At 37.2% G+C, this 67,961-nt stretch overlaps 3 protein-coding genes and 1 long non-coding RNA gene across 20 annotated transcripts in view; 1 reads left to right on the top strand and 3 right to left on the bottom strand.

Annotated features, from left to right (window-relative positions):
• The window catches only part of LOC127439114 (AMP deaminase 2-like), a 31,787-nt gene extending 9,867 nt beyond the window's left edge, over positions 1 to 21,920 (bottom strand). The window contains exons 1-11 of one of the 8 annotated variants that reach the window (XM_051695184.1): positions 21,741 to 21,917; positions 17,198 to 17,369; positions 12,129 to 12,259; positions 11,929 to 12,059; positions 7,983 to 8,051; positions 7,740 to 7,845; positions 4,637 to 5,037; positions 2,686 to 2,775; positions 2,351 to 2,480; positions 201 to 395; positions 1 to 122 (exon numbers count right to left, since the gene is read on the bottom strand). The exon at positions 1 to 122 is cut by the window's left edge and continues 10 nt beyond it. In XM_051695184.1, coding sequence (XP_051551144.1) covers positions 1 to 122; positions 201 to 395; positions 2,351 to 2,480; positions 2,686 to 2,775; positions 4,637 to 5,037; positions 7,740 to 7,845; positions 7,983 to 8,051; positions 11,929 to 12,059; positions 12,129 to 12,158 — 1,274 coding nt within the window. In that variant the 5' untranslated portion in view covers positions 12,159 to 12,259; positions 17,198 to 17,369; positions 21,741 to 21,917. Of the gene's footprint in view, positions 123 to 200; positions 396 to 2,350; positions 2,481 to 2,685; positions 2,776 to 4,636; positions 5,038 to 7,739; positions 7,846 to 7,982; positions 8,146 to 11,928; positions 12,081 to 12,128; positions 12,260 to 17,197; positions 17,370 to 21,740 lie in introns of those variants that run through there. The other 7 variants (XM_051695183.1, XM_051695188.1, XM_051695180.1 and 4 more) reach the window with 7 other exon arrangements.
• Positions 21,921 to 26,765: 4,845 nt separating this feature from the next.
• LOC127439145 (zinc finger protein 239-like) lies at positions 26,766 to 35,732 on the bottom strand. 5 transcript variants are annotated; one of them, XR_007896860.1, is made up of 6 exons: positions 34,512 to 35,578; positions 34,232 to 34,356; positions 33,099 to 33,957; positions 29,074 to 29,123; positions 28,797 to 28,911; positions 26,766 to 27,247 (listed from the first exon to the last, which is right to left on the bottom strand). XR_007896860.1 is itself a non-coding variant. In XM_051695255.1 (5 exons), the coding sequence occupies exons 1-5, from the start codon at positions 34,622 to 34,624 to the stop codon at positions 28,874 to 28,876; spliced, it is 1,185 nt and encodes a 394-aa protein (XP_051551215.1). In that variant the 5' UTR covers positions 34,625 to 35,578; the 3' UTR covers positions 26,766 to 28,873. The 5 variants fall into 5 exon arrangements, 4 of the variants coding, with proteins under 4 accessions (XP_051551215.1, XP_051551214.1, XP_051551216.1 ...); XM_051695255.1 differs by having other exon boundaries at positions 26,766 to 28,911; XM_051695254.1 differs by lacking the exon at positions 29,074 to 29,123.
• A 4,445-nt stretch (positions 35,733 to 40,177) lies between these two features.
• On the top strand, positions 40,178 to 54,845 carry LOC127439115 (oocyte zinc finger protein XlCOF6-like). 6 transcript variants are annotated; one of them, XR_007896853.1, is made up of 8 exons: positions 40,179 to 40,311; positions 42,009 to 42,179; positions 42,454 to 43,312; positions 46,960 to 47,093; positions 47,309 to 48,503; positions 52,480 to 52,528; positions 52,691 to 52,805; positions 54,365 to 54,845. XR_007896853.1 is itself a non-coding variant. In XM_051695190.1 (7 exons), the coding sequence occupies exons 2-7, from the start codon at positions 42,041 to 42,043 to the stop codon at positions 54,368 to 54,370; spliced, it is 2,448 nt and encodes an 815-aa protein (XP_051551150.1). In that variant the 5' UTR covers positions 40,179 to 40,311; positions 42,009 to 42,040; the 3' UTR covers positions 54,371 to 54,845. The 6 variants fall into 6 exon arrangements, 5 of the variants coding, with proteins under 5 accessions (XP_051551152.1, XP_051551150.1, XP_051551151.1 ...); XM_051695190.1 differs by lacking the exon at positions 52,480 to 52,528; XM_051695191.1 differs by having other exon boundaries at positions 52,691 to 54,845.
• Positions 54,846 to 60,062: 5,217 nt separating this feature from the next.
• LOC127439176 (uncharacterized) lies at positions 60,063 to 64,764 on the bottom strand. The gene is made up of 6 exons (XR_007896863.1): positions 64,657 to 64,764; positions 63,781 to 63,852; positions 63,020 to 63,069; positions 62,901 to 62,945; positions 62,757 to 62,823; positions 60,063 to 62,659 (listed from the first exon to the last, which is right to left on the bottom strand). It is a non-coding gene; the product is annotated as an uncharacterized LOC127439176 (long non-coding RNA).
• Positions 64,765 to 67,961: the final 3,197 nt, after the last annotated feature.

Below are 67,961 nucleotides of genomic sequence, written 5' to 3'. Positions count from 1 at the left end.
TGACCGAAGTATTTGCCTTGGATGTGATTGTCCGTTTTGATGAAGATTTCTCTCAGTATAGATTCTCCAATGGGGTTGTATTTGGAGTTGAATTTGTCAAAGCGATGGAACGTATTCCTGTCCTGAAGAGGAAGTTTTCAAACGTTATATATCATACTGATGCTTTGAAGATCTGAATGTTTTGCGTCTGTGTGTCTCACCGCGTGCATGTCGAGCGTGTCGACGCTGAGGTCATACGCCGTCAGATTCATACTCTCGAACACCTCCATCAGCGTCTGACCCCGCACCCCCTCCATGTGTACGATCTCATCAGGGTATTTCTTCATCGCACGCTTGAGGAACCGCAACAGATGCTTCTGATTCATGCAGGACGACGCGTGAATGTGAGTATCCACCTGACAGAGAGACAGACAGACTCGATTTTCCTCTCAAAAAAGTTTAAAAGTTGCTGTCGTACTAATCGTACTAATTAGAACAAATTTCTGTTTACGTTTTTTGGAAAACGATTTTTACGTAAATTGTAAAACCTCTTGAGATCAGGGTGTGGATTTAGGGGTGTGGTTATAGCAGTCATGGGTGGAGTTTTGAGATCAGGGTGTGGTGTTAGGGTTTAGGGGTGGGGTTTAGAGATCAGGGTGTGGCGTTTGCGATTATGGGTAGGGTTTTCAGATAAGGGTGTGGTGTTAGGATTTAGGGGTGGGGTTTCGAGATAAGGGTGTGGTGTTAGGGTTTAGGGGTGGGGTTTCGAGATCAGGGTGTGGTGTTTGCAGTTATGGGCAGGGTTTTCAGATAAGGGTGTGGTGTTAGGATTTAGGGGTGGGGTTTCGAGATAAGGGTGTGGTGTTAGGGTTTAGGGGTGGGGTTTCGAGATAAGGGTGTGGCGTTCGCAGTTATGGGCAGGGTTTTCAGATAAGGGTGTGGTGTTAGGATTTAGGGATGGGGTTTCGAGATAAGGGTGTGGTGTTAGGGTTTAGGGGTGGGGTTTCGAGATAAGGGTGTGGTGTTAGGATTTAGGGGTGGGGTTTCGAGATAAGGGTGTGGTGTTAGGGTTTAGGGGTGGGGTTTCGAGATCAGGGTGTGGTGTTCGCAGTTATGGGCAGGGTGTTCAGATAAGGGTGTGGTGTTAGGATTTAGGGGTGGAGTTTTGAGATCAGGGTGTGGCGTTCGCAGTTATGGGCAGGGTTTTCAGATAAGGGTGTGGTGTTAGGATTTAGGGGTGGGGTTTCGAGATCAGGGTGTGGCGTTCGCAGTTATGGGCAGGGTTTTCAGATAAGGGTGTGGTGTTAGGATTTAGGGGTGGGGTTTCGAGATCAGGGTGTGGCGTTCGCAGTTATGGGCAGGGTTTTCAGATAAGGGTGTGGTGTTAGGATTTAGGGGTGGGGTTTCGAGATCAGGGTGTGGCGTTCGCAGTTATGGGCAGGGTTTTCAGATAAGGGTGTGGTGTTAGGATTTAAGGGTGGGGTTTTGAGATAAGGGTGTGGTGTTAGGGTTTAGGGGTGGGGTTTCGAGATCAGGGTGTGGCGTTCGCAGTTATGGGCAGGGTTTTCAGATAAGGGTGTGGTGTTAGGATTTAGGGGTGGGGTTTCGAGATCAGGGTGTGGTGTTTGCAGTTATGGGCAGGGTTTTCAGATAAGGGTGTGGTGTTAGGATTTAGGGGTGGGGTTTCCAGATCAAGGTGTGGTTTTAGGAGTCAGGGACGGGTTTAGAGATCAGGGTGTGGTGTTTGCAGTCATGAGTGGGGTTTTGAGATCAGGGTGTGGCTTTAGGATTTAGGGGTGGGGTTTTGAGATAAGGGTGTTTTTTAGGAGTTGGGGCAGGTTTAGAGAAGGGTGTAGTTTTATGATTTAGGGGTGGGATTTAGAGATAAGGGTATGAGTTTAGCATTCATGGGTAGGGTTTTCGAGATCACAGTGTGGTGTTTGCAGTTATAGGTGGGGTTTCGAGATCAGGGTGTGGTTTTTGGATTTACAGGTGGGGTTTACAGAAGGGTGTGGTTTTAGCAGTCATGGGCAGGGTTTAAAAATTAATGTGTGGTTTTAGGATTTAAAGGTGGGGTTTAGAGATAAGGGTGTGATTTTAAGAGTTTAGGGCGGAGTTAAGAGAAGGGTGTGGTGTCAGCAGTCGTGGGTGAGGTTTCGAGATCAGGGTACGGTTGTAGGAGTCAGGGGCGGGCTTTATAGGTCAGGGCTGTATTACAGGAACATAAATAAAGAACTGACAAGTTCTACGTTTCTAACTGAAATGGCCATGATTACTAAACAGAAAAGATTGTTGGGATGGTTATGTAATATGTGGTATTAGCAGTCAGGGGTGTGGTTCTAATGATCACAGTGTGGATTTATTGAGGTACCTTGCGTATGTTGTAGAAATCTCTGTGCGGTACTTTCTTCTGCTCTGCGAGTTCCTTCATTTCGTTTAGAAGAACATGCATCTGAAACTTTGAGCTCAAATACTGCAGCCGACGGTAACAGAACGACTTCCTGCAAAAATACAAATGGAAATTAGACACTTATCTATTTGGTAGAAGCTTTTATATGAAGTGTCTTACAGTGCATTTGAGGTATGCATTTTTTCAGTGTGTGTGTTACTCTGGAATCAAACCTATAATCTTATTGTTGCCAGCGCCATGCTCTACCAGTTAAACTACAGACATAAAAGACAGACACTGTGCAGTGTGTCACTCACACAGGGCCGTTGATGATGAGCGCCATCATGACGTTCATATCAGCAATGTATTCCTGTAGGTCTGGATACGGCAGGTCCAGTTCTGTGCTACTGAAGAAAAATCAACAGACAATTTACAAAGCACACAAACACACATTTATCTAGCAGTTAGTTAAATATAAATTTATCTAAACAACTATATAACATAGACTTCTTTCGTTCTTAAAGGTATAGATCATCTAAAAATGAAAATTCTGTCATCTTTTACTCACGTTCAGTATAATAACTAAGTTGGATTTTTACAAATATTTCTACTTTACTGGAGTATAAACATATATGTTGACTTTTTGAAAGGCAAATGAATTACTCTGAAACATTTCAAACACTTTTGAAAACAACACAGGTGCAAATTAAAGCATGAGTGGATAATGAGTTTTTTTTTTTTAAATGATGAATTGTCAGACCAATTTTCCAAGTGGTCTGATTGCTTTGATTGTGAATTCATCTTGATTGAAATTACTTGATCCATTATTTTTTACACAAGTACAATTAATAACAGTTATTTTAAGTCTTTACTTTTTTTAATAGTTACTTTAATAGTTTACTTAAGTATTTAAATACTATCTTAAGTAAAAGTAATTTAATGTAATTAAGTAATTAAATGTACTTAAGTTTTAAAGCAACTGGCATTACATGTACAGTACTTATGCATAATTTTAAACTACTGTTAAAATACTTTTTGTGTTATATGTTAAGTACATTTTATGTCAGTTACTTTAAAACTTTTACTTAAACAAGAAATTAAAATTAAAAGAAAGTAAAATATTAACATAACTATTAAAAATAGCTACATAAGTATTAAAGATTAAAGATTTTAAATGTACTTAAGCAAAAGTATTTAAGCAACTGTTAAAATACTAAAACTTAAGTATTTTAGCTATTTTCTTAAGTTTTAAAGTATATTAATAGTTGCTTAAATGTTAATACTTAAGTATTTTTAGTAGTTACTTTAACACCTAAGTACTGTAATAGTTACTTAAGTAACTTAAGTAAAAGTTGCTTAAGTAAAAGTACTAAAGTAACTGATATTACATGTACTTAAGCAAAATATTTGAACAACTGTTAAAATACTTAAGTACATTTAATATAAATTACCTTAATACTTAAAATATATTTCTGTTCTTTAAATACTTTGGTAATATTGTAAAATGTTAACAATCATGCCAATAAAGCTTTAAAAAATAAAAATAAAATAAGTAAAATATTATCATAACTATTAAAATACTTAAGTACATTTAATATAAATTACTTTAATACTTAAAATATATTTCTATTCTTTAAATGCTTTGGTAATATTGTAAAATGTTAACAATCATGCCAATAAAGCTCTCAAAAAAATAAATAAAATAAAAAGTAAAATAAGTAAAATATTATCATAACTATTAAAATACTTAAGTACATTTAATATAAATTACCTTAATTTTTAAAATATATTTATATTCTTTAAATGCTTTGGTAATATTGTAAAATGTTAGCAATCATGCCAATAAAGCTTTAAAAAATAAAGATAAAATAAAAAGTAAAATAAGTAAAATATGAACATAACTATTAAAATACTTAAGTAAAAGTATTAAAGTAACTGATATTAAATGTACTAAAGCAAAAGTATTTAAGCAACTGTTAAAATACTTGCTTTAGTAAGAGTTAATATAATTTATATGAAATGTACTTAAGTATTTTAACAGTTGCTTAAATACTTTTGCTTAAGTATATTTCATATCAGTTACTTTAATAATTAATTATTAATAATAGTTACATTAACACATAGGTATTTTATTAGTTACTTGCTTAAGTAAAATGATTAAAGTGACTGATATTAAATTTACTGAAGTACTGTTAATAGTTACTTTAATCATTTTTTGAGTAACTGAATAATTGATCATTTAGTATAGCACACTCTTGCACGTCTCACTTGTCCATGGGGTTTTGTTTGGTGTAGACATGAAAAACTCCATCCACCATCTTGCAGCTGTAGCCCGTGTCACACGGCAGGTTCTTAAGATTCTGAAGCTCATACGGGTGCGTTTTAGACACCGGGGGGTGAACGCCCCCCTCTGACAGAGAGAGAGACATATAAGTACAGGGTTCTCTTCTGTTTTGTACAGGTATGTGTTTATCTGACACACCTGAGTCAACGGGACTCTCGTGAAGGTCTTCATAGATGTTGAGGTCCAGTGGTCTGTGATTGAGCTCCTGTAGAGAGCGTGCGGTGGTCTTACAGAATGTCTGCAGTGAGAAAGCGATGTATTTCTCTCTGATAAACAAAGCTTTCACTACACACTTCGCAGCATCCACCAGATCAGTGAAGGGAACCTGACGGAAACATAAAAGAATTAGGAAATTAATCAGAATCAGTACTGACACTGCCAAAAGTATTTTACAATTGTTATTTTACAATAAAAATATTTAAAATCCTTAAAAACAAGATACATTTACTTAAGAAGCAAAATAGCATAAGATATTGAGTCTTGTTTTTAAATAATTTTATTCAGTGAAGGTTTTGCATAAAACAAGACTATTTACCAATGGAGTAAGAAAAATAAAACTGGTTTTCACTTTAAATTAAGTAAACTTTTCTCCATCACTGTTTTGTCTTGTTTTAAGCATAACCCTCATTAAATTTTATTTAGTTTCTATGAAACAAGACATAATTTCTTATTTCATTTGCATGTTTAGAAACTCAATTTAATGAGTTAATTTAGTGCAATTAATTATATGAAAAATAATGTGTATTGTATTGTAAAAAAATAAATAACGCAAATAATCACTAGACACTATCATTGAACCAATTTAAGCTTGATGAACCACCATGAATTTGTGGCAGTAGGGGGCAGTCAGCGCGACTTCAGTTGTGCAGATAACACACCTCGTCTAGTTAAACTACGTTTTGACACCGCATGCTAAAAACACAATGCTCATGACTAGAGACACTGAAAACATATGAAACACGATGCAACCAAAGTGAGACGCTCCAAAAGTGTCCGTCTGACGCATGAGTTCATAGACCAACAATGAAAAAATAGCGCTGATGAAAGAAGGGCAATAATAAGGTTATGTTCAATGATATGGAATAAAACAACATACAACATTTTGTATTGTAGAAATGCTTCACTTGTCTGCTGCCACAATATATTTATACTAGAGGTTGACTGATAGTGGATTTTGCCAATACCAATAACTAAAGTGGTGGAAAAGGCAATAACCAATTAATCGGCAGATAGTTTTAAAATCGGTATATAGAATGTAATCTTGGTCTTTTCTTACTATGACGGGCACAGACACAGAGACTACAAGAGTACAAAAGTAATAAACTCCTAGATGCAGTTTATTGTGCGACCAAAATCCAAAATTTGAAAATAAACAAGCCCAAAACACACAAAGGGGCTCTTATTTTGAAATGACGAGCCTAATGAGGTTTATTGAGAAATTAGGTTTATTATTATGCACAAGATATAAAGTTGGAGAGACAATGTATCTAATCAAAATATTAACCTTCGGGACATTTTTGACTTTTTAATTTCTGTTTTTTCGAGCATTTTGGCTGTGTTAATGCCAACGGCATAAAGGTGTGTATTTTTGGGGGAATTTTGATATTTCAAGCTCAGTTCCTATAATACATCTATAATACACTGTGTACACAAAATAGTTACACTCAGGACCTTCAGGACAAAAATGTCCCCATTGAAACCCATTAAAACTGCAATATTTGATCCCAGTGCCATTAAAGCATAAAATCATGAATTCTATGATATTATGCTTTCATTCTGGAGCCCTGGCTTCAATATTTACATTTGTAATATTTTCCACCAGATGGCACCATTTTTCTCATGTTTAGCCTATGGAGCAAATACAAGCTTTTCCCCTATTCTCTGTTTGCTGTATTATAGAGCACTGCAGACCAATTGAATAAATGATGCAGATAAAATTGTGTGTGTGTGTTGGTATGGATGTCAAGAGTGTTTTTTGTATGTGTGTGTGTGCATATATGTAAAAAACAGCAGTGGCATTATGTAAACAAACTGGCATTTAAAGGGTTAAAATCCTGAAAATGAATGAATATTTGGTAGTTATGATCAGGACTGATGCTGGTTAAATTAACTAATTGAAAGTGGAAAATAATATTAATATATAATATTATTATGGCAGTTTTTTGACGTGGACATTTTTGTCCTTTAAGGACCTTCGAGTAACTTTTTTTAATTGACGCACATGGGTTAAAATATGCATTATTGGTTTTATTTCACCTCTAGAGGCCGCTGTTGTAGTGTAGAATCCTCCAGCGCCGGCCACAGAGGAACATAGATCAATATAAAAAAATTATATATTTTTGCAGATAACCGATAGCTCCAAAAAGCAACTATCGCCATTAATTAATCTGTAAAACCGATTTAACGGTTCTTAATGAATACTGATGTGCAATTAATTCGATTAATCGGCACATCATGTAATCCGATCAAAATCTTTAATTGATTGACAGCCCTAGTTTTAACTGCAAAATAAGAAGAAAAATACTGAAGAAAACAATTTTGTTGCATTTGTTTGCTACCATTTGTTCAACAAAGCTCAAAACTTGATACGCCATGAGACGTGACACAACAACCAAACACCAAAGACATTTACAAAGACCAACAATTGAAAAAATCTGAATAAATTGGTCGCTCTCACTAATCAACTAGTTGGTTATATTGAGACTAGTCAACCATCCTGACCTATCCCTAGAGAAAAATACTACACAAATAAATGTACATTTAATTGATTGTAACAATCGATTTTGAAATGATCGTTGTTGTTCCAGTCTGCAGACGAACAAAAATGAAGCTTGCTGTTTATCGTTTACCGTCACAAGAACATTCGAACACTGAATATTCGCACTGCGACGAAGCAAACATTTTTGTTTCGTAAACACATTTGCATCGCACTCGGCATGAATGCTTGTGATGTGAATTTGCACAAGAGATTTTCACTGAAGTCGCATTTTTTGCTCTGAGCTGTCTGTCACACATAAACTCTCTCACCCCACACTTCTCCTCTCCTGAGATAGATACACGCTGGAAGCCTCTCTCCACCCCTGTCTCTCTCTCTATATGATCGACAGCATCCTCATGACTGTCGTTCAGATACCTGCAGACAGACAGAATATACACCATGAGACAGTTAAAGAGTGAGACAGTACCCCTTAATTACTTTGCTTTAGACACCTGCAGACAGACAGTACGGCGAGAAACATCTAATAAGAGAGACACAGTTATGTGACTCACTCGAGGTCGGCAGCGCTGTCTATTTTCATGAAGTCTTGTTTTGCTCGCAGCAGAATCTCGGGCTCAAGCCTGAGGAGGGCGATGGGGGCGAGGTGAGGCAAAGCAGCAGATTTGAGTAACACACACACACACACACACACACACTCAGTACACACTCACAGTGCTGCGTAAGAGACAAACATATTCACGCTAATTGATGCTGATTGATTTTTACTGCGTTTTTAAAGCACTTCAATTTAAAGCCAACATGAAATCAAAATCAACTCTTATTTACTTGAATACACATTTCTGTTCTTATTGTGAATGATTCATCAGTGTACGTTATTCTAAATAAAGAAAAGTCTCTGTAATCTTTTTTTAAAATTGTATCCCCCTTTTCTCCCAATTTGGAATGCCCAATTCCCACTACTTAGTAGGCCCTCGTGGTGGCGCGGTTACTCACCTCAATCTGGGTGGGACAGTCAATCCGCGCATCTTATCACGTGACTCGTTGTGCATGACACCGCGGAGACTCACAGCATGTGGAGGCTCATGCTACTCTCCACGATCCACACACAACTTACCACACACCCCATTGAGAGCGAGAACCACTAATCGCAACCACGAGGAGGTTACCCCATGTGACTCTACCCTCCCTAGCAACCGGGCCAATTTGGTTGCTTAGGAGACCTGGCTGGAGTCACTCAGCACGCCCTGGATTCGAACTCGCGACTCCAGGTGTCAGTCTTTGTAATCTTTCATGAAAATGTAATAACTTCCTCTGTCATTAAGAGACACTTCACACCATCCAATCAAGTCCAGTCCCATTTTCTCTCATTGAATATCCAGTTTCATTGGGATATATTTCACATTATGGAAGTAAAATGGGTTACAAACACTTTTATGTTGACTTTAAAATACAGAGAGAGAGACAGACAGACAAATTTTCTCTTGTTTTCCAGTAAAAATATCTAAACATTCTTAAAACAAGGTATTTTTACTTGTCAAACAGAACGGAATAAAATATTAAATCTTGTTTTTAGAGAAATATGAATAAATATAGTGACGTTAATGCTTAAAATAAGAAAAACATGGTTGCCATTAGGTTAAGACAACATAAACGTATTTTCCCTTTGAATTAAGTATATTTTTCTTACCCGATTTGCAAATAGTTTGTTCTTGTCTGAAGCATAAACCCCACAAAATAAAACAAGACTTAATATCTTACGCCATTTTCCTTTTTACTGGAAAACTAGACAAAAATGCTCAATAAGATTGTTTTTTTTTACAGTGCATGTAGAGATGAGAGATTTCACACTGTATTAGTATGTTAATAACTACATTTAGCCAAGTTTGTGCTAATAACAAGGAAAAACTATTTGCCAATGGGTTAAGAAAGTATTCTTCATCCAAAAGGAAAATATGTTTATTTTTCTTAACCCACTGTCGAACAGTTTGTTCATGTTTTAAGCTTAAACATCACTTCACTTTGTCATATTTATCTGAAAACAAGACTTATGCCATTTTGCTTGAGTATATTTTGTTTCAAGAATGTTTAGAAATTTTGACTGTAAAATAGGACAGAAATCCTGAGTAAGAAAATTATCTTCTGCAGTGTTACACAAACCGTCATCTCTCTCTCAGTGTGTGTGTGTAAGTGACACCAACCCAAACATACCCAAACAAATGGATGAAATAAACCCAAACACTGAAGTGTTGTGTCTATGCGTGAGTGTTCGGAGACGTTTCTGGGGTGTTTTGGTTCAAAGACTTCAGGAGGAACAATCTCTCTTATTCTGCGTTCTAAACAGGTGCATTGCAATAAAGTGACCAGTACGGTTGGGAATCGAGAACTGGTTTTGATCTTTATTTCTACAAATACTGGAACCAAATCATTTTCACGATGATTGGTTCTGTTAATGGAACAGTTCCCCCAAAATACATGAGGAAAACATTTTATTTAACATAAAGATGCTGACTACCACCCCTGGAGTCGCAAGTTCGAATCCAGTCCGGCTTTCTAAGCAACCAAATTGGCTCGGTTGCTAGGGAGGGTAGAGTCACATGGGGTAACCTCCTCGTGGTCACTATAATGTGGTTCTCATTCTCGGTGGAGCGCGTGGTGAGTTGTGCGTGGATGCTGCGGAGAATAGCGTGAAGCCTCCGCACGAACTATGTCACCATGGTAACGCACTCAACAAGCCATGTGATAAGATGCGTGGATTGACGGTCTCAGTCGCGGAGGCAACTGAGATTCATCCTCCGCCATCCGGACTGAGGCGAGTCACTACTCCACCACGAGGACTTAGAGCGCTTTGGGAATTGGGCATTCCAAATTGGGGAGAAAAGGAGAGAAAAAATAAATAAAAAAATAAAACCTTGTTTCTTGTGTCATGATGTTTGTTTACGAGATGGATAAGAACCAATGAGGTTTGATGTTATTGATGTGTCACCATTTATAATTTGATTTAAGAGTACATAACGACAATTGAATTATGCCTTTAGTAGACTTCAAATATGATGCACGAGTCGCATGGACTAACTTAATGACACTTTTGGGTGCTTTATAAGCTTTAAAGTGAGTCACTATCAACTGCTGTTGTATCGAAATCAGTGATCGCAACATTCTTTAAAATATCTCTTTCTGTGTTCCGCAGAAGAAAGAAAGTCATAAACATCTGATGGCATGAGGGTGAGTAAATGATGAGAGAATTTTCATTTTTGGGTGAACTGTCCCTTTAACAATTCTTTTTTTATTATTATTATTTTTTATTTTATTTTATCCCCTTTTCTCCCAATTTGGAATGCCCAATTCCCACTACTTAGTAGGTCCTTGTGGTGGCGCGCTTACTCACCTCAATCTCAGTTGTCTCCGTTTCTGAGACCGTCAATCCGTGCATCTTATCACGTGACTCGTTGTGCATGACACCGCGGAGACTCACAGCATGTGGAGGCTCATGCTACTCTCCACGATCCACGCACAACTTACCACACGCCCCATTGAGAGCGAAAACCACTTAATCATAACCATGAGGAGGTTACCCCATGTGACTCTACCCTCCCTAGCAACCGGGCCAATTTGGTTGCTTAGGAGACCTGGCTGGAGTCACTCAGCACACCCTGGATTCGAACTCGTGTCTCCAGGTGTGATAGTCAGCGTCAATACTCGCTCAGCTACCCAGGCCCCTCCCTTTAATAGTTCTTAAACATCTGCATTCTTTCCGAAATGACTCTTATGAAGCGGTTCTTTTTAATGAATCAATCAAGAAGACTCACAAATCTCACAAATTCACACCTTATCTTTTTTACTCATTATACTCACTTAATCGATGAGTGGTTTTCAACTAAAAAGTCGCTCTAATGCACCGATTAGTTTTCACAATGAATGCCACATAACTGCGTGTGGAGATAAGACACTGACAAAAGTAGTTGAATCTTAAACTGAAGATGTTTTAGCTGCATATTTTATACATTTGTATTTTTAAACAGCAGATTTTTTTAAATGGAATTAGCTGTAAAAATTCAGATTATAAAATTACAGGGTCAAGCTTTTAGATTAAGAAGAAATTTGAAACTCCAAATACAAATCTCTCGCATTCAGATCTCAGAAATTCACATGGTAAACAAACTAGGCCAAAGGTCAAGCAAAGCTGTATTATTTACATGCGCCACCTAGTGTTCAGCGCAGCAATGACCAAACAGAACCGTGCAGCACCAGCCAAATTTACATAGTGATAAAAAACACTGTATTAAAAATACAAATGTATAAAATGTGCAACAAAAATCTTCAGTTTATAGCCTACTGTATACTATGCTTGTTATGGTTTCTATCCTGAAAATTCCCACACATGTAAAAAAAATGTAATTGCTTATTTTTGCTTATTTTGCGTGAGGCTAGTCTGGCTTTTGGTACTAAATTGCTCCTATTTAGGACACTAGACTGTGTGTGTGTGTGTGTGTGTCTTACTTCACATCCTGGCTGATCTGCCGTTCCAGTCTGTGTCGTTTCTCCTCGAGTTGTTCAATGGGACTCTCTTCAGGAAATTCGTACGGAGCACAACGCATGTCACTGTCGGTCAGACTCCTCGCCAACAACTCCTACAAACACACACATGCTCACTACATACACACAATAACATACCTATTACAATAACCACACAAACTCACCTCAGCGATCTCCTTGTATTTTCCGTCCATCGATGTGCGCAAGTCTATAGGCAGATGTTTATGGGCGACGGGCGTGCCGGGCAGAGAACGCTGAGAGAGCAACAGCCTCTGATCAGATGAACCGCATAGATCTACAGACAGAGACACAGATTATTTTGATCAATTTTGTATTCATTTAAATTTGTGATTCACCAGTATTAAGAGTTTTGGCTGATAATTATGTTGGCTTGACATTCTGTTATTCGGCAGACTTTATTTAAGGTTTCTCCAGAATCCCTAAACCAAAACATCATTGGGAAATATTTCACATTATGGAAGTAAAATGGGTTACCGACACTTTTATGTTTTAAATCAACAAATCCGACCTCCCTACCCTAAACCTTAAACCTAAACTTAACCGATAATTTCAGAAAAAGCAAATGTGAGATGAAAAAAAGCAATCGTGTAATTTTGTGGTGCTTCTACGACACTTTCAACTCACATGTCGACTCACGTGCTCTTCAGGACTCGTATCCCGCTCCTTTATATCACAAGTGCAACGCTCTATCAGTTGAGCTACCATGCAATTCGATCACACTCGAACAAACTTGTCAATGTAGTTGATTATGTAATGCAAATGTTAAAATGAGTCATGCACTATAGTAAAAGTGAACAGATGTCATAAGATAGCGTCATGTGAGGAACAGGGTGAAAAGTAAGTGTTTAAAAACTGATAATCTGCCATTTTACTCGTGATTTGTGTGAAAGAGAATAAAACTCATTGTTGTTGTAATGCCTCAAGTGGTCATTTTCATTTACGCGATACGTATAACCAGCCATACAAAAATCATTTTACAAGAATGCAAGTATAGTGACGTTAATGTATCAGACCAGGTTAAGGAACGAGGTTCATCGTCTAGACAGCCCCACCCATTTGCGTAAAGCCAGCCAATCAGATTGTAGCTTGTGATTTTGATAAAGCGCTTCACATTTTTTGTGTGTAATATCCATCAGACGGTCCTGTTAACACACTCAGAACCACATAACTATGGAGACAGATTTTATAGGTCACATTTTTGTTGCAAATGAAATAAATTATGATTTAAACTGTTTTTAGTGAAGACACAAAATCTGTGTTCATAGTGGACTGTCATCACATGACTAATTGTGTGATTATGTGACGTATGTTCCACATCATTAAGACTGCACACTAAAAAATCTCACTGTAATAAAAATAAATACATCTCACACACACACACACACAAACACACGTGTTCTCTCATAGATATGACTCGAGAACTTACTGTAAACATATCAGAATTTTATTTTGGAATAATTTCAGTGATTAATTCAGAATCCGTTTTTGAGGTTATGAGATGCTGTGTGAGTGTGTGTGGGTGTGTGTGTGTGTGTGTGTGTGTGCGGTACCTGTGTGTAGTTTGTTCTCTGTTGGGATGTTCAGGATAAAAATTGTTTCCTGTCCGACTCCTGTACTGTCTGTCTCGCTATCTGTCTGCGTGTGTTTGTGATCTACAGTCTCTTTTCTCAATAACGCTGCAGCTATTTCTCTCTCTCTCTCTGTTGGGACGGTCGAGTTGACTCTGGTTTGGATCATACCACGTTGCAGATGGAGGTGGGGGGGGGGTTGTGGGTTGAATGCACCAACGTATCTCCCCCCTCCCCGTGTGTTTAACAGAGGAATCCTGGGAAAACCAGCTTAAACAGAGTGAGTGTGGGTTCGTAGTGTACTACAGTACTACTCATCCCCACAACTGCGGTACGCATGCTGTGCACTGTACCTAGATGAGCTACACCTCACAGATAGAGACTGAACTGTTGTATAACAGTGTCTAGACGGAGGTTTACATTCCAGACAAATTCAAACACACACAGAAACACAAGGTTCATATTTAGAAGCTGCGATTAACACAAACACACACACGCACACACGCACACACGAACACACATACACACACGCACACACATACACCACTGTTTTCATAATGAGAGTTTTGTGTTGGATTCTGGTGTGTTGCTGTGTGTAGATCACTGAAACACACACCATATAGTAACACAATCACTCAGCCCTCAAAGCAACAGCTGCCATACACACACACACACACACACACACAGAAATATTCATATTGTGACTCAGAATGTTTAAAATAAGATTAATAAAGTCTTTATATTAAAACTGCAAACCCAAGATATGTGTGCGTGTTCACTTAGCTACACTTTGAGGACAAAATTGTGAGCTAAATCTGACTAAACCTCCCTTTGGTAACATTTGGTGTCATAGTACAGTGCTTTGATCCCGTCACAGAATAATAATTTAAAAAAAACTTAATTCTGACTTTATAACTTGCAAATAAAAAACTTGCCTTTGCAAGACAAAGTCACAACAGTGAGATACAAACTCGTAATTGCGAGGTATAAAGTTGTAATTCCACAAAATAAGTCGAAATTGCAAGAAATAGTCGCAATTGTGAGATAAGTTGCAGTTCCGAGAAATAAGTCGTAATTGGTAGAAATAGTCGCAATTGTAAGATTTAAAGTTGCAACTGTGAGCTATAAAGTTGCAATTCCCCTCAAAAAGTTGAAATTGCGAGAAACAGTCGCAATTGTCAGAACTAAAGTCGAAGTTGCAAAATATAAAGTCGCAATTGTGAGATTTACAGTTGCAATTCTACAAAATAGGTCAAAATTGTGAGAAATGGTCACAATTGCAAGAAATAGATGCAATTGCGAGATAAGTTGCAATTCAGAGAAATAAGTTGTAATTGGTAGAAATAGTCGCAATTGTAAGATTTAAAGTTGCAACTGTGAGCTATAAATTTGCAATTCCTCCAAAAAGTTGAAATTGCGAGAAACAGTCGCAACTGTCAGAACTAAAGTCGAAGTTGCAAAATATAAAGACACAGTTGTGATATTCACAGTTGCCATTGTGAGATGCAAAGTTGCAATTCCACGAAATAAGTCAAAATTGCAAGACATAGTCGTAATTGCGAGATAAGTTGCATTTCCGAGAAATAAGTCGTAATTGGTAGAAATAGTTGCAATTTTAAGATTTAAAGTTGCAACTGTGAGCTATAAAGTTGCAATTCCCCCCAAAAAGTTGAAATTCTGAGAAACAGTCACAATTATCAGAACTAAAGTTGAAGTTGCAAGATAAAAGTCACAATTGTGAGATTTGCAGTTGCCATTGTGAGATGTAAAGTTGCAATTCTACGAAATAGGTCAAATTTGTGAGAAATGGTCGCAATTGCAAGAAATAGTTGCAATTGCGAGATAAGTTGCAATTCAGAGAAATAAGTCATAATTGGTAGAAATAGTCGCAAATGTAAGATTTAAAGTTGCAACTGAGATATAAAGTTGCAATTCCCCCCAAAAAGTTGCAACTGCGAGAAACAATCGCAATTGTCAGAACTAAAGTCAAAGTTGCAAGATTTTGAGATTATAGTTGCCATTGTGAGATGTAAAGGTGCAATTCCACGAAATAAGTTGAAATTGCAAGAAATAGATGCAATTGCAAGATAAGTTGCAATTCTGAGAAATAAGTCGTAATTGGTAGAAATAGTCGCTACTGTAAGATTTAAAGTTGCAACTGTGAGCTATAAATTTGCAATTCCTCCAAAAAGTTGAAATTGCAAGAAACAGTCGCAATTGTCAGAACTAAATTCGAAGTTGCATAATATAAAGTCGCAATTGTGAGATTTACAGTTGCCACTGTGAGATGTAAAGTTGCAATTCCACGAAATAAGTCAAAATTGTGAGAAATGGAAGCAATTGCAAGAAATAGATGCAATTGCGAGATAAGTTGCAATTCAGAGAAATAAGTCATAATTGGTAGAAATAGTCGCAAATGTAAGATTTAAAGTTGCAACTGTGAGATATAAAGTTGCAATTCCTCCAAAAATTTGAAATTGTGAGAAACAGTCAGAATTGTCAGAAATAAAGTCGAAGTTGCAAGATATAAAGTCGCAATTTTGTGATTTACAGTTGCCATTGTGAGATGTAAAGTTGCAATTCTATGAAATAGGTCAAAACTGCGAGAAATCGTTGCAATTGCGAGATAAGTTGCAATACCGAGAAGATTCGCAATTGTGAGATTTAAAGTTATATTTGTGAGACATAAAGTTTCAATTCTGTGAGAGACAGTCGCAATTGTGAGAAATAAAATTGAAATTGCAAAATATAAAGTCGCAATTGCGAGATATAAAGTCAAAATTGCACGATATAAAGTTGCAGTTGTGAGATATATTGTCTTATATTAGATATATTAAAAACTTGTTTGAGTTTATATCGCATTAGGGTACCACGGGGCAGAGCGGAACGCTTTTACTCTGTACTGCTATCTCGGATGAGCACCATCTCTGTTTTTACATTTGCGACTCCTGCTGCACGCGTTTACATGTGCTTGCTCCCATGAACATTGATGGGGGAGAATAGCGTGATGGATGCCATGACTGCACCCCCCGCCCGTGCATTAATGCGGCCTTGCTTGTAGGTGATAATGTCGCTGTTTTGAGAAATAAAGTCACAATTGTGAGATATAAAGTCAAAATTACCTCTTTAATGTTTTTCCATGGTGGCATCCATGGTAGTTTCAGTTACTCTGTAGTTTTTATAATTAGCTTTATATAAAAACAGCAGCAGTGTTTGATATGTCCTCATATACATAGCTAAGTAAATGTGTGTGTGTAGGTGGGGGGCATCATAATGTCAAGGGTGAATACGTGTGTAATATTGGTTGATCTCTCTGATTAACTGTCCTTAAACAAGTTCAGGCTGCATAGAGGGGACTGTTACATTGTTTCATATTATTCCAGATTGTTCTGCACCAACTCTCTAGAGTGTAAACCGATCTGCTCTGAAGATACAATAACCAAACGCACCTCACCCTGTCTATCTCTCTCTGCGGTGGGACTCACCCGGGCTGGTCCGGCTCTGTAAACTGCCTCTCTTGCGTGGTTTTATTTTGGTTTTGCCCTGCGCTGGAGCTGCAATGGGGTCCGACATGCTGTCAACTGTCTGTCTGCACACCGGACTGAGAGAGAGAGATACAGGGACGAGTGCCAGTAGAGTCTTACCAGTGCAGGGAGATGTGAGGGGGCGGGGTTTGGGGATCTCTTAGCGCAGTAGTGGAGGCGGAGCCTTGAGTGATTGACCCCACCCCCGTCCTCCATCAGAGGATTCCCCCACAACATGCTCAGCCTCACTCTGATATGTTGCTGCGACACTCATGCGGCAAGAACTGCATTACTGAGCAAGACAGGGAGAAGTGGTGTACTAGCGTGTAGTATTTCTGCAGGATGCTAATGTTCTGTATGCAGGGAATGCATTTGCTAAAATGTTCCGTATACAATGCAATAAACAGGAAGTACAGTAATAACTCTAACATCTCTTTCTTGACTCATTACAAGATCTGAAATAATTGAATTAAAAATGTAAAGTGACCGTTTTATTTCTGACACGATAACTGCATGCCACTCACTGAATTATAGATGTTTTGTTTTATGCATACTATTTTTTAAATATACACTATGCAGCATGTATACTCTTTTAAATTGCATACCACAGACTATATGTTGTTTACACCATTCATTCATGTTTTTTAAATAGTACGTAGTTAACAGTAGATACTGTGCAGTATGTAGTATGCTAGTATTTCATTCCAACAAAATCAACAGGGGTTGAGTTCAGAATGGCATACTACTTTTACTACTTCTGCCATGTCTGTTTATGGCAGAAATAGTGTGAGTAGTATGGTAGTAGGCCATTCTGAACCCTGACAAGGTCATGTGACAACAATGCATACTACTGTCTGAAATGTTTATCGTTGCGTTTTTAATACTGTTTCAAGACCTATTTTGTAAAAATAGTATGCATACTATTTTTTAATGTATAATATGCAGCATGCATACTACTTTAAACAGCACACTACACAGTATACTGTATACATCATTCAATTAAAAAAAACAGTATGTAGTATACAGTAGATAATCGGCAGTATACTAGTATTCCATTCCAACAAAATCAACAAGGTTATGTGACAACAATGTAGTATACTACTGTCTGAAATGTTTATCGTTGCATTTTTCATACTGTTTCATTACCTATTTTGTAAAAGCAGTATGCATACTATTTTTTCAAATTTATACTATGCAACATGCATACTACTTTAAACAGCATACTACACAGTATATACTGTATACATCATTTAATAAAAAAATTGTATGTAGTATACAGTAGATAATCAGCAGTATGCAGTATGTTAGTATTCCATTCCAAGAAAATCAACAAGGTTATGTGACAACAATGTAGTGTACTACTGTTTGAAATGTTTATAACTGCATTTTGCATACTGTTTCACATGCTATTTTGTCTTATGCATACTATTTTTAAAATATATACTATGCAGCATGTATACTCTTTTAAATTGCATACTACACAGTATATACTGTTTACACCATTCTTTTTTAAATAGTACGTAGTTAACAGTAGATACTGTGCAGTATGTAGTATGCTAGTATTCCATTCCAACAAAATCAACAGCGGCTGAGTTCAGAATGGCATACTACCCATACTACTTTTACTACTTCTGCCATGTGTGTTTATGGCAGAAATAGTGTGAGTAGTATGGTAGTAGGCCATTCCGAACCCTGACAAGGTCATGTGACAACAATGCATACTACTGTATGAAATGTTTATCGTTGCGTTTTTCATACTGTTTCAAGCCCTATTTTGTAAAAATAGTATGCATAATATTTGTTTAAATGTATACTATGCAACATGCATACTACTTTAAATGGCATACTACACAGTATATACTGTATACATCATTCAATTAAAAAAACAGTATGTAGTATACAGTAGAGATAATCTTCAGTGTGCTAGTATTCCATTCCAACAAAATCAACAAGGTTATGTGACAACAATGTAGCGTACTACTGTTTGAAATGTATATAACTGCATTTTGCATACTGTTTCACATGCTATTTTGTTTGGTGCATACTATTTTTTTAAATATATACTATGCAGCATGTATACTCTTTTAAATTGCATACTACACAGTATTTACTGTTTACACCATTCTTTTTTTTAAAATAGTACGTAGTTAACAGTAGATACTGTGCAGTATGTAGTATGCTAGTATTCCATTCCAACAAAATCAGCAGAGGCTGAGTTCAGAATGGCATACTACCCATACTACTTTTACTACTTCTGCCATGTGTGTTTATGGCAGAAATAGTGTGAGTAGTATGGTAGTAGGCCATTCTGAACCCTGACAAGGTCATGTGACAACAATGCATACTACTGTCTGAAATGTTTATCGTTGCATTTTTCATACTGTTTCATTACCTATTTTGTAAAAGCAGTATGCATACTATTTTTAAAATGTATACTATGCAACATGCATACTACTTTAAACAGCATACTACACAGTATATACTGTATACATCATTTAATAAAAATTTTTTATGTAGTATACAGTAGATAATCAGCAGTATGCAGTATGTTAGTATTCCATTCCAAGAAAATCAACAAGGTTATGTGACAACAATGTAGTGTACTACTGTTTGAAATGTTTATAACTGCATTTTGCATACTGTTTCACATGCTATTTTGTTTTATGCATACTATTTTTAAAATATATACTATGCAGCATGTATGCTCTTTTAAATTGCATACTACACAGTATATACTGTTTACACCATTTTTTTTTTAATAGTACGTAGTTAACAGTAGATACTGTGCAGTATGTAGTATGCTAGTATTCCATTCCAACAAAATCAACAGGGGCTGAGTTCAGAATGGCATACTACCCATACTACTTTTACTACTTCTCCCATGTCTGTTTATGGCAGAAATAGTGTGAGTAGTATGGTAGTAGGCCATTCCGAACCCTGACAAGGTCATGTGACAACAATGCATGCTACTGTATGAAATGTTTATCGTTGCATTTATGCATACTATTTTAAAGTATTCTACGCAATATGCAGACTATTTTTAAATAGCATAATACACAGTATACTGTATACTACATTTTATAAAAAAAATTGCATGTAGTATACAGTAGATCTGCTTAGTATGCAGTTAACTAGCGCTACTCAACACGTGGCCCGCAGGCCGCATGCGGCCCTCGAGCGATCTTTTGCGGCCCGCGTTATGATATCATCATCAGAAATATATTTATCAGCAGCCTATCAAATCTGTATGAATTGTGAGGTGTCCATTTTCATGAGGATTTATACTAGTTCTCTACATTGCTGAATCACGTTAGAGAGGGAATTCGACTGCAAGAGGATGTTACAAATAAAAAACAATTAATATCGGAGCATGGCTGATGTTATGAGAGCAACGGTCAGTCGGGTCTGCGCGCGCGTTCATACACAGTATGTGCACTCACGCGCGCTCTGTAAATCAAGCATGCATGCTCGCAATCTCACTTACTCAACACGGCGTTAACCTCTCCAATCTCTTGAATAGCTCATCAGAGATATGAACTCGTCATGACAACAGTATTTACAGGGAAAAAAATAACAGTATTTCCTGTAGTGACAGCGAGAGGTCAACAGAGAATGTCCAGACTGGTTTGAACTGACAAAGTCTACAGTAACTCAGATAACCACTCTGTACAATTGTGATGAGAAGAATATCATCTCAAAATGCTGTTCTGAGATGCAGGTTGGCACTGTTTTGGCGCCACGAGGGGGACCTACACAATATTAGGCAGGTGCTTTTACTGTTGTGGCTGATCGGTGTATATATATATCTATATCTATATAAATATATATATTGTATGTATGTATATAATCATAAAAATTAAGAGTGCGGCCCTTGAGGGTACAGGGATCCATGCGGCCCCTGACCTTTCTGTAGTTGAGTAGTCCTGCAGTAAACAGTACACTAGTATTCCATTCTTAACACAGCCAGAGAGTTTCTATAATTATCTGAAAACTCATATCTCATGTTACCCATCGCTGTCAACACCTCATTACTGGAACACACACTCACAGTCCAGAAATACTGACAACATAACTGACTGACAGTCTATATGGTTCTAATTTATGCACAGAATTGCATTTAAGCAGTATTTCATATATATATATATATATATATATATATATATATATATATATATATATATATATATACATCATTTTATGTATAAAGTTCTGGTAACTGGTCACATTTTTTTGAACAGAAATGTCCAGGAAAATGAAGAAGTGAAGTTTAGACTTGGTTGTAAAGAGGAAGTTCAGTATCAGATTGAGGACTTTAAACTATCTTGCACTGAAACCTCTGACCTGGTTAAACATTCACTTTATCACTATAAACTAAATTAATTATATATGATTCTATATTGATTTAAAGCCAAATCAGCTCTCTATAACCCACATTAACATTGCTCATATACTGTATTATTGGTTTTTAATGTAAAATATGCATCATGCTCAATCAAATGCTGTCTCATTTGTGTTATATGGCGTTATTACTGTGTAATTATGTATTATTGTGTGCATTATTGTTGTATACAGTTGTGTAATGTTGCATATAGCTGTAAAGTGTAGTATTGATTAATGTTATATTTTATAGTGTTGTATTATGGTGTTGCTGTTCTGGACTCACTCATGTTTGTAGATTCTGATCCGATTTGATCCAAATTCGGTTGCTGATGAAAATGATGATTTGTAACAATATTAACTGATCGCAGATCAACTTCGTTACTCCAGATGTCGGTTCGGTCCGTTTGAGTTTTACAGGAACTTTGATGAAGTACGGAAGAAGAAAATGGAGTGAGATTTAAAGGGACCTACGCACATTTATAAACATGATCGGAACAGAACCGGGTCAAAGCGGGTTTAACTGGTATTGAGTTATTTTAATCCTTGTGCGTCAATTTAAAAAGTTACTCAAGAGGTCCTTAGAGGACAAAAATGTATGTCAAAAAACTGCCATAATAATATTATATATTAATATTATTTTCCACTTTCACTGACATCATAACTACCAAATATTCATTCATTTTCAGGATTTTAACCCTTTAAATGACAGTTTGTTTATATAATGCCACTGTTACATAAAGGTCTGTGGATGATGCAGTCAACATGGGATTGCATCATATCCTGCAACATCTGGACAGACCAGGAACATATGCAAGGATCCTTTTTGTGGACTTCAGTTCGGCTTTCAACACCATCATCCCAGTTATTCTCCAGAATAAATTACACCAACTCTCTGTTCCCATGTCTAACTGTCAGTGGATTACCTGCTTTCTGACGGACAGGCAGCAGCTTGTGAGACAGGGGAAACCCACTTCCAGCACCTGTACAATCAGCACTGGTGCCCCCCAGGGATGTGTGCTCTCCCCACTACTCTTCTCCCTCTACACCAACGACTGCATCGCCAAGGACCCCTCTGTCAAGCTCCAGAAGTTTGCAGATGACACCACTGTCATCGGCCTCATCAGAGATGACGATGAGTCTGCATACAGAAGGGAGGTTGAACAGCTGGCTGTCTGGTGCAGCCAAAACAACCTTGAGCTGAACACGCTCAGAACAGTGGAGATGATTGTGGACTTTAGGAGAAACACCCCAACACTGTCCCCCCTCACCATTCTAAGCAGCACTGTGGCAGCAGTGGAGTCATTCAGGTTCCTGGGCACTACCATCTCACAGGACCTGAAGTGGGAGACCCACATTGACTCCATTGTGAAAAAGACTATACACTTCCAGAGTGAGGAAAAAGGCTGGAAAAATCACTCTAAACCCCACTCACCCTGCCCACTACCTTTTTGAACTGTTGCCTTCTGAGCACCAGAACCGTCAGGCACAGGAACAGTTTTTTTCCCTCAGGCTATCCATCTCATGAACAGTTAAATTGCCCCATTGAGCAATAACTATGTGCAATACACAGTTTAGTCTTTCTTATATTTATCCAACACATCCAACCTCTTCTGCCATTACATTCCTCTGAGAAAAAAAAAGAAAAAAAAACAATGTACAAAAAATATGTACATAACATATAACAGATTTGTATTAGATTGCACTACACATGTGTATGTATGTATGTGTGTGTCTGTGTATAATTATTTTTATTTTGTATTATTATCTATGTCTTGCTGCTGTTTTTGTATTGTTTTTGTATTGTTTTAGTATTGTAGTACACTGGAAGCTCCTGTCACCAAGACAAATCCCTTGTATGTGTAAGCATACTTGGCAATAAAGCTCATTCTGATTCTGATTCTGGTTTTTTACACACACACACACACACACACACACACACACACAAAACACACACACACAATTTTAGCTGCATCATTTATTCAATTGGCCTGCAGTGCTCTATAATACAGCAAACAGAAAATAGGGGAAAAGCTTGTATTTGCTCCATAAGCTAAACATGAGAAAAATGGCGCCATCTGGTGGAAATCAGAAAATATTAAAAATGTAAATTTTGAAGTCAGGGCTCCGGAATGAAAGCATAATATCATGGAATTCATGATTTTATGCTTTGATGGCACTGGGATCAAATATTGCAGTTTTAATGGGTTTCAATGGGGACATTTTTGTCCTGAAGGTCCTGAGTGTAACTATTTTGTGTACACAGTGTATTATAGATGTATTATTGGAAATGAGGTTGAAATATCAAAATTCCCCCAAAAATACACACCTATTGTGTGTGGTATAATTAAAAAGTGAGGTTTGATGATGTTTCAGTCGCTGTCACACCTGTTCATCACCAGCAGGTGTCGCTGTTCACACACTCTTTTTTTCTCCCCAGTTTGGAATGCCCAATTCCCAATGCGCTGTAAATCCTCGTGGTGGTGTAGTGACTCGCCTCAATCCGGGTGGCGGAGGAGGAATCCCTGTTGCCTCTGCATCTGAGACTGTCAATCCGTGAGAGAGTGTGTGTGTGTGTGTGTGTGTGTGTGTGCAAGTGTTTGTGTGTGTGTGTGTGTGTGTGTATGTGTGTGAGTGATTGTGAGTGTGTGAGAGAGAGAGAGAGAGAACACTTAAAACAATTAATGTACAAATGTTTCAATTAGTGCTGCACAATTAATCGAAATAAAATCAAAATCGCGATATGACCTTGTGTGATTATTAAATAAATAAATAGTCTGCTCGCCTCAAAATGTATTGGCACTGCTCTGTCAGTCTATATTAAGTTAGAGCATTATTACAGTGTTTTAGAGCGGTTCTGTGCTCCACAACTCATGCTTAGAGTAACAGAAGTGCTCAGAGTTCAATTTCATTTGCTTACGTGCACTAAACGCTTTCTTTACACTAAACCATTCTCCTTTCATTTGTTTACCTCACAAGAGATCATATCTTCCTTATTACACTCCCAGCAGAAAAAAGTGAAAGCAGAACTAATATTACCAACACTTAAGAGGAAGGAATTTACATTTAATATATCTATATACATTTTTTTAGATACTATAATATAATGCATTGTTCAATTAAATATAATAAAATAATTAAATTAAATGGTGATAAACTAACTAAAACTTTCACTTTCAACTTCAGTTTGACATTAATCCTCGTATGATTATTTATAATACAGTAGAGAATAATTTTTAATAAGCCTACTTGTTTTTAAGGCCTAGAGTAAAGTGTAAAATGGAATATTTTATGTTTAATTAATTATTTAACCAACCTGCAGTTTTTTTGACAGCAAAAACTTGGCAGCAACTATAGTATTACCAACAGTGACATTGAGCAGAAATCTTACATATAACCAGTTTTAACAGAGCTGCTGAAAAAAAGTTCAATGATCAGCATCAGACAATTAGATGAAAAGAAAATTGGGGATCGGTATCGGATGTTAAAATCCCGATTGGAGCATTCCTAATATTTAAGTTGACTGGGTTTCAAACACAGATGGTGATGATTAGTGGATGGTGGATGGGTACAATATGTATATGAAGAAGACAGTTTTTTCTTTGTTTCACTGTTTATATATTTATTTGTTTGTGGGTGAATTGGAGAAAAAAAAAAGTGTCCGTTTGGTTCTTTTTAAGAGGACTCAAGTGTGGAAACCCCAGTAGCCTTTTCGCAGTTGAACACGTGAAAAACATTACCTTTTTTTTATTTTATTTTTTTATCATAATCGCATTTCAAATCGCAATAATTTTCAGAATAACTGCAATATGACTTTTTGTCCAAATCGTGCAGCCCTAGCTCCCTATCTGTCACTCACTCGACGTTGTGTCGATGTTTGTGTCGCTCAATTTTCCTGTAGACAGTGTCATGCATATACCTATACCATGGAGGTGAAAGAGTCTTTTAATTTGTAGCTTAAAAGTGTTTGGGGTTTTTTTAAAGATTTTTTTTTATTATTATTTTTTTTTTTTTTATATAAGTTGCTTCCTGTTGAATGTTTCATAAGCAAAGCAATACCATGAGGTCAAATTGTTTTTATACATTTTTGAAAAATACTTTGTATCTCTTAATGTGAAATTTAATTTTTTAAACAACTGAATGTAAGTAGTCAAGTAAATGTTGCAGTCTTGCTGCATTTGAGGCTTTATATGAATGCCAGTGGTATTTTAGCATTTAAAATCCATGAACCTACTTAGCAGGTCCTCGTGGTGGCGCGGTTACTCACCTCAATCCGGGTGGCGGAGGACAAGTCTCAGTTGCCTCTGCTTCTGAGACCATCAATCTGTGCATCTTATCACGTGACTCGTTGTGCATGACACCGCGGAGACTCACAGCATGTGGAGGTTCATGCTACTCTCCGCGATCCACGCACAACTCATCACACACCCCATTGAGAGTGAGAACCACTAATCACGACCACGAGGAGGTTACCCCATGTGACTCTACCCTCCCTAGCAACTGGGCCAATTTGGTTGCTGGAGTCACTCAGCACGCCCTGGATTCAAACTCGCGACTTCAGAGGTGGTAGTCAGCGTCAATACTTGCTGAGATACCCAGGCCCCCACTCATATTTGAATTTTAACTTTAACCCCACATATCCAAATGCACAACCCAAAATGGCATCCTAATAATGCCACAAAGTCAGTATTCAGCTGCTCAAGTTTGTTCCGTTCGAGTCTTCACCCTGTGAGCGTGCATAACAAGTTTTCCAAAAGTACCAAATCTGTTTCGATTGCCGAAAATTAATTAGGGAACGTTTGAGTCTATAACTATTTAAAAATTAAATGAAAAGGGGGCCTGGGTAGCTCAGTAAGTAAAGACGCTGACTACCACCCCTGGAGTCGTGAGTTTGAATCCAGGGAGTGCTGAGTGACTCCAGCCAGGTCTCCTAAGCAACCAAATTGGCCCAGTTGCTAGGAAGGGTAGAGTCACATGGGGTAACCTCCTAGTGGTCGCTATAATGTGGTTTTCGCTCTCAGTGGGGCATGTGGTGAGTTGTGCGTGGATGCCGCAGAGAATAGCGTGGCCCTCCACACGTGCTATGTGTCCGCGGTAACGCGCTCAACAAGCCACGTGATAAGATGCGTGGATTGACGGTCTCAGACATGGAGGCAACTGAGATTCGTCCTCCGCCACCCGGATTGAGGCGAGTCACTACCCCACCACGAGGGCTTAGAGCACATTGGGAATTGGGCATTCCAAATTGGGGAGAAAATCAAAGAAATTAATAAATTAATAATTTAAAAAAGATCTGATGAATGCATTTTTTAAAGAATAGTTTATTTTTTAACAGTGTATATACAATGTTAACACACTTTGATTTAATCTAAAATGCATTTCTTCTCTTCTCCTTCAATAAGTTACTCAATACTAGATTTTGCTGCATCTTTTTTACTTCTCGTAATTTCATGTATATCAGCAGCACACTCTATACAAAACATTAATGACCTTTGTTATGAGACTCATAAATGACATTAATGCTCCCATATTCAAAAGTCCCAGCTTGACAGATTTTTCAAACAATTCACACAGTAGAAAATCTGGCATGAACAAAAACCTGACTTTCATAGACATATTTTCATCTGTAAACCGTAACACTTGTTCTGTCTCTTAATGATCTTATAACAAGTTTGTCTTTTAACAGCAAACCATTTTCAGACTTCACTGCAGGTAATATAAGCACATTAACATTGTATTCTCTCATCGTATGGCTTCTCTCCAGTGCGGATCTGTCCTTCACTTCCATCAGGTCTAAAATAAACATACCAAATCACCATAAGTGTAATTCAGTGGAGACAAATGTGAAATAAAAGAAAAGTGAATGGCAGAAAGCAAGACTCCAGTGTCTATTTTAATGCAATCTGTTCTCACTCCCAAGATGTCAAATCCCAGATACTGTATCACACGTACATCTCTGAGATGTCTGTTTAAGAGCGTTTCATCTGGAAAACATCACAATCTATTTAACATTTGCTAAACATCTTTAAAAGATCAGATTTCCATACATTGTCATGGTTGATGTGTTCAGACGGTCCCTTACAACATCCTCCACAGGTTTTATTTATGTATACATTTGTTTATACTGTATGTACATTTATTTTTTATTTACAGTAACTTAAGAACAAAGTCCTCTTTAGTGCATTTGACATGAGAAAGAAAGTCTTGATGCAACTCTGAAAACTGAACAAACAAAACTCTAAACCAATTACAAATGAAATGTAAAACAAGTCACTGATTGACCTGTAAGACAGAATGAGTGAAAAGAGTGTGAGTGTGTGTGTGTGTGAGTGTGTGTGTGTGTGAGTGTGTGTGTGTGTGTGTGTGTGTGAGTGTGTGTATGAGTGTGTGTGAGTGTGAGAGTGAGTGTGTGTGTGTGTGAGTGTGTGTGTGTTTGTGTGAGTGTGTGAGTGTGTGTGTTTATGTGTGTGTGTGTACAGGTTTTGCTATATTTGTGAGGACCAAGTGCTGAGAATCAACCTGTTCTGTGAGAACATTTCTGGTTGTGAGGATCTTTTGGGTGGTCCTCACAAGGGAAATTACATACTAAACAATGTTTTATTGAAAATGTAAAAATGCAGAAAGTTTTTTGTGAGGGTTAGGGGATAGAATCTATAGTTTGTACAGTATAAAAATCATTATGTCTATGGAGGGTCCTCATAAGGATAGCTGCACCAACATGAGTGAGTGAGTGTGTGTGAGAATGTGTGTGAGGTACAATTCTCGACCCGACTGGATCACTTCAGAAGACATGGATTTAACCACTGGAATTGTATAATTACTTTTATGCTGACTTTATGTGGTATTTGGACCTATTCTGGTCACCATTGACTTGCATTGTATGGAACTGCAGAGCTGAAATATTCTTCTAAAAAATCTAATGAAATACAATTTTTACCCCAACACGTAATTTCACAAAGATAAAATACTGATGCCCTATGCATTAGTCTATTGATACGAAAGGCTTCTCACTGAAAGCAATGCATTTCAACAGGGCACTTTTGGTATCTATACATTGACAAGTGCCAGCATTTGACATCTTGGGAGTGAGAATGTGTTGTTTTATATGATTACTGATGTGCTAAATTTTAATCCTCTTATTTTAATCTAAAATCTGGCAGACAACTGCTGTCCAAAGAAATGATCATGTTGGTGTCTTTTATATGTGCATGTATTACTTGTTGGTTTAGCCATGTTATTTTACAGCTCTTATAACATCCACCAAATCTGGTTAACTGCTTGAAACTTTAAGACCTTCATGTTCCTCAGCATCATTAATGAAGAATCAAGAATGGACGGCAACCTCTTTGTTAATTCTGCAGACTTCTGAATCACTCGTGTTCTCAGTCTCCTCTTTAACAAACTCCAACTTTGCAGATTTCAGTTGTTCTGTTTGGATGCAGATCTTTTCTTGTAGGCTGATAAGAAAATTCACAGCATTTATTGGTGCATTATCTTTCCATATAATATGTTCCATGTTATATTACGACTTACATCTGCACAGACAATGCAGCGAATAAACAGGGGAACTTAAAGGGAAATTTCACCCAAAAATGAAAATTCTCTAATTATTTACTCACCCTCATGATATCCCAGGTGTGTTTGACTTTTCTTCTTCACCAGAACACATCTGAAGAAAAATAGAAAAATTTCTTAGCTCAGTAGGTCCTTAAAATGCAAGTGAATGGAGATTTTTCTTTTGAAGGTCCCAAAAATCACAGACAGTCAGCATAAACGTCATCCATACGACTCCAGTAGTTAAATGAATGTCTTCTAAAGAAATACGATCACTTTTGGTGTGAAAAATATCAATATTTAAATACTTTATAAATATCATCCAATGCTTCAGGAGAGGGTGGAGCCAAAGTGGTCTCTTGTGTGACCTATTCGCATTGCCATGACACAGAGGTAATTTCACATTCTCCTTCCAGGATAAGGACACAAATGGACCATTGTGAGTAAAGAAACATAAATACAGATCTAAACCAAAACCAACCAAGCTACTGTACAGCGTTCCTCCTTCTCACTTGTAAACAGCGCTGCTCTTCCAGCTGTGATGCACGTGCGTCAGTTCTCGCGTCTTTCAAATGCCAGTGTGATTACCTCACACGCGTGTACCGCTGCAGAACGGAGGCCATGGTTGATAGTTAAAAAAGTAATGGAGATATTTTTCACATTTTCTTCAAATGTGTTCTAGTGAAGAAAGAAAGTCATACACACCTGGGAAATCATGAGGGCGAGTAAATAATGAGAGAATTTTCATTTTTGGGTGAACTAACTCTTTAAACTAGGTTACATGCTAGCCAGAATGCATTGAGAGTAACATGGTTTCCACTTGGTTGGATGTTGTCCAGCTGGAAAGTGCAGGGAAGTCCCTTGAAAAGACGATGTCTGTATGGCAGCATTTGTTGCAACAAAATTTTTACATCTCTTTCTGCATTAATGGTGCCCTCACAGATTTGCAAGCTCCCCATGTCACTGACACTGACACACACCTCCATACCATGACAGACACTGGCTTCTGGACCTGACACTGATAACAGCTTAGATAGCAATTTTCCTTTTTGGCCCTGAGAATACGACGGCTGTTTTTCCCTAAATCTATTTGAAATGTGGACGTGTCAGACCACAAAACATGATTCCACTGTTCTAATTTCCATCTCAGATGATTGGATTGTTATCACTTTGCTAAAATATATTTTTGATGACTAAAATTATTTGCCATGGTAGTCCAAGTGAAACTGCCTAAAATTAATATATGACATGTAAAATAATTTTTGCAGTTCAAATTTCAACAGCAAAAATAACAAATAATGGTTAACTTTATGTACAGTTTGTTAGATCTATAGTTCTGCCCATTGTAAATCAAACACAGCAATAAAGTAAGCACAGCTGATCTGCTGATCTCCTTGTTTCATCCCAACCTACGTCAGTGATCGCTGGGAAAGCACATTCAACTGGCATCCCACCATCATCAGAGAAATGGTGGGCTATGCTATGTAGGCAACTCTGTTTACGCAGCGTTTTTGATTTGACCTAATTTAAAATAAAAAATAAAAATAAGTCCAAAGGTCAGAAATATTCCACAATCCACAACGTGAAGTTTTAATGAACTCAAATATGTATACAAGTTATATACAGTATCTTCTATACAAGTTATTATAAACATTAATTCATTAACAGTAATTAAACAATTCACAAATTTGTATTAAACATAGCCTAAATGTATTAAAATACTCTAAACTAAGAACATTTTAAGAGGAAAAGGCCAATAATTGTGTTTCTTAAGTGTGTTAATTTAAATTATATTTCATCAGAAGGCTACATGCACATATTATTTGGAGTCCTCCACATGCATTTGCGGTATTAACGATAACGATTAATCGATTAATGGATTGTTTATTTCCACGACGATTATGAAAATGTCTGAAAATTGACATCCCTGTTTCCAATAACTCCGCCCGTTATTCTTCTTTCTGCCAATCTCTAGATAATCCTGACACCCCTAGCATTATTCCCAATCCCTAATTCGCCTGCTTCTCAAAGCAGCTAAAAGTTCCGGTCCCTCTCTCCCTGATAAGAGGTTGCCAATTACATTAGATATCCTTCATCGCTTGATTTCATCACTCAGATCAGGTTTATATATAGATATTCTTTTGGAAACAGTTTTCCTCGTAGCTTTTTATGGTTTTCTGCGGTGTGGAAAATGTAGTACTAACTCGCTTTCCTTCTTGTCTTCTCGCAACCTATCCTTTTCCAACATTTTCAGAAATCACCTTTCCGCAATCCTCAAACATTGTGGCCTCTCTCAACGTGTTTTCTCAGGGCACTCATTCAGAATCAGAGCTGCCACAACCAACGCTTATCAAGGACTATCAGAGTCCACAATTAAAATGCTCGCATGCTGGTCTTCTTCATCCTAACAGAAATATGTTCAACCCAACCCTCAAATCACCAAGCACGCTCTCCTCCCTATCAGCCATACGTTTTTCCTATCTGGTGGCAGCCTGGGGTCACTTATTAAATTTCATCCACGCCACTTTTATCTCACATACTTATCGAATTCAAGCATGTCTATCCTCCTGCAAAGATATCGTATAATCAGTATTCACCCTCCTTACTAAGGGTCATTGTAAATCCCAAGCACGGTTTTTCCTTTGCATAGGTACTGCACAAGCCAAGCTCGCCCTTATAGTAGGGCTCAAACCCAGAACATGGTTTATTTTTTGCCAAGGTTATTGCACAAACAACATCCGCACTTATTGAAAGGCTCAATCGCAAACGTTGTTTATCTTTCGGCAAAGGGTACTGCAAAGCAATGTCGACTTTATCGTAGGGCTCAACACAACATTTTTCTTCCTTTGGCAAGGATATTGCACAAATAATGTTTGCCTTTATCAAAGGGCTCAAACGCAAACATGGTCTATCCTTTGGCAAGGATATCACACAAACTATGCCCCCCCCCATACCATAAAGGTTCATCAGCAAACGCAAACCACAGCTTATCCTCTTGCAAAAAGTATTGCACAGACCATGCCAGGGATACTGCATAGTTCATGCACCACTGACAAATTTAAGTTTAGTAACATCTCTTTTCTTTTCTCCAGACTGAAACTTCTGCAAGATCTGACAATTTGGGTAGATATTTCATCAGACAGGCCTTATGCCAAAGAGACATTAAATGCATGTTTAATTCATCATTATGTCATCAAATAAATATCATGTCAATTTCACTTAAGTCTACAAGTCTTTCTGGTAGAAATAGGTAATTATGCTAAGACATCGGAGAAGCGCATGTCCAAATTCTGAAAATAAATAAAGTTGAACATCTAATTTTGTCCATGACAATCACTTTTGACAGTAGCCATGATTTGTGTGTCAATAGATCAATATGATTACTTATTTTTACATTTTCTTTAATTAGTCCTGACAAGTACCACATTTTCCATATGCACTATATAAGGAGTGTGTCATTATCATAGAGATATGCCTGACATTCAACAAGGACACAAGTAATGTGAAAAAGATCACAAGTCCGTATTTATATTCTTCTCATTCATTGCATTTACACTATCAAATTCTTATTAATGTGCTATTTGTGTTTGTATCACTGGTGCTTGACAGGGAATGGACTGTATAATAGGATGCAAACAGTGCAATAACCAGTGAAGAATCTCAGATTTAAATTGCACTAGACCCAGAATATTAGCGTTATTTATGCACAAATTCACCAACCCACTTGCGCCTAGACTTGTGCATGCTTGCACGAAAATACTAAACCATTATGGCCATACCCAGTGACTTTGCGTGTATGATGTATCGTATAGCGCTGCACTTAAAATGTAGCACTCTTAAGATAGGGCCCTACATTCAATTTAGATAGCTCTTCCTTCTAAGTGGGTGTTTCTTGGCTAATTTAAGCTGCTATACAGTCCAGACCTTTGCTGTTTTATTCAGAGGTCTGGCTATGCAAGACTACTAATAATGAGCCCTCAAAATTTGTTTTGATGAACAAGGACAAAATTCACTCTAGGTAATTTAAGCAAATTAATATCTAACATACTAGAGTTTACTTGAACCTGACCTGAGGATGAACTTGGCTTACTTTGAATTTGGATGACGCCTTTTCATATGACTGCGTAGATTACCACTTTGGTTGAAACTCCTCCCACATGGAGGGCAGTGGTATGTCTTCTCTCCAGAGTGGATCCTCTCATGTTTTTTCAGAGTTGATGCATCAGTGAATCTCTTGTCACAGTGTGAGCACTTGTAAGGTTTTTCTCCAGAGTGAATTCTCAGGTGATCTTTCAATTGGCTGACTCTAATAAAAGTCTTACCACACTGAAAACACACATGATCCCTCACACCAATGTGTATTTTCTGGTGCACTTTAAAGCCCTCAAGCCGTGTAAAACCCTTTCCACAAATAGAACAGAAGTGATCCTTCTCCTTTGCATGAACTTTCAGGTGGCCCTTCAAGGTTGATTTCACTTTAAAAGTTTTACCACACTGATCACAGGAAAATGGTCTTTCTCCGGTGTGAGAGAGCAGATGATTGTGGAGACATTTTGACTGTATGAATCTCTTTCCACACTGATCACATCTGTAAGGTTTCTCTCCAGTGTGGATTCTCATGTGTTTCTTAAGGGTTTCTTTATGTGTGAAACTCTTTCCACACTGATCACATCTGTAAGGTTTCTCTCCAGTGTGGATTCTCATGTGTTTCGTAAGGGTTTCTTTATGTGTGAAACTCTTTCCACACTGATCACATCTGTAAGGTTTCTCTCCAGTGTGAACTCTCATGTGAACCTTAAGGGTTTCTTTTCGTGTGAAACTCTTTCCACACCGAGAGCAGGTGAAAGACTTTTTGGCTTCTGCTCTCTCTGTATTTTTCTGTGTGAAATAGTTTTCAGTCTGTGGAAGTATTTTCAGCTCTTGACTTTCCTCCTTCACTTCCATCAGGTCTAGAATGAATATATGAAATAAGCAAAAATATAATTAAATAAAGACAAATGTAAAATGACAGAATAGAGAACAGCGGAAGCAACAGACTCAAGAATCTATTTTCATGTGATTGTTGATATGCTAAAGGTTTATTCTGTTATTTTCATATCAAATCTAGTTATTTGTTACTTCATAGCACCAATAACAACCACCAATTCTACAGAACTGCTTGAAACTTTGTAATTTAAAAATTCCTCAGCATCATTAATGAACAATTAAAGTATGGACACCAACCTCTTTGTTCTTTAGTATCTTCATGTTTTATTCTGCTGGCTTCTGAATCACTCATGTCCTCACTCTCCTCTTTCATTGCAGATTTCAGTTGTTTGGATGCAGATCTTCTCTTGTGGCTGAATTCACTGTAGGGACATTTTTAATTAGTAATTGCATTGAACCTAAAGCATAGTCATTCAAGACTGAAACAAGCCTAATTATCTTCTTTTTTTTTCCCACCCAATTTGGAATGCCCAATTCCCAATGTGCTCTAAGTCCTCAATGTGGTGTAGTGACTCGCCTCAATCCGGGTGGCGGAAGAAGAATCTCAGTTGCCTCCATGTCTGAGACCGTCAATCCGCGCATCTTATCACATGGCTTGTTGAGCGCGTTAACGCGGAGTGGAGGCTTCATGCTATTCTCCGCGGCATCCACGCACAACTCACCACGCGCCCCACCGAGAACGAGAACCACATTATACTGACCACAAGGAGGTTACCCCATGTGACTCTACCCTCCCTAGCAACCGGGCCAATTTGGTTGCTTAGGAGACCTGACTGGAGTCACTCAGCACACCCTGGATTTGAACTCGCGACTCCAGTGGTGATAGTCAGTGTCTTTACTCACTGAGCTACCCAGGCCCCCCAACTAATTGTCATTTATTAAAGTATGTGTGTCTTTAAATATACTAAGAGACATCAACACTGCCAAGTGTTTAAGCATCATAAGCTATTACAAAAGGAAAAAATAAAGTATTGCAAAAGATAAAGATGTATTAAACTGCAAAAAATAATGGCTGTTGTAAACAAAACAGGAATGAAAAAATAATAATTTTATATAGTAATAATAAATCAGACTCTCAAAGATGTACATGTGCTATCTGGGTTACACAGATTAACTATTTACAATGAATTAATCTAATCTATAATCATCTAAATGAATAATCGCAACTAGAATAAAAAGAGAATTCGTCGACAATTATGATTTTTGTCATAATCGTGCAGCTTACCACTTTCCAAATCTGGAAACAAGATCCATGTTCAGCAATAAAAGAATATGTCACACATTTACAATGATAAACATACATTGATGAAACAACATTTCTGAAAAGGAAAATAAATCTTAAACATGAATTTTGATCTGTGATACCAGATCTTCTAATCGTGATAATTCCTCTCAAGCTAATTTGTTTGAAATGGTGTTAATAGTAATTCTTATTTTACAATATTACTAAAATGATTATTATAATCTTAAATTATAATTGCCTCTGCTTCAAAAGAGTTCAGCTGCTGGGACAGACTTTCAGTAGACTATCTGTTTATAAAGGGGTGATCTAACCTCGATTACGTTAAATAAATGTTTGGGAGCTCACGAGCAGGTTACAAACCTGTAATGAAACTGATCTCCGAAGAACACCACAATCCAGGATCAGGTCAAACTGTCAACGATCCAGATAAATCAGTAATCCATGTGAGAAAATGGATCCCTGTTGACAAAGGGAAAGCATGGTCTGAGAGCTTCTTCTTCTTCTTCTTTTTTGTTGGTGGCTCGCATTCTAAAATAGAGCATTACCACCATCTACTGTGAGTTACGGATCAGAGACTCTTTTCCTTCTCTCCCCAGACCTTTCAGAACTCGTGCTTCTGATGGCACTGTGTGTTCAGCTCCTCCATTTCAGCCTCAAGTCCTTCACTGCCCAGAAAGAGGAGGAAAGAAAAAAAAACTTTAATGGCCTAGCTATATTCTTTCAATTAACCGAGTTCTATTCAGAAATTGTATTAATAAACTATCCCCTCTTACTGGATTTAAAAGCTTCTTTAAGGTTAATTCTCCTTTCTTCTGTAATTCATCTGTTAGTTTATTTCTTTCATCTGTTTATCTGTTACACTGTATTAAAACATGTTCCACTGTTTCTCTAACTCCACACCAATCACAAAATCCTGTAAGATGTTTTACTATTATACACATTGTTGAGTTAAGTCCTGTATGTCCCAGTCTGAGTCTAGATAAAATACAATCTTCTTTTCTCCTCCCACCTGAATTCCTTCCTCTTCCTACTAATGGTTGTATTAAATGTAGATGCCAACCCTTTTGTTCATTATCCCAATAAAATTGCCATGATTTAACTCCTTTTTGAGTTCTGATTTACTATACTTTATATGCATGTCTATATTTTCCTTTGCCATAACTTGTTTTGCTAATTTATCTGCTTCCTCGTTCCCTGATACTCCGATATGCGCAGGAACCCATAAAAACTGAACTATGATTATATATAATATCTGAAGAATCTCCATCAATATATCTTGTCTAGTTTCAGACTGTTGAGCTTCCAGACTTCACAGGGCAGAGCTTGAATCTGAACATATGAGAGTTTCGTTTAATCCCATATCTTTTATTTTGTTCATTGCTAGCAATATTGCTAGTAATTCTCCAGTAAACACTGAAACTTGATCTGATATCCTTTTTCCTTCTGCCTCTTTCAATCTTGGGATGATGTATGCTACCCCCACCTGACCTTTCCCTGGATCTTTAGAAGCATCTGTAAAAACCTGTGTATAACTTTCATACTTAGTCCATATATACTCCTTTGTTAATTCGGCCTCTAATGCATTTTGATCCTTATCTTGTCTTGCTTCCAATAGGAATAAAATCAACGTTTGGCTGTGGTAAGATCAATAGAGGTATTGATGATAATATTACCACTGGGGTAACATTATACTCGTTTAATTTCATATCCTGCACTAAATCCTTAATAATCCAGCCAAAACTATTAATTTTCCCTTTCCCATGTTCCCAACATGCCTCTAGTACCTTTTTTGCAGGGTGATTATCCTTCTGACCTTTTAAGTTTGCCCAGTATGTCAATATCAGTTGCTTCCTTCTTAAGTGGATTGGCATCTGTCCCATCTCCACCTGTAATGCTGGTACTGGAGAAGAAGAATAAACTCCGCAACAAATTCTTAATGCTTGTGACTGAATTCTCTCTAATTTTCCTAACTGTGATTTAGATGCTGATCCATAAGCCATACATCCATAGTCTAGTATTGCTCTTATCATTGTAGAATAAATGATTTTCAGTGATATTCTATCAGCCCCCCATTCACGACCTGAAACACACCTCATTACATTAAAAATCTTCTTACATTTCTCTTCCATCTTATTTATGTGAGTACTCCATGTAATTTTCGTGTCAAACCACATTCCAAGAAAAGTTTCTCAGGGAAACGGAAAGTTTCGCGAGAGAACGCAAAAGCATTTGCTTATTTTTTTCCCACGCTACTCATTTTGTCTCCACCACATTGACCCTTTAGGGGCTCCGTACATATGAGATATATACGAACTCTTTGGATATTTTTGTACTACATTGAATTTAATGCACTTTTTTGTTTTTTTACTTTTCAAAAACTTTTTTATTTTGTTTGTTTTATGTCTTGCATATTCTTTTTACCTGATTAGACTTTTATATTTTATTAGATATATATCGTATTAGAGTTAAAGCTAAAGTATGTCATTTCTGCACCGAATGGAATTGCAAAAAAAATAAAAATAAAATAATAAAAAATAAAAATAAAACTTTACTTTCAAAACATCTTTCTGAATACACCCCTCGTCTGCCGTTGGTCAAACAAAGAGATAGTCCTGTCCCAAATGTCACACCATTGGTTGAGTCAATGGTGTTATGTTTGTATGGACAGGTTGCTGAAAACAGGAATTTTTATAGCGCTACACTTAGACTTAATTAATTAACCTACAAATGGTCTACTTGTAGTTGTTTCTGCATATTAAGTTGGGATAAGAGAACGTATTTTAATGCAGAAAAAGTTTCATACTTCAGATTTAATTTTATGGATGGGTTGATAAATAGTGTACTGGCTCTTTAAGATGTGTGCTGTCTCATTTGCATATGGCGGGAAGAGAGAGAAACGGAAAGGAGGGTGTTGTCTCAGCTCTCAGACCAGACCCCACAGGGTAGTGTCATAAGTCCATTGTTATTTACTATTATGATTAATGACGTATTTGCAACAATAGATATTAATATAGGAAAATCGTTGTTAGCAGATGATGGAGCTCTTTGGATTAGAGGAAGAAATTTGGATTATATTGTGAATAAAATGCAATCAGCTTTAAATAATGTTGGGAAATGGTCTTATAAATGGGGATTTAAATTCTCTGTGGAGAAAATCAAATATTTTTCCTTTACAAATAAAAAGATAAGTAGAGATATAAATCTAAAATTATATAATAAGGAATTAGAACAAGTTAAAGTGATAAGATTTCTTGGAATGTGGTTTGACACGAAAATTACATGGAGTACTCACATAAATAAGATGGAAAAGAAATGTAAGAAGATTTTTAATGTAATGAGGTGTGTTTCAGGTCGTGAATGGGGGGCTGATAGAATAGCACTGAAAACCATTTATTCTACAATGATAAGAGCAATACTAGACTATGGATGTATGACTTATGGATCAGCATCTAAATCACAGTTAGGAAAATTAGAGAGAATTCAGTCACAAGCATTAAGAATTTGTTGCGGAGTTTATTCTTCTTCTCCAGTACCAGCATTACAGGTGGAGATGGGACAGATGCCAATCCACTTAAGAAGGAAGCAACTGATATTGACATACTGGGCAAATTTAAAAGGTCAGAAGGATAATCACCCTGCAAAAAAGGTACTAGATGCGTGTTGGGAACATGGGAAAGGGAAAATTAATAGTTTTGGCTGGATTATTAAGGATTTAGTGCAGGATATGAAATTAAATGAGTATAATGTTACCCCAGTGGTAATATTACCATCAATACCTCTATTGAACTTACCACAGCCAAACGTTGATTTTATTCCTATTGGAAGCAAGACAAGATAAGGATCAAAATGCATTAGAGGCCGAATTAACAAAGGAGTATATATGGACTAAGTATGAAAGTTATACACAGGTTTTTACAGATGCTTCTAAAGATCCAGGGAAAGGTCAGGTGGGGGTAGCATACATCATCCCAAGATTGAAAGAGGCAGAAGGAAAAAGGATATCAGATCAAGTTTCAGTGTTTACTGGAGAATTACTAGCAATATTGCTAGCAATGAACAAAATAAAAGATATGGGATTAAACGAAACTCTCATATGTTCAGATTCAAGCTCTGCCCTGTGAAGTCTGGAAGCTCAACAGTCTGAAACTAGACAAGATATATTGATGGAGATTCTTCAGATATTATATATAATCATAGTTCAGTTTTTATGGGTTCCTGCGCATATCGGAGTATCAGGGAACGAGGAAGCAGATAAATTAGCAAAACAAGTTATGGCAAAGGAAAATATAGACATGCATATAAAGTATAGTAAATCAGAACTCAAAAAGGAGTTAAATCATGGCAATTTTATTGGGATAATGAACAAAAGGGTTGGCATCTACATTTAATACAACCATTAGTAGGAAGAGGAAGGAATTCAGGTGGGAGGAGAAAAGAAGATTGTATTTTATCTAGACTCAGACTGGGACATACAGGACTTAACTCAACAATGTGTATAATAGTAAAACATCTTACAGGATTATGTGATTGGTGTGCAGTTAGAGAAACAGTGGAACATGTTTTAATACAGTGTAACAGATAAATAGATGAAAGAAATAAACTAACAGATGAATTACAGAAGAAAGGAGAATTAACCTTTAAGAAGCTTTTAAATCCAGTAAGAGGGGATAGTGTATTAATACAATTTCTGAATAGAACTCGGTTAATTGAAAGAATATAGCTAGGCCATTAAAGTTTTTTTTTTCTTTTCTCCTCTTTCTGGGCAGTGAAGGACTTGAGGCTGAAATGGAGGAGCTGAACACACAGCGCCATCAGAAGCACGAGTCCTGAAAGGTCTGGGGAGAGAAGGAAAAGAGTCTCTGATCCGTAACTCACAGTAGATGGTGGTAATGCTCTATTTTAGAATGCGAGCCACCAACAAAAAAGAAGAAGAAGAAGAAGAAGCTCTCAGACCATGCTTTCCCTTTGTCAACAGGGATCCATTTTCTCACATGGATTACTGATTTATCTGGATCGTTGACAGTTTGACCTGATCCTGGATTGTGGTGTTCTTCGGAGATCAGTTTCATTACAGGTTTGTAACCTGCTCGTGAGCTCCCAAACATTTATTTAACGTAATCGAGGTTAGATCACCCCTTTATAAACAGATAGTCTACTGAAAGTCTGTCCCAGCAGCTGAACTCTTTTGAAGCAGAGGCAATTATAATTTAAGATTATAATAATCATTTTAGTAATATTGTAAAATAAGAATTACTATTAACACCATTTCAAACAAATTAGCTTGAGAGGAATTATCACGATTAGAAGATCTGGTATCACAGATCAAAATTCATGTTTAAGATTTATTTTCCTTTTCAGAAATGTTGTTTCATCAATGTATGTTTATCATTGTAAATGTGTGACATATTCTTTTATTGCTGAACATGGATCTTGTTTCCAGATTTGGAAAGTGGTAAGCTGCACGATTATGACAAAAATCATAATTGTCGACGAATTCTCTTTTTATTCTAGTTGCGATTATTCATTTAGATGATTATAGATTAGATTAATTCATTGTAAATAGTTAATCTGTGTAACCCAGATAGCACATGTACATCTTTGAGAGTCTGATTTATTATTACTATATAAAAATATTATTTGTTTGTTCCTGTTTTGTTTACAACAGCCATTATTTTTTGCAGTTATATACATCTTTATCTTTTGCAATACTTTATTTTTTTCTTTTGTAATAGCATAATTATGATGCTTAAACACTTGGCTGTGTTGATGTCTCTTAGTATATTTAGACACACATATTTTAATAAATGATAATTAGTTGGGGGCCTGGGTAGCTCAGTGAGTAAAGACGCTGACTATCACCACTGGAGTCACGAGTTCAAATCCAGGGCGTGATGAGTGAATTAAGTCAGGTCTCCTAAGCAACCAAATTGGCCCAGTTGCTAGGGAGGTTAGAGTCACATGGGGTAACCTCCTTGTAGTCACTATAATGTGGTTCTCGCTCTCGGTGGGGCGTGTGGTGAGTTGTGTGTGGATGCCACGGGGAATAGCGTGAAGCCTCCACACGCGCTACATCTCCATGGTAACGCGCTCAACAAGCCACGTGATAAGATGCGCGGATTGACGGTCTCAGACGTGGAGGCAACTGAGATTTGTCCTCCACCACCCGGATTGAGGCGAATCACTACGCCACCACAAGGACTTAGAGCACATCGGGAATTGGGCATTCCAAATTGGGAAAAAAAAAAATGATAATTAGGCTTGTTTTGGTAGTGAATGACTATGCTTTAGGTTCAATGCAATTACTAATTAAAAATATAAAAAGATGCTGATTTGTCGGCATTTACTGGCGCAATGTGTAATGTGCAGAAGTGGGCACTGAACGAATCAGTGAAGGAATTGGAACATTGTTTTGGTGAACAGATTGAAAAGATTTTGTCATTGGGATGAATCTAAATCCCCACCACAAATGCCAAATTTGCTGTCACTCCCACAGCAGCTATATTTGAAACTGCATTGTCAGCAGTGGTGACAAGCTTTCATTTTAATTATTGTCAGAGAATTATAACACAAAGAGTACATGCTAAAGAATTAATAAATTGATCGTGTTAAATAAGACATACTTATTTACATATAGTGGTATAATATCAGCTGGCATGAAATGGGGCTCTGCTGCAAAGGCTTGGATGATTTTTCTGACTGGTTACAAAGAGCATTTTATATATATTTATATTTTGTTATTTTAATTAACTGTGCGCTAAAACAATCATATAGCAATCCACCGGTAAATGCTGTGAATTTTCCCTATGGTGAACTCAGCCTACAAGAGAAGATCTGCATCCAAACAAACCGAACAACTGAAATCTGCAATGAAAGAGGAGAGTGAGGACATGAGTGATTCAGAAGCCAGCAGAATAAAACATGAAGATACTAAAGAACAAAGAGGTTGGTGTCCATACTTTAATTGTTCATTAATGATGCTGAGGAATTTTAAAATTACAAAGTTTCAAGCAGTTCTGTAGAATTGGTGGTTGTTATTGGTGCTATGAAGTAACAAATAACTAGATTTGATATGAAAATAACAGAATAAAACTTTAGCACATCAGCAATCACATGAAAATAGGTTCTTGAGTCTGTTGCTTCTGCTGTTCTCTATTCTGTCATTTTACATTTGTCTTTATTTAATTATATTTTTGCTTATTTCATATATTCATTCTAGACCTGATGGAAGTGAAGGAGGAAAGTCAAGAGCTGAAAATACTTCCACAGACTGAAAACTATTTCACACAGAAAAATACTGAGAGTGCAGAAGCCAAAAAGTCTTTCACCTGCACTCAGTGTGGAAAGAGTTTCACACGAAAAGAAACCCTTAAGGTTCACATGAGAGTTCACACTGGAGAGAAACCTTTCACATGCGATCAGTGTGGAAAGAGTTTCACACGTAAAGAAACCCTTAAGAGCCACATGAGTATTCACACTGGAGTAAAACCTTTTGCATGTAATAAGTGTGGAAAGAGTTTTCCATGTAAAAACGATCTTAATCGGCACATGAGAGTTCACACTGGAGAGAAACCTTACAGATGTGATCAGTGTGGAAAGAGTTTCATAAAGTCAAAATGTCTCCACGATCATCTGCTCTCTCACACCGGAGAAAGACCATTTTCCTGTGATCAGTGTGGTAAAACTTTTAAAGTGAAATCATCCTTGAAGATCCACCTGAAAGTTCATGCAAAGGAGAAGGATCACTTCTGTTCTATTTGTGGAAAGGGTTTTACACGGCTTGAGGGCTTGAAAGTGCACCAGAAAATACATGCTGGTGTGAGGGATCATGTGTGCTTTCAGTGTGGTAAGACTTTTATTAGAGTCAGCCAATTGAAAGATCACCTGAGAATTCACTCTGGAGAAAAACCTTACAAGTGCTCACACTGTGACAAGAGATTCACTGATGCATCAACCCTGAAAAAACATGAGAGGATCCACTCTGGAGAGAAGACATACCACTGCCCTCCATTTGGGAATAGTTTCAACCAAAGTGGTAATCTACGCAGTCATATGAAAAGGCGTCATCCAAATTCAAAGTAAGCCAAGTTCATCCTCAGGTCAGGTTCAAGTAAACTCTAGTATGTTAGATATTAATTTGCTTAAATTATCTGTAGTGAATTTTGTCCTTGTTCATCAAAACAAATTTAGAGGGCTCATTATTAGTAGTCTTGCATAGCCAGACCTCTGAATAAAACAGCAAATGTCTGGACTGTATAGCAGCTTAAATTGGCCAAGAAACACCCACTTAGACAGGAAGTGCTATCTAAATTGAATGTAGGGCCCTATCTTAATAGTGCTACATCTTAAGTACAGCGCTATGTGATACATCATACACGCAAAGTCACTGGGCATGGCCATAAAGTTTTGGTATTTTCATGCAAGCATGCACAAGTCTAGGCACAAGTGGGTTGGTGAATTTGTGCATACATAGCGCTAATATTCTGGGTCTAGTGCAATTTAACACTGATACTCTTCTCTGGTTATTGCACCATCTGTGTCCTATTATACAGTCCATTCCCTGTCAAGCACCAGTGATACAAACACAAATAGCACATTAATAAGAATTTGGTCATGTAAATGGACTGTATGCTATAAATTAGAAGAATAGAAATGCAAACTTGTGATCTTTTGCACATTACTTACATTCTTGTTGAATGTCAGGCATATCTCTATGATAATGACACGCTCCTTATATAGTGCATATGGAAAATGTGGTGTTTGTCAGGACTAATTAAAGAGAATGTAAGAATAAGTAGTCATATTGATCTATTGACACACAAATCATGGCTACTGTCAACAGTGATTGTCATGGACACGATTAGATGTTCAACTGTATTTTCAGAATTTGGACATGCGCTTCTCCGATGTCTTAGCGTAATGACCTATTTCTATCAGAGAGACTTGTAGACTTAAGTGAAATTGACATGATATTTATTTGATGACATAATGATGAAACATGCATTTAATGTCTCTTTGGCATAAGGCCCGTCTGATGAGATATCAACTCAAATCTTCAGATCCTGCCGAAGTTTCAATCTGGAGAAGAGAAAATAAATGTTACTAAACTTAAATTGGTGAATGATGCATGAACTATGCAGTATCCCTGGCATGGTTTGTGCAATATTTTTTGCAAGAGGATAAGCTGTGGTTTGCATTTGCTGATGAACCCTTACGAATGGGTGGGGGTGGGGGGGGGGGGTATAGTTTGTGTGATATCCTTGCAGAAGTATAGACCATGCTTGCGTTTGAGCCCTTTGATAAGGGCAAATGTTATTTGTGCAATATCCTTGCCAAAGAATGAACAATGTTGTGTTTGAGCCCTACGATAAGGGCAACATTGTGCAAAACCCTTGTCCAAAAGATAAATAATGTTGAGAGACAATGTGAGAGACAAATGTTTGGCACATGCTAAAGGCCTATTCACATCAAATCCGTAAAGATTTTGCAAGACGAATTTCCGATGAAAGGTCTGTCTGTAAAAAATTCAAAACGAAAAACAGTTTCACCCACTGTACAGAAGGTGGTGCTGTTGCTGTTCTACAAACATTTATACCTGTCTCCTGCCCTGCCCAGCTATCAATGCTAGAGATTAATATACTTAACGCTGTTAAAGCATTTATTTGCCTAATTTGGCATAACTGTTTCATTCTGTTCTTTCCATGGTGTTAATGCATTCTGAGGTGTATATAATCTGTGTTTTTATGTGAGTGGGATGAGTAAAGAGCGCTGTTGCATAAATATACGTCCTATTTATGTTTGCACATGTATTTAGCTACGATTATATTCCAAACGGACTCCTGAAGCCAACTACTCTTTTTATATTGTCTAAATTAATGCCTCGATAATATAACACAAGGTACTGTGATACAAATACATGTGGAATAGTGCACATTAAGAATAACTTGTATAGTACAGTATCAAATATGATGCATAATATTAAAAATAGTATATAAGAAAACACTCGCTCACTGTCTTTTCTTTATTGAAATTATTGCAATTCTTTGTTATATTATCCTTAAGAACAATAACAATATGAATGTTAATAGGTCTAATAATTGAATCTGCAATTAGGGAAAGTGTAGAGTAGATTGTTTGGAAATGAGCAGGAACAGTTGACTTGCATGGAGGACATGGAGCTCCGGATTGTTCATTTAAAGTTTTTTATTTTTTTTTTTTTCAACAGACAAAGTTATGTAGTTTTGTTTATCTGTATACAAACAAAATGTTCATAATTTTATAAAACAGGCTACTAATACTGAGAAAAAGTACTACTAAATAAAATCAGAATATTTATGTTGTGACTCTTTAATAACAAAAACAAAAATAGTAATAATAACAATAATAATACTACTAATAATAGCAGCAGCACAAACACTGTCATAACATCGAGGGCGAAGGGCCTCAGCTTTGTACTGTTGACAGAATTTGGCCCTTGGTAAAGAAACTAATTGGGGAACCTTGCCCTAGGTGATACATGCCAAATTTCATGCAAATCGGGTGGAATACTTCCTGTCCGCCATTTTGAATTTGAATTTGAATTTCTGAATCTACTTTTTGAAATTATCCTAGGCTGTACATTCAATCTGGTTTTAGGCTGACTATGGCAAATTTAATATCATCGTACTTTGCATGATCAAAGTAAGCTATTGACGCAAGTCTCATAACAATAGGCGAAATTATTAAAATGTTATAAGCAATTCATTATATCTACTGATCACTAGGTGGCACTTGCACCAAACGTTTTGAGTGCCTTCAGGACAAATTTCATGAAATTACAAAAACCATTTGATGTCTAAGACAAATGCCAATTTTCGCTTCAATACACTAAAGCATTGCGAAGATACAGCCTCACGTCCATTTTGCCGTGCTCACCGTCGAATTCATTGATGCGGTATATGAGAACGGTTTGGTGTTCCATTATGAATTCTACAACTTTTTGTCATAAATGTTTCTAGATGATACATGCCAAATTTAGAGTCAATCGGATATACAATCTAGGAGGAGTTTCAAAAAATTAATTTTTCGAAAATTCTAAATAGTAGAAAACGTATTGGGTGGAGCTCAAAAATAACGCACCCATTGGGACTTGACGTAACCGAAGAAATCACTGGAAAAAATCATTTTATTTCTAGGCCTTACAGTTCAAAATTTGTAGTCCAAAATGTGTGTGCAACTTTGAACAGTTGGTGGCACTATAGGGTTTGAGTAAGAAACCACAATTTTGCCATGAGAGATGTTGAGAATGGCCCGTATCTGTGTGCCAAATTTCATAACTTTGTACGGTTCTGTGGGCTGCCATAGACTTCAAGAGTGGAAGAAGCAGAAATACCTTCGGTGCTTAGCCCCTAAATGGCTTTCCTTGTTGTGATAACCTGAGCTCCTGAAATAATAGCGTAAAATGAATATACGGAAGTATTAGCTAAATAGGTTACATTAGGCCTATTCTTGATTCTTCATGCTTTAGAGACTTACTCATTTTCCATGTTTTAGCCATTTTTAGGTTGCGTGTAGCAAGTTTTTACTTGGAGCGTATTCACAATGCATTCTGACTAGCATGTTGCTTAGTTCAAGTTCACCTGTTCATTCACTTTATTGTCTGTGCAGATGTAAATTGTAATATTACATGGACCATATTATATGAAAAGATAAATTTATCAATAAAAGCTGTGAATTTTCTTATCAGCCCACAAGAGAAGATCTGCATCCAAACAGAACAACTGAAATCTGCATCAGTGGACTTTGTGAAAGAGGAGAGTGAGAACATGAGTGACTCAGAAGCCTGTAGAATAAAACATGAAGATACTGAGGAACAAAGAGGTTGGTGTCCATACTTAAATCTTCATTAATGATGCTGAGGAACAAATAGCAAATACCTAGGTTTGATATTAAAATAACAGAATTAACCTTTAGCACATCAACAATCACATGAAAATAGATACTTGAGTCTGCTGGTTTCTGCTATTCACTAATATTTCACTTCATATTTGTCTCCATTAAATAAATGTTTTGATGATTTCATATGTTCATTGTAGATCTGATGGAAGTGAAGGAGGAAAGTCAAGAACTGAAAATACTTTCACAGACTGAAAATAATTTTACACAGAAAAATACTGAGAGTGCAGAAGCTAAAAGGTCTTTCACCTGCACTCAGTGTGAAAAGAGTTTCACAAGTAAAACAAACCTTAAAATTCACATGAGAGTTCACACTGGAGAGAAACCTTTCACATGCGATCAGTGTGGAAAGAGTTTCAAATGTAAAGGACACCTTAAGATTCACATGAGTGTTCACTCTGGAGAGAAACCGCACACATGTGATCAGTGTGGAACGAGTTTCTCACGCAAAGAATACATTAAGATTCACATGAGAGTTCACTCTAGAGAGAAACCTTTCACATGTGATCAGTGTGGAAAGAGCTTTACACGTAAAGAAACCCTTAAGAGCCACATGAGTATTCACACTGGGGAAAAACCTTTCGCATGTGATGAGTGTGGAAAGAGTTTTGCATGTAAAAACGACCTTAATCGGCACATGAGAGTTCACACTGGAGAGAAGCCGTACACATGTAATCAGTGTGGAAAGAGTTTCACACATAAAGAAACCCTTACGAGACACATGAGAATCCACACTGGAGAGAAGCTGCACACTTGCCATCTGTGTGGAAAGAGTCTGGCACATAAAGACAACCTTAAGAGCCACATGAGAATCCACACTGGAGAGAAACCTTACAGATGTGATCAGTGTGGAAAGAGTTTCATAAAGTCAAAATGTCTCCACGATCATCTGCTCTCTCACACCGGAGAAAGACCATTTTCCTGTGATCAGTGTGGTAAAACTTTTAAAGTGAAATCAACCTTGAAGATCCACCTGAAAGTTCATGCAAAGGAGAAGGATCACTTCTGTTCTATTTGTGGAAAGGGTTTTACATGGCTTGAGGGCTTGAAAGTGCACCAGAAAATACACGCTGGTGTGAGGGATCATGTGTGCTTTCAGTGTGGTAAGACTTTTATTAGAGTCAGCCAATTGAAAGATCACCTGAGAATTCACTCTGGAGAAAAACCTTACAAGTGCTCACACTGTGACAAGAGATTCACTGATGCATCAACTCTGAAAAAACATGAGAGGATCCACTCTGGAGAGAAGACATACCACTGCCCTCCATGTGGGAAGAGTTTCAACCAAAGTGGTAATCTACGCAGTCATATGAAAAGGCATCATCCAAAGTCAAAGTAAGCAAAGTTCATCCTCAGGTCAGGTTCAAGTAAACTCTAGTATATTAGATATTAATTTGCTTAAATTACCTAGAGTGAATTTTGTCCTTGTTCATCAAAACAAATTTAGAGGGCTCATTATTAGTAGTCTTGCATAGCCAGACCTCTGAATAAAACAGCAAATGTCTGGACTGTATAGCAGCTTAAATTGGCCAAGAAACACACTTAGACAGGAAGAGCTATCTAAATCGAATGTAGGGCCCTATCTTAAGAGTGCTACAGTTTAAGTGCAGCGCTATGCGATACATCATACACACAAAGTCAGTGGGCGTGGCCATAATGTTTTGGTATTTTCATACAAGCATGCACAAGTCTAGGCGCAAGTGGGTTGGTGAATTTGTGCATACATAGCGCTAATATTCTGGGTCTAGCGCAAATTAACTCTGAGATTCTTGTCTGGTTATTGCACCGTTTGTGTCCTATTATACAGTCCATTCCCTGTCAAGCACCAGTGATACAAACAAAAATAGCACATTAATAAGAATTTGATAGTGTAAATGGACTGTATGCTATAAATTAGAAGAATATAAATATGGACTTGTGATCTTTTTCACATTATTTGCATCCTTGTTGATTGTCAGGCATATCTCTATGATAATGACACACTCCTTATATAGTGCATATGGAAAATGTGGTGTTTGTCTGGACTAATTAAAGAGAATGTAAAAAGTAATCGTATTGATCTATTGATACAAATCATGGCTACTGTCAACAGTGATTGTCATGGACAAAATTAGGTGTTCAACTGTATTTTCAGAATTTGGACATGCACTTCTCCGATGTCTTAGTGTAATTACCTATTTCTATCAGAGAGACTTGTAGACTTAAGTGAAATTGACATGATATTTATTTGATGACATAATGATGAAACATGCATTTAATGTCTCTTTGGCATAAGGCCTGTCTGATGAGATATCTACTCAAATCTTCAGATCCTGCTGAATTTTCAGTCTGGAGAAGAGAAAAGAGATGTTACTAAACTTAAATTTGTCAATGGTGCATGAACTATGCGGTATCCCTGGCATGGTTTGTGCAACACTTTTTGCAAGAGGATAAGCTGTGGTTTGCATTTGCTGATGAACCCTTATGATATGAAGGGGAGTGGGGGGTGTATAGTTTGTGTGATATCCTTGCCGAAGGATAAACCATGCTTGTGTTTGAGCCCTTTGATAAGGGTGAATGTTATTTGTGCAATATCCTTGCCAAAGGAAGAAAAATGTTGTGTTGAGCCCTACGATAAAGTCGACGTTGATGTGCAGTACCCTTTGCCAAAAGATAAACAACATTTGCGATTGAGCCCTTCAATAAGTGCGGATGTTTGTTTGTGCAATAACCTTGGCAAAAAATAAACCACGTTCTGGGTTTGAGCCCTACTATCAGGGCGAGCTTGGCTTGTGCAGTACCTATGCAAAGGAAAAACCATGCTTGAGATTTACAATGACCCTTAGTAAGGAGGGTGAACATTGATTATACGATATCTTTGCAGGAGGATAGACATGCTTGAATTCGATAAGTATGTGAGATAAAAGTGGCATGGATGAAATTTAATAAGTGACCCCAGGCTGCCACCAGATAGGAAGAACTTACAGCTGATAAGGAGGTGAGCGTGCATGGTGATTTGAGGGTTGGGTCGAATATATTTCTGTTAGGATGAAGAAGATCAGCATCTGAGCATTTTAATTGTGGACTCTGATAGTCCTTGATAAGCGTCGGTTGTGGCAGCTTTGATTCTGAATGAGTGCCCTGAGAAAACACATTGAGAGAAGCCACAATGTTTGAGGATTGCGGAAAGGTGATTTTTGAAAATGTTGGAAAAGGATAGGTTGTGAGAAGGCAGGAAGGAGAGCGAGTTAGTAGTACATTTTCCACACTGCAGAAAACCGTAAAAAGCTACGAGGAAAACTGTTTCCAAAAGAATATCTATATATAAACCTGATCTGAGTGATGAAATCAAGCGATGAAGGATATCTAATGTAACTGGCAACCTCTTATCGAGGAGAGAGGGACCGGATTTTTTAGCTGCTTCGAGAAGCAGGCGAATGGAGGGATTGGGAATAATGCTAGGGGTGTCAGGAGAATAACATCTAGAGATTGACAAAAAGAAGAAGAATTGGTGGAGTTATAGGAATCAGGGATGTCAATTTTAAGACATGTTCATAATCGATCGTCGTGGAAATAAACAATCCATTAATCGATTAATCATTAACATTAATACCGCAAATGCATGTGGAGGACTCCAAATAATATGTGCATGTAGCCTTCTGATTAAATATAATTTACAATTAACACACTTAAGAAACGCAAGTATTGGCCTTTTCCTCTTAAAATGTTCTTAGTTCAGAGTATTTTAATACATTTAGGCTATGTTTAATACAAATGTGTTTATAATAACTGTTTATAATAACTTGTATAGAAGATACTGTATATAACTTGTATACATATTTGAGTTCATTAAAACTTCATGTTGTGGATTGTGGAATATTTCTGACCTTTGGACTATTATTTTTTATTTTAAATTAGGTCAAATCATAACACGCTGCGTAAACTGAGTTGCCTGCGTATCATAGCCCACCATTTCTCTGATGATGGTGGGATGCCAGTTGAATGTGCTTTCCCAGCGATCACTGACGTAGGTTGGGATGAAACAAGGAGATCAGCAGATCAACTGTGCTCACTTTTATTGCAATGTTTGATTTACAATGGCAGAACTATAAATCTATAGAACTACAGATCTAACAACCTGTAAATAAAGTTAACTGTTATTTGTTAATTTTCCTGTAGAAATCTGAACTGCAAAAATTCTTTTGCATGTCATATATTAATTTTCACTTGGACTACAATGGCAAATAATTTTAGTCATCGAAAATATATTTTAGCAAAGTGATAACAATCCAATCATCTGAGATGGAAATTAGAACAGTGGAATCGTGTTTTGTGGTCTGACACGTCCACATTTCAAATAGATTTAGGAACAAACAGCCGTCATATTCTCCGGGCCAAAAAGGAAAATTGCTATCTAAGCTGTTATCAGTGTCAGGTCCAGAAGCCAGTGTCTGTCATGGTATGGAGGTGTGTGTCAATGTCACTGACATGGGGAGCTTGCACATCTGTGAGGGCACCATTAATGCAGAAAGAGATGTACAAATTTTGTAGCAACATATGCTGCCATACAGACATCGTCTTTTCACGGGACTTCCCTGCACTTTCCAGCTGGACAACATCCAACCAAGTGGAAACCGTGTTACTCTCAATGCATTCTGGCTAGCATGTAACCTAGTTTAAAGAGTTAGTTCACCCAAAAATGAAAATTCTCTCATTATTTACTCGCCCTCATGATTTCCCAGGTGTGTATGACTTTCTTTCTTCACTAGAACACATTTGAAGAAAATGTGAAAAATATCTCCATTACTTTTTTAACTATCAACCATGGCTTCCGTTCTGCAGCGGTACACACGTGTGAGGTAATCACACTGGCATTTGAAAGACGCGAGAACTGATGCACGTGCGTCACAGCTGGAAGAGCAGCGCTGTTTACAAGTGAGAAAGAGGAACGCTGTACAGTAGCTTGGTTGGTTTTGGTTTAGATCTGTATTTATGTTTCTTTACTCACAATGGTCCATTTGTGTCCTTATCCTGGAATGAGAATGTGAAATTACCTCTGTGTCATGGCAATGCGAATACGTCACACAAGAGACCACTTTGGCTCCACCCTCTCCTGAAGCATTGGATGATATTTATAAAGTATTTAAATATTGATATTTTTCACACCAAAAGTGATCGTATTTCTTTAGAAGACATTCATTTAACCGCTGGAGTCGTATGGATGACGTTTATGCTGACTGTCTGTGATTTTTGGGACCTTCAAAAGAAAAATCTCCATTCACTTGCATTTTAAGGACCTACTGAGCTATGAAATTTTTCTATTTTTCTTCAAATGTGTTCTGGTGAGAAGGAAAGTCATACACACCTGGGATATCATGAGGGTGAGTAAATAATGAGAGAATTTTCATTTTTGGGTGAAATTTCCCTTTAAGTTCCCCTGTTTATTCGCTGCATTGTCTGTGCAGATGTAAGTCGTAATATAACATGGAACATATTATATGGAAAGATAATGCACCAATAAATGCTGTGAATTTTCTTATCAGCCTACAAGAAAAGATCTGCATCCAAACAGAACAACTGAAATCTGCAAAGTTGGAGTTTGTTAAAGAGGAGACTGAGAACACGAGTGATTCAGAAGTCTGCAGAATTAACAAAGAGGTTGCCGTCCATTCTTGATTCTTCATTAATGATGCTGAGGAACATGAAGGTCTTAAAGTTTCAAGCAGTTAACCAGATTTGGTGGATGTTATAAGAGCTGTAAAATAACATGGCTAAACCAACAAGTAATACATGCACATATAAAAGACACCAACATGATCATTTCTTTGGACAGCAGTTGTCTGCCAGATTTTAGATTAAAATAAGAGGATTAAAATTTAGCACATCAGTAATCATATAAAACAACACATTCTCACTCCCAAGGTGTCAAATGCTGGCACTTGTCAATGTATAGACACCAAAAGTGCCCTGTTGAAATGCATTGCTTTCAGTGAGAAGCCTTTCGCATCAGTAGACTATTGCATAGGGCATCAGTATTTTATCTTTGTGAAATTACGTGTTGGGGTAAAAATTGTATTTCATTAGATTTTTTAGAAGAATATTTCAGCTCTGCAGTTCCATACAATGCAAGTCAATGGTGACCAGAATAGGTCCAAATACCACATAAAGTCAGCATAAAAGTAATTATACAATTCCAGTGGTTAAATCCATGTCTTCTGAAGTGATCCAGTCGGGTCGAGAATTGTACCTCACACACATTCTCACACACACTCACTCACTCATGTTGGTGCAGCTATCCTTATGAGGACCCTCCATAGACATAATGATTTTTATACTGTACAAACTATAGATTCTATCCCCTAACCCTCACAAAAAACTTTCTGCATTTTTACATTTTCAATAAAACATTGTTTAGTATGTAATTTCCCTTGTGAGGACCACCCAAAAGATCCTCACAACCAGAAATGTCCTCACAGAACAGGTTGATTCTCAATACTTGGTCCTCACAAATATAGCAAAACCTACACACATACACACATAAACACACACACTCACACACTCACACAAACACACACACACTCACACACACACACACTCACTCTCACACTCACACACACTCATACACACACTCACACTCACACACACACACACACACACACACACACTCACACACACACACACTCACACACACACACACTCACACTCTTTTCACTCATTCTGTCTTACAGGTCAATCAGTGACTTGTTTTACATTTCATTTGTAATTGGTTTAGAGTTTTGTTTGTTCAGTTTTCAGAGTTGCATCAAGACTTTCTTTCTCATGTCAAATGCACTAAAGAGGACTTTGTTCTTAAGTTACTGTAAATAAAAAATAAATGTACATACAGTATAAACAAATGTATACATAAATAAAACCTGTGGAGGATGTTGTAAGGGACCGTCTGAACACATCAACCATGACAATGTATGGAAATCTGATCTTTTAAAGATGTTTAGCAAATGTTAAATAGATTGTGATGTTTTCCAGATGAAACGCTCTTAAACAGACATCTCAGAGATGTACGTGTGATACAGTATCTGGGATTTGACATCTTGGGAGTGAGAACAGATTGCATTAAAATAGACACTGGAGTCTTGCTTTCTGCCATTCACTTTTCTTTTATTTCACATTTGTCTCCACTGAATTACACTTATGGTGATTTGGTATGTTTATTTTAGACCTGATGGAAGTGAAGGACAGATCCGCACTGGAGAGAAGCCATACGATGAGAGAATACAATGTTAATGTGCTTATATTACCTGCAGTGAAGTCTGAAAATGGTTTGCTGTTAAAAGACAAACTTGTTATAAGATCATTAAGAGACAGAACAAGTGTTACGGTTTACAGATGAAAATATGTCTATGAAAGTCAGGTTTTTGTTCATGCCAGATTTTCTACTGTGTGAATTGTTTGAAAAATCTGTCAAGCTGGGACTTTTGAATATGGGAGCATTAATGTCATTTATGTGTCTCATAACAAAGGTCATTAATGTTTTGTATAGAGTGTGCTGCTGATATACATGAAATTACGAGAAGTAAAAAAAATGCAGCAAAATCTAGTATTGAGTAATTTATTGAAGGAGAAGAAAAAAATGCATTTTAGATTAAATCAAAGTGTGTTAACATTGTATATACACTGTTAAAAAATAAACTATTCTTTAAAAAATGCATTCATCAGATCTTTTTTAAATTATTATTTTTTTGATTGTCTCCCCTTTTCTCCCTAATTTGGAATGCCCAATTCCCAATGCGCTCTAAGTCCTCATGGTGGCGTAGTGAATCCGGGTGGCGGAGGACGAATCTCAGTTGCCTCCGCATCCAAGACGTCAATCCGCTCATTTTATCACGTGGCTTGTTGAGCACGTTACCGCGGAGAGGTAGTGCATGTGAAGGCTTCATGCTATTCTCCGCGGCATCCACGCACAACTCAGCACGCGCCCCATTGAGAGCGAGAACCACATTATAGCGGCCATGAGGAGGTTACCCCATGTGACTCTACCCTCCCTAGCAACCGGGCCAATTTGGTTGCTTAGGAGACCTGGCTGGAGTCACTCAGCACACCCTGGATTCAAACTCACGACTCCAGGGGTGGTAGTCAGCATCAATACTCGCTGAGATACACAGGCCCCCTTTTCATTTAATTTTTAAATAGTTATAGACTCAAACGTTCCCTAATTAATTTTCGACAATCGAAACTGATTTGGTACTTTTGGAAAACATATTATACACGCTCACAGGGTGAAGACTCGAACAGAACAGACTTGAGCAGCTCAAATCAAAATCAAATCACTTTTATTGTCACACAGCCATATACACAAGTGCAATAGTGTGTAAAATTCTTGGGTGCAGTTCTGAGCAATATAGCAGTCGTGACAGTGATGAGACATATACCAATTTACAATAAACACCAGATTAACACAACACAATTTAAAATCTAATATACACATAATAACACACAACAATATACAAATAATAATATACAATGTACAGTATACAATACACACAATATAGATACACATTATTCAATAAAAAAGTATATATAGTATATATAGAATGTACAGTATTGTACTGTATTGACATTCAGGCTGTCGGTTGATAGTCAGTTGTTAAGAGAGAATATAATATAATAATAATAAAATATATGACAGTTTCTCCATTTTACATAAGGAGGAATATTCTTAATAGATAAATACTATATGGAGCATTTAAACCTTTTTTCCAGAATAAAGTCTTTTTGAACACATTTTAGTTGGTTATTTTAGCTTAAAGTTGGTTTACTTGGTTTAGGGGGGTTGGTTGTGGTTTTTAATATGCAGTCTTTCAAAGTAGGCTAATCTTTTACAACAACAGCAAAAAAACACCATAATATTTTTCATGTCACTATTCAACAACTGTTTAGCATATCGCATTAAATTTCACACCTCATTCAATGTGTCAAATGCACATGGCTAATTTTGCATATGAAACAGCATTTAATCAAAAAACTGATAATGATAATAATATGATTAAAAATTAAATATATATTACCAGCTTGCAACGTCACTTTTCTTCTTCTGGTTTTAATGAACACTCTCTCCTTGTGAGCATTACCCCCATCTAGTGTAAGCGGACCGCGGGGCTAGTTGTCACATTTACTCCCGTGAATTCTCAGGTAAGTTTATTTTTGAAAGTCGATGTTATTGCCCAGGAAAAAGATCCAGTTAGCATGTTCAACCTTAAACAGCCAATAATTTAGGCAAAATGTAAACAGTAATACATTTCAATAACAGAATAATTCATGAAACAGCAAAACTGTAAAGGGTAATTTTTTATTTATTTTTTTCCCTTTTTCACCCAATTTGGAATGCCCAACTCCCAGTGTGCTTTTAAGTTCTCGTGTTGGCGTAGTGACTCACCTCAATCCGGGTGGCAGAGGATGAATCCCAGTTGCCTCCGCGTCTGAGACCGTCAATCCGTGCATTTTATCACTTGGCTTGTTGAGCGCGTTACCATGGAGACATTATAGTGACCAAGAGGAGGTTACCCCATGTGACCCCTCCCTAGCAACCGGGCCAATTTGGTTGCTTAGGAGAACTGGCTGGAGTCACTCAGCACACCCTGGGATTCAAACTAGTGACTCCAGGCCCCAAGGGTAATGACTTTTAATAAATTAACAAAATATATGCATTTATAATATTTAAAACGCATGTGACAACCTGCCCCAACCTCACATTTATCAAAAATACTTTGTCCTCAGAACATAACTTAGAGTTAATATCTTGATTATAAAATTACATAATTTTAAAATCTTGATTATATAGTATAGTTCCTTGCCTGTTTGTCAGCCATTGTGGTTTTATTTTATTCACTTGTATACCCAAAAATATGATATTGACATTTAAGATAGGAGAACAGAATTATAACAATATTCTAATTTAAGTGGATTTTGAATTAGGTGTTTGAAACCAACATTCAAAACCATTTCTAGAGAAAACACATTTTTATAATTGGAATTTCGACTCAAATATTTACTGTCACTGATAATTTGGGGGAGGAGCACAGGCGGTATGTTAAGGAGGTTCCTCCATTCGTCTCCAGGCGTGGACACAGCATAGGGTCGAAACAGTCAGGTTTAATTCAAAGGGGGTTTATTTACATTGAAGAGACCACACGGCACAGACACGTGACAAGTTGAATATTAAGATTTGATAGAGTCTGGCTGCAGACATGCGGTCTCAGACTCACGCATGCGCACTGAGTTGCACTCTCAGCGGTCTCTAACTCACGCATGCGCTCTTTGCTGTGACGTCACATACTCTCGCGATATCGAAACCGGAAACACGCTGTCGGAAATTGAAACTAGATGAAGTTACTGTTTACAAACAAACTGAAGGCCCAGACGAACGTTTCTATTAGCGCTGCTTTAAAATTGCGGAGCTTACGACTTTTAATATTACCATCGGGACTGGTGGGCCAGGATTTTATATAAATCATAGTTCACGGACATTATGTTGACCGTCTACTCTCATAAGATCTGACGGGACGCGGTGTATAATGTCTCTTTGTGAAAGGATATGCGAATAAAAATCATGCAATACTGACAAAATACATGCATAATTCACGTCTCCTGCAAATTAAAATTCACCTTTTCTTGTATACGTTCCTATTTTATATTCCTCAGGCTTTAGAGAAATTGTGTTACGCGGGTAATGTGTACTTAAGTTGTTTCACGTCAGACAAATGATTAAATGCTAATTAAATTGAAACTGAAATAGCACCTGTGTATATTTCTTCACTGTAGACCATATGTATCACTTTATAGTAACTTAATGTTAAATCATTGATTGCTTAACACAGCATTAAAGCATGTGCTGCTGTCAGGTTCAGTACGTTAATATGCTGACAAGATTGCCATACCAGTATTTCAAAGAAACCAGAAAGAATTTAACACAAGAAGTTTTTGATTGTTATGACTTTAGTAAATACTCCTACAATATATAATAAAACAAAACATGACAGTTCTATAACACCACTATGAAACAATGTGGACTATTTAACAATACATACATGATAAATGAACACAAAATAAATGATTAAAGGAACTATTATTATAATTACTTCTGTTTGGCAGTAGATCCTTAACTTCATTTGGTCAACAACACGCTCCAGAAATGTATGCATGTCCTGCATAAATGTAAAAACAAACATCAATAGCTCTACAGCATCATGATCCACAAACTCTGCACTAAAGATCCTGTCCTGGGGCCGGTTGCACCGGCTGTGTGCAAGTTAAAACTTCACCTAGTTGTGGCGTAAATGGGCACTAAGTCACAACTTCCGCAATACTAAATATTTGAGCGTTGCACCATTAAACTTACGTAGGATGTAACCCTACATATAAACTAAATATTTATGGAAGCCTTAGCCCATGACTAACGAATGGATGGAATGAGATGGCAGCCATTTTAGAGTACATCGATGAGATTATCACTGATCATGAAGATAATGAACCGCAAGTTCATCGACGAGTTTTATGAGACAGACATCATCCTTTGGATATTTATGATGATGTGGACATATATGCTCGTTTGCGGTTTAAAAGAGAGAGAATAACGTGGATAACTGACTTGATATCGACTGATATCCAACACAAAACAGACCGAAACAGCGCACTCTCTCCAAGCCTCCAAGTGTGCAAAACGTAATAGACGGCAGCATACAAATTCACAAATCTACTGTAGTGGTCCGCAGGGTGTCACTTGACCTGTGTCGTCACGTTAACAACTACGTTTGCATGCCAAGCATAAATGAACAAAACAAAAACAGGCAAAAGTTCCATGCCATTGCTGGTTTCTCTGATGTACTTGGCTGTATTGATGGGACACAAATCAGGATAAAAGCACCCACAGAGGATCAGAATGCTTTTGTGAATCGAAAGGGGTTTCATTCACTGAACACCCAAGTCATCTGTGACCCCAGTTTATGTTTTTTAAACTGTGTCGTTAGATGGCCAGGATCTAAGCATGACAGCTTTATTCTGAGAAGATTGAACATTTGGGAGAAATTTGATTCTGGGGAGTATCTTGGCATCCTGCTGGGTGATTTTGCCTACCCACTAAAAAAGTGGCTGATGTCTCCATACTTAAACCCGTCCACACGAGCAGAGGAACATTTCAATTCTGCACACACCAAAACATGGGCAACAGTGGAAAGAAGTATTGGTGTGTTAAAAAGGAGGTGGTCATGCCTCCACAGGGTTATGTGACAGCAGATTTTTATTTAGTTAATTTGATTAATTTAGACTAGGAATGGCTAAAATCTTAGATGAAGTCACACATGCCTACACATCAATTTTCCTCTCTAGGAACTGCGATGGAGCTGGAGAGAGCAGCAAAGGTGACAGTAGCATGCATTTTATTGCATAATTTGGCCATGCTGTGGAAGATGCCAGTTGATGATCTGGGAGGTGAAGAATTTGAGGAGGTCCTGCAGGAAGAGCAATACAGGCAAATTCAAGACCCCGAAGTGCAAGAGGGTGTAACCGTCAGGCGTTCCATCACACAAAATAATTTCACTTAGACTTCACCAAAACACAGAATTATCCTTTTTATATAACAATATTTGTCAATAAATCAATAAATTCATGATCTTTTCAATAACTAATGTATTTGTTTTATCTGCATTATTCGTATTATTTTAATGAATTAAACGTATTAACTTCACTCATTTTTCAGTTCAATTTGTATAACTCATCTCACTCGTAAATTATATCCAATAATCTCTCAGTTGTGTGTTCCATGATGTAAACTTAAATAATTTAACTATCCATTTATTTCTATGCATGTCTAGAAAACATGTTTATTTGAAAATAAAAACTCACAGTCAGATATCAGTCTTGTTGTCGAATTTATTTATTTTCTCATGTGATAGACAACACAAATTAATACTATAAGCATAAAATATATACTGTATTTAAATAAAACAATAATAATTAGTAAAACAAATATTGATGTGTTGTAAACAGTATATTTAAATATAAAATAATAAAGAGTAGGCCTAAGCACTTCCATACTTTAACCTTTACATGAACAAATGGCCTATGGCAATGGCAATGTAATTGTGAATATGAAGATTACATTTCAACAATATTGAAGGAGAAGGGGGTCTGGGTAGCTCAGTGGTAAAATACGCTGGCTACCACCACTGGAGTTCGCTAGTTCGAATCCCAGGGTGTGCAGGTCTCCTAAGCAACCAAATTGGCCCGGTTGCTAGGGAAGGTAGAGTCACTTGGGGTAACCTCCTCGTGGTCGCTATAAAGTGGTTTGTTCTCGGTGGGGCACATCGCATGGTGCGCGGATGCCGCGGCAGATGGCGTGAAGCCTCCACACTCGCCATATCCCGTGGCAACGCGCTCAACAAGCGCGGGTTGACTGTCTCGCGGAGGCAACTGGGATTCATCCTCCGCCACCCGGACTGAAGCCAAATCACTATGCGAGCGCAATCCAAATTGGGAGAAAAAGGGGAAAAATCCCCCCCCCCCCAAAAAAAAACAACAACAATATTGAAGGAGCAGCCAAGAGACTTTTAACTCCTCTTGTAATTTATATTATTTCTAGGTTTAATTTCACATTTTCTAGTTCTAACGTTTTGCGTTCACTTTTAATTCTCTAGATCTCCTCTTCCACTTTCGTACATTCCAGTTTGAGACGCTTACAGCAGCTGGCATTTATGTCGTCTTCCAACTCATTTCCACATTTCCTTTTCCATGCATTTTCTACTGAAGGTGGCGGTTCTTTATCTTGTGTGCTCTCTGGACAGTCTGGATGAAGGACAGGCAGATCTTTCGCTGTTGCAGGTGGTACTACGGTGTTTTCAGGGCAAGGTTCTGTTGCTTGGGTTGGCTGACTTTGTGCAAAAACAACACCTGTCAGTGGAGAAACAAGAACGTGCTTTTCCTCCCCTCTTTTTACTTTTTAACTTAACAACTAATTAGAATCATTAGAATAATTAGAATAATAACAATCATAAAAAACCGCTTGAGGGGTGACATGTTGTTCTGGGTACACACATGAAAACGCTGTTGTCTGCGGTCTCAGAGCGGTTCACGAAGCCGCCGGGTTTGGGTCAGTAGGACTTTGGGTTCGGGTTTGTAATTTATGAAAAAAATATACAGGCCTTCCAACCTTGTTTCGCCCATGCACGCTCATTCACACAGATACGTGCAAACGTCCTTGACTGCTGTACCGTGTCTTGCTGTTTCTTCAGTGTCTCATGTAGGACCGGCACATTTTTAGACACTGTGTCAAATTAAAAATAACTTCAGATTTCAAAAACACAAGTCGAGACACCTGCGTTCTGCTTCATTCGTTGCGCTGCGTCTAGACTGTTTTTAGCGCAGGTGTCACAAAGGTTTAACATTCTGAACAAATTCAGGCTGCAAAGAGGTGACTGTTACAATTTTTTACATTATTCCAGATTATTCTGCACCAAGCAAAGTTTCAGCGCTTGATAAATGGCAATGTTGTTTTTTTTTTAAATTTATGCTCTAGTGTGCCGAGGGGCCTTCATGCCTTGTATGTCTACTATAACAATACTGTAACGAATGTTGCCTACGATGCTTGTATAAAATACATATTTTGCAACATGGTGAACAATACAGCATCAGAATATAAGCTCCAGGTGAAAGTAAATAAGACAGAACTATATTACTATTGTATACAGCAAATCCTCAGTAATAATAATAATAATACTGTATCATATTATAATGACAATCTGGACAACAATAAATATTTGTTGGGTTATAATTTAAATATATACTGTAACAACTGAATTTCAAAATGTTACTGGGTGAAGTAGTAGGTTTTGCACACCCTGTTTACACACACACACACACACACACACACACACAAGTGTGTTGTAAAAATATATGTAGGTAAATATTGCTTTTTTTTATCACTGTATTGTGGAGAAACTGGAAAACATGCATTAATTATCTTTAACTAGATTTTTATTTCATTAAACATTTTGAATGTACTTGGCTACAACGGCTGATAGTAAGAATTAAAAATTATGATTTAAAATAAAATTTGTCATTTTTTTAGCAACATTTTTTGAAACGGGGCTCCGTGTTGGTTGGTTGCTTGGGGCCTCAGAAATTGTAAACCCGCCCCTGTCTGTGGCTTCACTTCCACTTTCAACTGGATGGGAGTGAGGTTTAGGGGGGTGAGTGTAACGGTGGCCAGCTGGTAGATAGCTGTGCAATATGTATAAACCTCACTTTTCTGACCTCAAGAGGTGCACTAGCAACTGACGGTAGGGGCTTTAGCCTCCTTGTTAGTGCACCCACCTCCCATTCCGGAGACACCGGTTCAAGTCCTGTAAGGAGCAAGTATATGCTTTTACCAGAGAGATTTCTTCAAACCTCCTTTTTCTCAACCTAAATCTCTCAGGAAGGCTTTGGACTCCTCAGTGTAGTGGGCAAACATTTTTCCATGGCTGGAAAAAAGTGATTGAATATACAATTGTTACATAATACAGTTTTATCTCGTTAAAGCTAAGTATTTAAAGGCAAAAAACAAAAACAAATCTGTACCTATCCAGTCCAAAGTTCTCCATCAACATCACACACACCACCATTTCCTCAGATTTGCCATGTCCAACTGCTCAAAACATAACAGTTAATGCCCCTTGTAAATTACATCATCTCAAAGGTACTGCAACCATTACTAATACTCACAATCATGTAGTCAAACGGGGCATCCAGCACCATGTACAATGCAGACTATAAATAAAAAACAAGTTAGTATAAGGCAAAAACAGAGTATTAATAAACCACAAATATACTGTACATCTTACCATCAACATAAATATACCACATCATTTCCATACGATTGTCCTGGTAAACCCTTAAATATAACAAAAGAAAGGTATGAGTGCATTTCACATAAAAATGACAAAAATTGTATATATACAGTACTGTGAAAAATGTTGCATAGTGAGGATGTCTTCCAAAATAATGCCATAAATAGTTTTCATTTATCAATTAACATCATACAAAGTCCAGTAAACATTAAAAAGCTAAATCAATATTTGGTGTGACCACCTTTGTCTTCAAAACAGCCCCAATTCTCCTAGATGCACCTGGACACAGTTTTTCTTGGTTGTTGGCAGATAGGATGTACAAGCTTCTTGGAGAATTCACCACAGTTCTTCTATCTATTTAGTCTGTCTTAATTGCTTCTGTCTCTTTATGTAATCTCAGACTGACTCTATGTTCAGTGGGGGCCATGATATCTGTTGCAGGGCTCCCTGTTCTTCTATCTATTTAGGCTGTCTTAATTGCTTCTGTCTCTTTATGTAATCTCAGACTGACACGATGTTCAGTGGGGGGCTCTGTGGGGGCCATGATATCTGTTGCAGGGCTCCCTGTTCTTCTATTCTAATCATTTCTATTTGCAAAAGTAATGTTTGGGAGTCTAACATTTATATTTCCTATTGACACACTAAAGCTGAAGATATAAATAACCATCTTAAGACAAATGTTTTTGTGAAACATCTTATGTGCCTAAGACTTTTGCACAGTACTGTATAATGGTTTAAAATTTTATATTTTTTACCTGTCAAATCAAGCTAAATCAAGGCCTGTCTGTTCGGTCCATTTTCCAGGCATTATCCTATATGCAGTATCCCTGTCAAGTATGCAGATGACAAATAAATCAATAACAATTGCTGTGTCAAAATGTAAGGCTGTACAAGGTTATGTATGTTTTTAATCCATTGAGTTTTTTTTCTATATATATATATATATATATATGTTTACACTAAGTTTTGGTGTAAAATAACAACTTTCCTGCACACATCAATATCTGCAACAGTGTATCTCAAACTGGGGTCTGTAAAAGCTCTTCAAAAAGACAAATTTTAATAAATGTGCATGTGCCAGTGTGAGTCACCCACTATTGCAGTAAGACTTTGAAAATGATGTCTGATAACTTTCTTTTAATTTTTATTATAATTCTTATCAGAGTCATATTCCATGTCTCTCTCGTTCTCAAGAACCACAGAGAAGAATGTTGAAATAACCTCGATTATTTGAAAGATTCAATGTTTATATTAAATACTTTGGTTGTCAAGACACCATATCTACACTAAATTAATTACATGCAGTCTGCTTCATTTATTATAAAGAGAGCACTCTCTCTACATTGAATGCAATGTTGACACAAGTTACCTACAAACTTCCCTGTTATTTTTAAAAGCAGTAAACTAAACACCCCGAGCCAGTAAAACACTCAGTGGTTTCACCCCCTAAACGATATGATGAACTTAAGACGATTTCTTGTATGAAGTGTAGTTATCCAGTTATCAACGAAGCGATATTAAAACAGCAATTTCAGCAAACACTATGAAAAAATGATCTAATCCTTAAAAAGCATACCTATACTTTAATGTATCCTTGAGTAAATAAATAACAACAAAACAAATATACTTACGGCAATAATTCCTGGACGGTCGTGGAGATCAAATTATTATATGTTGCGCGCATGCCTAAACCAGCGCGTGCATGTCTGCAGTGCGCATGCGTGAGTCTGAGACTGCACGTCTGCAGACAGACCCTTCTCGATATGAGGGTTATAGGAGAGTATTTGAATGGGTGTGTTTATGCTTGTGAGTGTGTGTGTGTGTGTGTGTGTGTGTGTGTGTGTGAGAGAGAGAGAGAGAGAGAGAGTGTGTGTGTGTGTGTGTGGTTCTACAACAGAAACAGGAAGAAATAGATTACCATACCATCTCTGTACTGTTATACGTCTAACAAATCACAGAAGATGATGTAATTATCAATAGCAACATACATAACATAGGAATATCAGCGTGTAATGCTCATGCGCTGATATGCCGTTAATATGTAAACACAGAGAAACCGAAACCGAAAGTAAACTGCTTAGCGGCAATGAACATCACTCATTACACTTCATTCATATGAACATAACAGCTGAACTCTAGTCATCATCAACACATTGACATCATGTCTCTCTGCTGTGCCATGGTGGTGACTGACAGGCGCTCTAAGCTCCGCCTTTCCAACAGTTGCCCTTGTGACAACTTCCCCACAAAGCCCAAAACAACAAACCAAATATTAATTCACTTTCCAACAAATCTAAAAGATTCAAACTTTGGGATGTAGTCAGTTAACCAATTAACCAGCATTAAAAAATTATTCACCCAAAAATAAAAATTCTCTCATTATTCACTCACCCTCATTATATCCCAGATGTGTGTGAATAATTTGTGTTTCTTCTGCAGAACACAAATGAAGATTTTTAGAAGAATATTTCAGCTTTGTAGGTCCGTACAATGCAAGTGAATGGTGACCAGAACTTTGAAGCTCTAAAAAGCACATCAAGGCAGCATAAAAGTAATCCATAAAACTCCAGTGGATTAAGCATCAGTTCATCATATTAAACCATCCATAACTCATCCAAACAATAAACAAGTTTAATCAGGTAAAAGAACATGCATGAGAAACATAAAATAAACAAAATAATCCATAAAGGAATTAAAATGCATTTAAAATCAACATAAAACTTAAGAACACACATTGTAATGGAAATATAATAATAATAATAATAATAAACAACAAAAAAGAATAAATAAATACTAAAATAAATTTACAGATTAAATATTGTGAGATTTTTATCTCCTAGACATCAGAATTTGTTAGGCTGTATTCCCCCTCAGTCTATTTGCACAAATGAAATGTGCTTTATGTGGCAATTTACAGGAGATCTCAATGCATTTCTATGATTAATTAGGTGAAAACAGTGAAATATTGGCATGAAATAGAAGCTTTTCAGTTATTTCTGTTAGGCTATTCAGTATCTGTACTAGTGACCTCATGCATACAGTAATATCATATAGAACAGCAGTATGTATCTGTACTGGCTCATGAACAGTATATCTGTCACTCTGACATCAGCTGACATTTAAAGGGTTAACAGACTGACAGCTGAATGATCATTTTAAACTTAAGAGGAAAGTTCATTTCCAACAACTCAATGTTACAGGAAATATTACATTGAATTTAGACCTGACATGGTGCGTTTCATGACACTTTAAGATGTCTTCAAAAACAGAAAATTCTGTCACATGTTTGCAGCTTTTCAGCAGACAAGCATGAGGCTGAAAAAATGTATGCTAAGAAATATACAAAAAAAGTATGGTAATTAACAATGAACAATAGTGTATTTAAATGAAACATGAACCTACATTAATGCTGTAAAATAGTCATTGTAAATTCAATATACCAAATGCATTAACTAAAGTTTAAGAACTGAACCTTATTGTAAAGTGTTACCAAAAAGTTGCATGTGTAATCAGACAGAAATTGCAGCTTTATAAATGTGTTGGTTGTTGTTCAACAGAGGATTCATATGGTCTTATTTACCCTGCAGTTGTTTATCCAACTTCAAATTGTATATCTTACTGAATCTGTATCCAAGCCTAGCATTATTTATTCATGTTCACAAACTTAGATGAGCTACTGTTGTTTATGTTGTTTATTATCGTTTCTTACCTTCATATTCATTGATGTAACTGCATACATATGGTAACGTGTTGACATGTTGATTATTGTCTTATTCTAACTGTTAAGAGGAGTTTATTGTGTGATGAATATCACTGGGTTGTAATGTCTTGCATTGATGGCTGTTCCTGAATGTTTCGTGTATGTATGTGTGCACGGGGGAGACTGTGTGCAGAAGGGGTTCACCGCTGTTTTAAGTGTGCATCTCTAAACAATTACATTGTGCATGGTGTTGCTGTGGCCGACAACAGCCTTAAATAAACACACTGTTTATGAGATCGGCCTCGTGTGTCTTCATTGCGAAGCTACAATATATTTGAAATCTCTTTTCTGTAAACACCTCACATAAAATGCCATTTTTAGCTGTCTCTGGACCCGCACCCGGCAAAACCGGAAGTGGTTACGCCCACACTCTGTAAACCAGAAATCAAACATGGCATCTTATGCAACTAGCCAATAGGTGCCGCTAATCTACAAGCATTTTTACCCCCAAACGGCAGGTGGCACAAAGCACCTATCAGCTGGTCCGCCTTCAACCCATTTCAAATGAGAACTACTTGGCAAACAACCAAAACAAGCAAGCGAGTTCTCTAGCGAGAATACGTATTTCTCTACCAGCTGTAGCAGTGATGTTTTGTTGTTGATTTGCTTAACGAGAAAGAAAATATTCGAGACACTTTCACAAACTGCAGCGGCTTCTGACACGTGAAGCTTATATTTTATTGGTCAGGGCATTTCATCAACGAGCAAAGAAAAAAATCGACACACTCACTGTAAAAAAAGAACTTGCTTTATCGGCACACAAATGTTCACTCGTTTCTATTCTTTGTGTCTTTGTGTTTTCATATTACTCAGTAGTTGACTTGATTGGGTGAGACTCTTCCCACATGGACGGCAGTGGTACGGCTTCTCTCCAGTGTGGACTCTCACATGTATTTTAAGATCTGATGAACAAGTGAATCTCTTGTCACCAGAGGCCATTCTAGGAACTCTGGGGGCCCTTGGCAATAAAAAGTGGGCCCTTCTCTATAGATCAGATTACAGTGTGCAGAACGCAGATAAACGCATTAAACAGTTGTGCCACTTTTGCACTTGGAATTTCAGCACAAAAACCACACTTATTCACTTACCACCTGCAAGCAGGTGCACTGAAATTGTGCTGCGTCTTAAGTATTTAAATGAAGTAATTGTTATGCTTTCTGCACTAACACGTCTCCT

Source organism: Myxocyprinus asiaticus, chromosome 50 (genome assembly GCF_019703515.2).
Source record: "Myxocyprinus asiaticus isolate MX2 ecotype Aquarium Trade chromosome 50, UBuf_Myxa_2, whole genome shotgun sequence".
NCBI classification, from domain to species: domain Eukaryota; kingdom Metazoa; phylum Chordata; class Actinopteri; order Cypriniformes; family Catostomidae; genus Myxocyprinus; species Myxocyprinus asiaticus.
This window is presented reverse-complemented; position numbering and strand designations above follow the sequence as displayed.

Excerpts from the sequence above, each read along its gene's own strand:
- LOC127439145 (XM_051695252.1), bottom strand. The coding sequence starts at position 34,624 with ATGAAGCCTCCACTCCGCGTTAACGCGCTCAACAAGCCATGTGATAAG. Across the intron at positions 34,357-34,511 it reads CTTCCGCCACCCGGATTGAG|TGAATTCAGCCACAAGAGAA; the intron begins GCGAGTCACTAC and ends ATGTCCCTACAG. Across the intron at positions 28,912-33,098 it reads AGGCGTCATCCAAATTCAAA|CCTACAAGAAAAGATCTGCA; the intron begins GTAAGCCAAGTT and ends TTTTCTTATCAG.
- LOC127439115 (XM_051695189.1), top strand. The coding sequence starts at position 42,041 with ATGGTGAACTCAGCCTACAAGAGAAGATCTGCATCCAAACAAACCGAA. Across the intron at positions 42,180-42,453 it reads AGATACTAAAGAACAAAGAG|ACCTGATGGAAGTGAAGGAG; the intron begins GTTGGTGTCCAT and ends TATTCATTCTAG. Across the intron at positions 47,094-47,308 it reads AGATACTGAGGAACAAAGAG|ATCTGATGGAAGTGAAGGAG; the intron begins GTTGGTGTCCAT and ends TGTTCATTGTAG.